This window comes from Drosophila elegans, unplaced genomic scaffold (assembly GCF_018152505.1).
Source record: "Drosophila elegans isolate 14027-0461.03 unplaced genomic scaffold, ASM1815250v1 contig_536, whole genome shotgun sequence".
Classification (NCBI taxonomy): Eukaryota; Metazoa; Arthropoda; class Insecta; order Diptera; family Drosophilidae; genus Drosophila; species Drosophila elegans.
The window spans coordinates 300,539-372,627 of record NW_024545919.1 but is presented as its reverse complement, the minus strand read 5'-3'; the positions used below and the strand labels follow the sequence as shown (position 1 = coordinate 372,627).

At 36.1% G+C, this 72,089-nt stretch overlaps 1 protein-coding gene across 1 annotated transcript; it reads right to left on the bottom strand.

Moving 5' to 3' along the window:
• Nucleotides 1-18,687: 18,687 nt before the first annotated feature.
• LOC108140479 (inactive serine protease scarface) lies at nucleotides 18,688-48,449 on the bottom strand. The gene is made up of 7 exons (XM_017263224.2): nucleotides 48,354-48,449; nucleotides 46,367-46,721; nucleotides 35,731-35,895; nucleotides 26,304-27,052; nucleotides 26,093-26,245; nucleotides 25,766-26,034; nucleotides 18,688-19,523 (listed from the first exon to the last, which is right to left on the bottom strand). The coding sequence occupies exons 2-7, from the start codon at nucleotides 46,685-46,687 to the stop codon at nucleotides 19,231-19,233; spliced, it is 1,950 nt and encodes a 649-aa protein (XP_017118713.1). The 5' UTR covers nucleotides 46,688-46,721; nucleotides 48,354-48,449; the 3' UTR covers nucleotides 18,688-19,230.
• Between the last annotated feature and the right edge of the window lie 23,640 nt (nucleotides 48,450-72,089).

Sequence of the window (72,089 nt, the reverse complement as noted above, 5' to 3'; positions counted from 1 at the left end):
ATTGAGCATCGTAGTGGCAAACTAAATGTTGTTCCCGACGCGTTGTCCAGAGTGAACGAGCAGGAAGTGGCGGTTTTAGATGCCAGCCACGAATTGTTAGTCGATTTGCAATCTCCGGCGTTAAAGGGGAGTGATTACTTGGAAATGCAGGAAAAAGCCAGTGCCAACAGCAAAAAATTTCAAGATTTAAGGGTTGTGGATGGTTTGTTGTACCGCAGCACTCAGCATGAGACAGGAGAGCTGATGCACGACACCTTCGCGTGGAAGCTTTGGATTCCAAGCGATTTGATTCCAGAGGTTTTAAAGAAAGCCCAGGACGACCAACTTGCATCGCATGGAGGCGTTCACACGACTTTAGAGCGAATTCGTAGGTACTAATTTTGGCCAAGACTAGTGGCAGATGTCAAAGAATACATTGGCAATTGCGATGTCTGTAAGAGTACAAAAGCGCCAAATAGAGTACAGCGACCGCCGATGGGTACCGCTCCCGAGACGCAGAGATTTTTCCAACGGCTTTATATTGATTTCCTCGGGCCATACCCTAGGTCTCGATCTGGTAATGTGGCCATATTTATAGTGCTGGACCACTACTCAAAGTTTGTTTTCCTGAAGGCAGTGAAGAAAATGACGGCCGACGTCGTAATAAAGTATATGCAACAAGACTTGTTTCATACTCTTGGAATTCCCGAAACAATTGTGTCAGATAATGTTTCTCAATTCAGATCAGAACCGTTTCAAAAGTTGTTGAGGCGATATAGAGTTGCCCATAGTTTGACAGCAGTCTATGCGCCACAAGCTAATGCGTCTGAGCGAGTCAATCGTTCAGTCATAGCGGCCATAAGGTCTTATATTCGGGACGACCAAAAAGATTGGGATGAACATGTGAGTAGCATTTGGTGTGCGTTGCGTTCATCAGTGCATTCTGGGATATGGACTACGCCGTATTATATGGCGTTTGGGCAACATTTTATTTCATCAGGTTCAACATAATAATTATTGGGATCGCTGGGGATGTTGGAGGAAAGAGCCGCGAGATTTACGCAAGAGGACTCCTTAGAATTGGGGCGTCAGAAAGCTCGGGAGGTGATGCAGAAACAGAATGAGAAGAGCGAGCGGCAGTATAACACAAGGTCTCGTGAGGGGTCTTACCAGGAAGGTCAAGAACTATTTAGAAAGAATTTTTAAGAGAGCAGTTTCGTGGGAGGCTACAGTTCTAAGTTAGGGCCCGCTTATCTTAAGGCCAGAGTCCGGAAAAAACTTGGAAATGCCTGCTATGAATTAGAGGATTTGCAAGGTCAATCAGTAGGACGTTTCCATGCCAAAGATCTAAAACAGTAACGAGGCGTTGCTACCAGCTTTGTTTGGATCTGTTTTGGGGTTGTCGGACCCCAGTTCAGATCTTTTGTACTTTTGTAGCATAAACTGAACCCAGTTGTGGCAGAGAAAAAAAAATATATCGGTAGCGCGAAAAAAAAAAAAATAGAAATTTGGCTGTGTAAAAAAAAAAGGAAAAGAAAAAGCGAAAAAAACGAGGGAAGAAATTAACCCAAAAATCCAGAAAATTTAAGTTTAAGAGATAAGAAAAAAAGGAAGGAAAAGGAAGAGAAAAATCCAAAAAGAAGAAAAAAAGCATGTTTTAAAAATATTTTAATACTTCTCTTATATTTTTATATGTGAGAGTGATTTGAGTTCATTCGTCATTTTACGCCAAAGAAAAAAATGTAAATTCGCCTCGAGTTCCTTTTCGAAAGTTGAAGAAAAAGAATAGAAATAATCCCCAGACTTGCCTGCCCCATGATTTTTTAACCGTGAAAAAGCGCTTTCAAGAAAGCGCTTTCTTCGTTGGATCCGCAGCGACAGTCATGGTGAGCGAAAACTTATACATTTTTATTTAATTGTTAAAAAAAAAAAATTAAAAGCAAAAATGATTTCGTGGTGCAGTGCAAAATCGCGAGGAAAAACTATTAAATGAATAAAATGATTTTTTTAACCTTGAAAAGGAAAAGAGAAAGAAGTGAGAGAAAAATATAACTAAAACTATTGAGTGGAATTGGAGTGGAAAGAAACAGAGCTAACTCGAATCACCCTGCATTTTTGTAGTCGAATATCATAAATGGTCAGCTTCTTAGCTAACCAAATTAAATTCCTTGCCTCGTCCATAAAGATTTACTTATTTTTGTTAAATCGAATACCTTATGTAATCACAAGCAAAACTAACTATCTTAGAATACCACATTATTACTAAGAACTGCACCCAAGTTACAATTTATATTGTCTCATATTTTTATATGTGGATATCTGTTAAGGAATTATGGAGTGCTCCCAAACTTAAGCATATTGTCTTTCTTAGTTGATAAATAAATTTTTATAATGTTTTAAATTTTAATGTTTGTCCTCGGCGGACAATGCCTTAATTAACCAATGCCGCGAAGGGGATGTTGCGGGAGTGAAGGGAAGGGAGAACGGCCGATGGAAAGGTGGGCAAAGCTAGCCTCATTAACAGCAGGGGTGGAGATGCGGTAGCAGATCAAGTAGAGTGCCTGGCCTCTCTTGGCCAACTGCAATAGCCCAAAATGTAGAAGTGTGTTCAAAGTAGTTTTATTGCTTGTCGCAGCACGCAAATCGAATTTGTTAATAACTAGTTAGGCCGCCTTGATTCCTGAACAAGAACAACACCCCAATTGCTGACGAGCCAGAGCCAAGGTAAACATTGCGTGCGCTCAGTGGTCAAGCCCAACATCAGGCCGCAAAAGCAAAATTTATCAATGTTCGTTACAATCCCAGAATCTTCTTTGTATTTTTAATACATTTTACATTCGATGGATAACTAAAAATTGTATCGCTAAATATATTTTAAACTTATCGTTTTGTATTATTATTTTAAACTATACTATTCGTTTTCCTCCAAGAGAACAGCCTTTTCCGGAATAGTACTCGTATTCCAATTGGCGATATCGCTTTGATCACAGCTGCTGTTTTAAACTCTAGGCACTCGAAATAAACACCGGCACTTAAAAAATATAAGTGAATAATTTAACAACTTTTGTATTAAAAAGTAAACTTTCTGAAAATAATGTTTGCTAAAAATATGCAAAATGTAGCGTTGCCACAAAAAAAATTTTTTTTTACCCTTGCAAAGAGTATTATAATTTTAGTCAGAAATTTCCAACCTTTCAGCATCACTAGGGGAGTCGATCTAGCTGTCCGTCTGTTCCTACTCTAACAGTTTTAAAGTTGTATTTCTATTGCAGGTAGTACATCAGTTGGAACGAGTCGGATCAGATCAAATACACCCAGAAACAAGAAAGAAAGCAAACTTCGGCAAGCCGAAGTTCATATACCCTTGCAGCTATTGCATGAATTAAATACTTTTGAAAACATTTAAATTATGATTTACTTGCGTATTTAAACCATAATTCTGAAATATTTAACCATTGCTATATGTCGAAGAACTAAACAAAAAATTAAAAAACAGCAAAGTTATCATTTTTTTTCAATTATTTTTCCGATTGTTCCTATGGGAGCTATATGCTATAGTCGTCCGATTTTGATGAAATTTAAACCATAATTCTGAATTATTTAACCATTGCTATATGTCGAAGAACTAAACAAAAAATTAAAAAACAGCAAAGTTATAATTTTTTTTCAATTATTTTTCCGATTGTTCCTATCGGAGCTATATGCTATAGTCTTCCGATTTTGATGAAATTTTAACCATAATTCTGAAATATTTAACCATTGCTTTATGTCGAAGAACAAAACAAAAAATTAAAAAACAGCAAAGTTATAATTTTTTTTCAATTATTTTTCCGATTGTTCCTATGGGAGCTATACGCTATAGTCGTCCGATTTTGATGAAATTTAAACCATAATTCCGAATTATTTAACCATTGCTATATGTCGAAGAACTAAACAAAAAATTAAAAAACAGCAAAGTTATAATTTTTTTTCAATTATTTTTCCGATTGTTCCTATGGGAGCTATATGCTATAGTCGTCCGATCCGGCTCGTTCCGACTTATATACTACCTGCAATAGAAAGACAAATTTTGGGAAAGTTTCATGCAGATAGCTTTAAAACTGAGAGACTAGTTTGCATATAAACGGACGGACAGACGGACAGACGGACGGACAGACGGACGGACAGACGGACAGACGGACGGACAGACGGACATGGCTAGATCGACTCTACTAGTGATGCTGATCAAGAATATATATACTTTATAGGGTCGGAAACGTCTCCTTCACTGCGTTGCAATCTTCTGACTGAAATTATAATACCCTCTGCAAGGGTATAAAAAGTAGAACGAATAATTTTAGTACGGACGTACTTGAAAATCGGCCGAATAATTCTTAAAATTTGATGTGCATAAAGTTAGCAGTACAACTTTCAAAATCTAAACTTTTTTTTTTACCATAATTTGCCGTTAATTATCCGTAAATTATTCGTGAAAGAAAAAAATTTGCCGCTCGTGTTTTAATATTTATACCCTTGCAGAGGGTATTATAATTTCAGTCAGAAGTTTGCAACGCAGTGAAGGAGACATCTCCGACCCTATAAAGTATATGTATTCTTGATCAGCATCACTAGGCGAGTCGATCTAGCCATGTCCGTCTGTCCGTCTGTCCGTCCGTCTGTCCGTCCGTCTGTCCGTCTGTCCGTCCGTTTATATGCAAACTAGTCTCTCAGTTTTAAAGCTATCTGCATGAAACTTTCCCAAAAGTTGTCTTTCTATTGCAGGTAGTATATAAGTCGGAACGAGCCGGATCGGACGACTATAGCATATAGCTCCCATAGGAACAATCGGAAAAATAAATGAAAAAAAATTATAGCTTTGCTGTTTTTTAATTTTTTGTTTAGTTCTTCGACATATAGCAATGGTTAAATATTTCAGAATTATGGTTTAAATTTCATCAAAATCGGACGACTATAGCATATAGCTCCCATAGGAACAATCCGAAAAATAAATGAAAAAAAATTATAGCTTTGCTGTTTTTTAATTTTTTGTTTAGTTCTTCGACATATAGCAATGGTTAAATATTTCAGAATTACGGTTTAAATTTCATCAAAATCGGACGACTATAGCATATAGCTCCCATAGGAACAATCGGAGAAATAAATGAAAAAAAATTATAACTTTTCTGTTTTTTAATTTTATGTTTAGTTCTTCGACATTGAGTAATGGTTAAATATTTCCAATTTACGGTTTAAGTTTCATCAAAGTCGGACGACTATATCATATACTAACTTGATATCAAGTTAACAGTACACAAAACTAAACTTTAACTTTTCGAAAAATTTCTTTTTCAGGAATTTGCCGTTAATTATCCGTAAATTATTCGTGAAAGAATAAAATTTGCCGCTCGTGTTTTTATATTTTTTAAAGCAATAACAAACAAAATTTAACACATGCATACAAATACATATAAAACACGCGGCCGCCGACATGGCTCTGCCAACGTCGTCGCCCAAGGCGCAGAATTCTAAACATTGTTTAGAGTGGGGGAACGCAGTTTTTTTTTACATATATGGACATTAGTAAACTAACTATTTAATTAATCAATTAATTAAAAACCATCAATATTAAAATATGCTCCTATCCACTGTAGACAATGTTTTTCTAAGTTGCAAATTCCGCGGGAGTTTTGCGTTTTGACGTCGACGTGAGCAGAGCTCTGTCGGCGTCGACGTTTTAAATCAGCGCGGCGGCAGAACACGACACAGTGGTCGCCACCCACTCAATAACATGCTGCGGGTTAACAATGTACGTGTCGACCTCTGCCGCTGCGCTGCAGCTGTCGACGCCGACAGGCGGTAGCCGTCCCTCCTTTGTGATATAATAATGAGAAAATATAATATAAAATATAATAATGAGAAGGAAATATGTAATTTTTTTAAATATGTTTGTAAGTTTTTAAAACACTTACCGAATAATGTTCCATTTAAATGAATGTAGGACGCAAAACCTTCCCTGTCCCTAGTACCGCCATAATTAAGCTCCATTAAAAAACTTGGACTTAATATCCTATTGAAGATCTAGATTTTCCGAATTCAAACATATTAAAAGTGCATTAAGTTGAACTTCACTAACTTTATTATTATGGTACCATTCTAATAATTTTTCAAGGAGATTTATAGCTATCATACTCAAAAGAATAGTTTGTTGCACTTTTATCCGATTCGGGTTCACATAAATTTGGGCATTCGTTTCCAGAATTATTTTCTGTATCAAAAGTAAGAGCTCTAGAAGCCTATTGCTGAAGCTCTTCCTTTTGTTTTTCCGATAAACGGTGGAGATTTGACCGCGAAAATAATATTTAAGACGCATTAATTAAATTAAAACTCAAAAATAATAATAATTTGTTTAATTAACAGAAACACACAGTTTTATGAACAATTTGTTAACATTTTTTTTGACCGTACACTGTTATTAAGACTGTTAATAAGAGTTTACAAATTTAATATTTTTTTGGCACAGGTACACATCACATATTCTTTTAATTAATCCAGTGAATTGAAAATCAAAATGCAAGTGGCGAGAAATGCAAAAGAAACGAAAAAGACCTCGCGCTTTCTTGCATTTTCTCTTTTGTTCTTGTCGTTGCTTTTTAGAGTATCGTATTGTTCGGTTACTCCTTGTAAATACAGTGGCGGAGTAAACTATAGCGCCAGCAAATGTAAAACAATAATTCAAAACAAAATCTCGCTTTGAAAAGAAATCATGTAATCGTGTATATATTATTACCTAAAATTAAAATATATAAAAAACTGATTCAAATTAATAATTTTCTAATACAATATACAATAAATATTAATAATAATAAAATTAAATATTAATATTTTTTACAGAATTAATTTTAGAAAAAGTTTAACAAGTCATATACCACCAACATAACAAAGCGTTCTGATATTGAATTTAAAGATAAAAAGTGAATATATTTACGCCGCTGCTGTTCATTAAGAAAAATAGATTAAATTGGTTTCCCATTTTTTTGTCCATTCCGAAACAAGACTTCTATTTGCGTTCTTTCGTAAGCGAGGTTTTCGGTGAAAATTACGATCTCAAAAATATCGGACGATCGGCAGCGTTCCGGTTTTAGCTTTTTGTTTACATTGCAAAAGAAGGCTTTTTTATGCATTATAGTAGAAGGGACGATTTCACATAAACTCTTTAGAATGCATAAACAATACTTCTTTATAGCTTCTTACATTCTTTTTCGCTTGCAAAGCATGTATGAAAGAACCTTTTTTTATTGGAATGCGTTCTCTAACTTCCGACTGAATTACCGTTCCGTTTTGTTTTCTATTCCTCTTTTTCGGAACTCAGTGCTGTACCGTTGCTTTTTTTTTCTTAGTAAAAAAGAAGGAGTCAAAAAGAACTGTAAATTCGCGTGCACACATGTATGTACATGCATACGTTTGCTGTTTAAACAGCAACAATTGTTATTGTTTTTTTTTTAGTTCGTGTATAATTTGCTTTTTAAAAAAATCATTTTTATTGTTTTTATATTTATTTATAGAAAGTGTGACAGAGAAGGGAGCTAAAGGAAGCAGTTCCCCAATTGGGACTGCGTATGCTGCTCAAGCGGAAGCTTACAATTTGGAGAGAAAAAAAATTAAGTTTAATTAAAGACATTTTTTAGAGTAGTTTTAAACATAATTTTTTATTTAGAAAATTACCAAGGTCAGCGCACGTCAGAACGAAATCGAGACCAATTTTGTCCTCCACCAGGTAATTATGTATTTTTATAAATAATAATCTTAATGATCTTAATGAAATTTAATTTGTAGTTCTCAAATTTTAAACCAATACTATATTTAAAAAAAACAAACAAATTAAAAAGCAACAAAGTTACATTTTTTTTCATTTACTTTTCCTATAGTTCCTATTGGAACAATGACAAAGAAGTCAAAATTGAATTTGTTCTAGGTATTTTGATTGAGTTTAAAATACTTATAATCCGTAATATTTTCTAAGCAATATTTTAAAAAGTCAGTTTATCGTATTAAGACATGTTAATAATTAAGTAATTGTTGTTTATTTACAGGACTTTTACTTTTCGAAGTACAAAACAAGCAACATTTTCGCGCATACGTAATTGGCTCTGCTAACCAACATTGTATTAGAAAATTAAGTGAATTCGACACTGCTCTTTTGCAGTTATATCCTGTAAATAATGATAAAACTCTTGTTCGTATAAAATATGTATGTATAATCTTCATGAGACACATTGTTCTAATGTAAGTCAAAAAACACAGTAAGTCAGTCCTTTTAAATATTAAGAACTGAATCAGATATAAAACTGACATACCTTTCATTATGAAATTGTATTTTTAGGTTAAAAACGTTTTGTACTTAAAAAAAAAATTGTATATTCTCCAAATAAATATTGCTTTCTTACAAAAAAAAATGATTTGTTCTTAATTTAAAAATATTCATTCTAAATTAAAATGGGTTTGGTTTTAAAAGAAGAATGGTTTACTCTCCAAATAAGAATATTTGTTCCTTACATGAGAAATTATTCGTTCTTGAAAATAATTAAAAACTATTCGAACTTAAATTAAGAACTGTTCATGTTTAAACGAACGTTTTTTATACTTAATTTGTTCACTTGCAGAACTCTAACTAAGACACTTTTATACTTGCATAAAGAATTTTTCGTACTCAAACCAATATCTCTCGCACTTTCTTCAAGCACTTTTGAGTACTTGGACTGATGACGTTCATTCTTAAATGTTGAATATAGTCTTTCGTTCTTAAATCAAAAAATTCGAATTTACCCTACTTTCGACATCGTTCGTTCTTGATTTGACATCGAAATTCAGGATTTTTTCTATGAGTGTAGCTCCCATAGGAACAATCGGAAAAAAAATAAAACAAGAAAGCAAGCAAACTTCGGCAAGCCGAAATTCATATACCCTTGCAGCTATTTTAAAAACTAAATACTCTTGAAAATGTTAAAATTATGATTTACTTGCGTGTATGTTTAAAACATTGAAGCTATAATGATTTGCAGCTTAATAGTTCCTATGGCAGCTATACGATTGTTCCTATGGGATCTATATGCTATAGTCGTCCGATTTTGATGAAATTTAAACCGTAATTCTGAAATATTTAACCATTACTAGATCCCGAAGAACTAAAAAAAAATTAAAAAACATCAAAGTTATAATTTTTTTAAATTTATTTTTATGATTGTTCCTATGGGAGCTATATGCTATAGTCGTCCGATTTTGATGAAATTTAAAACGTCATTCTGAAATATTTAACCATTACTATATCTCCAAGAACTATAAAAAAAATTAAAAAACAACAAAGTTATATTTTTTTTTTGTTTATTTTTCGATTGTTCCTATGGGAGCTATTTTATATAAATCGTAATTCTGAAGTATTTAACCATTACTAAGAACTCATAGAAATATTAAAAATCAGCAAAGTTATAATTTTTTTTTTGTTTATTTTTTTGGATTGTTCCTATGGGAGCTATATAATATAGTCGTCCGATCCGACTCGTTCCGGCTTCTATACTACCTGCAATAGAAAGCCAACTTTTGGGAAAGTTTCATGCAGATAGATTTAAAACTGAGAGACTAGTTTGCGTAGAAGCGGACGGACAGACGGAGAGACGGACAGACGGACAAACTGACAGACGGGCAGGCGGACAGACGGACGGACAGACGGACATGGCTAGATCGACTGTACTAGTGATGCCGATCAAGAATATATATACTTTATAGGGTCGGAAACTTCTCCTTCACTGCGTTGCAAACTTCTGACTGAAATTATAATGCCCTCTGCAAGGGTATAAAAATAGGCAATCTTTAGAATTTTTTTTTTTAAGAATGTACAAGATAGAAAGTTTTGAAACTTTTTGCACATAAAAATGTTACTTTTTATTTTATTTTAACTTAACTTACTTACTTACTCTAAAAAAAAGTACTTAAACTGCTGAGAGTATGAAAGCTAAATATATTTCCCCTACAATAACCTACAAGCTTTAATAAATATCAACAAAAAGGAATAGGTTTGAAAATAAGTCGTTTTCTGAAAAAAATGACTTTCTAAATTCTGTGAAATGAACAATTTTTAACCAAAAGTTCGTTGGCCATTGTAGGACCCATTTTAGATTGAGTGCTAATTTCGGCTGTCCTTCCTAAAAGCCCCAACGCCCGATCATTTTCAAATTGTCAGGATCCATGTATTTTGGGGTCCTAATTACGATTAAATAGGTCTAATTTTGCGACAAGACCGAATTGTGGCAATTTCTTGCAAAATACGACCTTTATCAAAAAACACATCCAAACAAAAGTGACTTTTTTCGGTAAAGCTAATATTTAACGAGATATCGACCAAAGTAGGTCGATAGTCATTTTATAGTGACGGGCTGATCTGGCACCATCACCTAGACAGGGATGAACAAACTATCTTAACGAAGTATTGTCGGAATGAATGTTATGGATTTGCAACATATATATGAAGGCAAAATTAAAATTTTTTTTTACAAAAACCGCGCTACTTTTTTCTAAAAAATTCAAACCTGATCATCGACGGTTTTCCGATCGCAATATGCCAAACGTCTCGGATGTTGGAAAACCGGAAACTCATCTGTTAACAAGATTTTCATCTTTACTAGCGAATTGAGATTTCTCTTTGGTTTGTACTTCGGTTTCGACTTCTTACGCTATTTTATGACTCAAATGTGTCAACTCAACTTCGGAACCTGGCTTACAGTCTTCCGAGCTTATCAAGCATCATCTCTCAAACTCGGTAATTAGCTGCACACAAGAACTTTCAATAATCTGGTATTCAACCGCTGCTCGCTTAGTATCCTTTTGCACACAGCGAACCCTTAAAGAAAGTACCAGACTTGGTTACCAACAAGGTCAAGCCCGTCAATCTTGACCTTTGCACCTGACTCTCACCGATTCCTGCTAAGACTCTCTGCCGACCCATCAGACTACCAACTCCTACACCTGCATCAACAAGTCTTTTGAATTCAGTTCAGGGCTCGAAGAAAAGGATGCACGCGATGGTTTTAAAACAACATTTTTTCTTGCACGATATTTGTTACTCTCTCTGCCTCGACTGGTCCTCCTCTCTACACTGCGCTGAGCGGTGTACTGGTTGATCGCACCTAAAACATATCACAGTCTTTCTTCCAGCGTTCCAGCAACCGCTTCTTTGTTCATGTCGCTTACAACTTTGCCGCTCGGCAAGCCATACTTGCTTACCTGGCTTGAATGAACTACGAGACATTTGATATGCTTAAATTTGTAACTTCAAATCCTTCAAGTGCCTAGCCTGATACAACATTGCCCTATTTTACCTAGCGTCGCGATACCCTCTACGAAATATTCGATTAAGCTTTCTTCTTCCAAACGAATGGATTTTGCAATATTGTGCCAGGATTCACCCTTATGCTGCTGGCGTTTTCCAAACCTGCGATGGACTTTTTCTGAGGACAGTTTTACCGCAAACTCCTCCAGCCAGGGCAACTGCAACTTTTTCAGTCCTTAACATTCCTCTGGCACGCACAAACATCTTCGATGCTTCACTTAGTAATTGTATTGCTACACAAAACCCTGTAATTGGTTCCACTCAACTGTAGCTGCGCAATATTCTAACTCTCCTATCCATTTGTTTAAATCTGGGGAGTTCGACCCTGAAAAATGAAACACTACCCTCAACATCTTTCAAAGTAAGCCACGATCTTAAATGCCTTTCGAATCCCATGCCTTGTTGCCAGCCTGGGCTATTTTGCGGACTTAAAAAAAATTTCTGCGGACACCATTGATCAACATTATCTTTTGTTTCTGACTCCCGTTTTTTACTCGAAAGTGGGTCAATAATCTCTGTTGCAATTCCGATTTCAATCCAGTCGTACCCAAGTGCAACTTCGACAAATTTCGATTTAACTCTTCGACTCGCAATGCCGATATCTCGTTTCTCTCGCTTTTTACAACGTTAACCTGCTAAACATTAAGTTTAATAAAAAGTTTCCTAAATTTAAATGTCAAATCAAGATGTAAATAGAGGAAACACCCTGTGTCTGCAAAACTGCTTGTAATTTTACACCAGCTGCTTGCAAAAAAACATAAGGCTTAACCAAAAGTATTGCGTCTCGTTCAAACATGTTGTCTCTGTTCGTCGTCTTCTCGCTCTTACGTGTGCACCACTTGCTGTAGCGTCACACATACAACCAAGTGGTCCAAGCTCAACTGGAACCTTCATGATGACCTCACCTTACAAGATCCTGCACAACCAGATCCAATAACTGCTACCTGCTCGATCCGCATCTCCTCAACAGCCATTGTCCACGTTCCTTTGCTCGCAATACTTTTTCAGCTTCTAGTACCGCTGATTTCTAAGTTTACCCGCCCGATCAGCTGCTCCTTGATTTTTCCCAGCCACTTGGATTTCCAGGAAGCTCGCGCTTTCGTAGGAAAAGTCAACGCGCCTAAAATTCCTTTGAAATGGGATTGACAAAGAAAAACGAAAAGCCACCACCAAGTGGTACCATCCCGAAAGTCAAACCAACTTATGTCGCATCAACTATTGCTACAAGGAGCAAAGAACCACAGGATGTAAAGAAAATCGTGAAAACCGCCCCAAAAATGGCAACTATAAAGGAACAGAAGAATGGAAAAAAACAGGGTGTAAGCCCAAAGCAAACTGTAAGTTCAACAAAAAGTTTCTCAGAACTGCTACGATGAAATTCATAAAGGACCGTTCGTGGTCTGCATAGACAAGCTAAGCATTACTGCACAAAGGAAAGCCATTAATCAATTCCAATTGTCGGCTTCTTTGGAAAAGTTAAAAATTGGCGGGATTTAGGAAGTCGCCAGAATCGGTTACGGGAGGTGCAAGATCACGTGTGGTTCGGCCGTTTCAGCGAACAATCTAGCAAGCTGTAATGAGTTAGAAGGAGAGGGTTATATTCCGAAGATTTTTAAGCATTTCACAAGCAGGACAGGCATAATATTTAATATTCCAACCAATCTTAAAAATGAAGAGCTCTTAGATCTTCTTAGCTCACAGATTCCTATTTTAGATGTTTGCAAAATTATGAAAAAGGATAAAAACAACAGGAATGAACTTGTTTCCACAGGCAGGGTCAAAATAACTTTTGATGGGCAGCAACTACCAAAGGAGATTAAATTCTTGTACTCAACGGTGGAGGTTCAGCCGTATGTGTATTTCGTGCAGTGTTTCAGGTGTTTCCGATTTGGACATACCGCAAAACATTGCAAGGGACAGAAGAAATGTTTCAAGTGCGGTTCTGTGCACAAAGAAGAAGCATGCACAAAAGTTGAGTGCGCTAATTGCAAGGAAAGCCACGTGGCTACATCGCCATCTTGTTCAGCCAGGAAGAAAGTGTATGCCATTCAGAAAACTAGGACTTTAGAAAACCTAACTATACAAGAGACGCATAAGAAATACCCATCCCTATTTCGCAGAGGAGCGCCTGCGATGGAAGATCAGTTATCTTTCCCAACGCCATCATGGCAAATTAATCAGGGAAACAGTACTCTTAATTCATCAGCAGAATCAGCCAAAGGTATACATTCTATAAACTCATATGCCAGTACAACCAAAGGGAACGGGATGAACAATCTGAGTTCCATTTCTCAGACTTGTTCCAATGTAGCTCAGGACAAACTAAAATTGGTAACACAGGAAATGAAGTAGGTACAAACACAATAGTTATAAAATTTCTAACTGAGATCAGAGACTTCATGAACAAGAGCAATGCGGATTTAGATGCACTTCAGATTACCAGTTCATTTGAATCTCACCATCAAACTGTAATACCATAATGAAAATTCTTCAAATCAACATTCAAAACCTCAACAAACTTAACAACAAGCACTTACTTAATATGTATCTAATAAATAACAACGTTGACATAGCTTTACTCTCAGAAATCTGGGTTAAGGATAATACCGTTTGTAGTATCCCAGATTTCAAATTTCATTGCAAACCAAGAGATGACAGCTATGGCGGCGTTGGGATTTATATCCGCAACAACATCAAGTTTAGAATTCTAAAATCATTTGATCTAATAGAAAACATTGGAGTTCAAACTCTTAATCTTAAGAAGAATGTTGATATTTTTAGCTTATATATCCCCCCAACCACCACAGTAACCGATCTGAAACAGGGTCTTAAAAACATTTTTAACTACGCTTCTGCATTGGCCAACCCCACCATTATTGGTGGTGACTTCAATGCGAAGTCAACAACATGGGGCAGCTTGACCAGTGATGCCAAGGGTCACACATTGGCAAGAGTATCCCTTGATGCTGGTTTTGTTTGCCTAAATGATGGTTCGCCAACCTTTTCGCTCAGTCCTGTTCAGTTCTCGTTACTAGATCTCACCTTTTGTAACAGAAGGGACTTAAATATCTCATGGAGTTCCTTCAAAGTTAAAATTACCAACAGCAGTCATTTCCCGATTGAAATTGTTATTAATAATGTCAGTACTGAAGTAAATACTTTTAAAATTTTCCACGACAAAGTGGCAATTGATTTCGAAAACACCAACTTTACCAGTATAGAAGCTATAACCAAGTCACTAGAAGCGTCAATCAAGTCAAACACTGTGAAAATAACAGGAAAAAATAACTACGAACCCAAAAAATGGTGGTGTAAGGAAGCTGAAAAACTTTTTCGTCTAAGAAATGCTGCTAGGCAGAAATTCTACCGCTCCAAAAAGTTTGAAGACGCCCAAAAAACCCTAGAGGCAGAAAAGGCACTTCAAAACTATATTAGTAACAAAAGAAAATCCAATTTTCAATCATTTGTTAATGAAATCTCGGAAAGCCCAAACATCTGGAATAGTATTAAAAATCTTAAAAAATATAAACAGATAAAACGAACTGGCAACACTTGGTCTGAAGAAGAAGACGAACAGTTTTTACATGCAATTAAAAATACACCATCTACAATAGCAGTCTCTCCCAACCCTAACAGGCATCAGCTATTCCATGTCCGAAATCCTTTTGAGTAAGATGACTTTTTGGAATTTATAGCTTCAAGAAAGCCTGACTCAGCAAGGGGACTAGATAAGTTATCGTATCGAATGATAACAACAATGTATGGCTGTCTGGCCAGATACCAGAAAGCTGGAGGGAGATAAACGTGGTATCAATTCCAAAAAGAAACGCAGACTCATCATTTATAGATAACTATAGGCCAATTTGCTTGCTAAGCGTACTTTTTAAGATAACAGAGGGCCTTATTAAACTCAAGTTAGATCACCACATCTCATAAAATAGGCTGCTTCCAAATAGATCATATGCATTTAGGAAACATAGATCCACATCCGTGTGCATAAGAGATCTAATAAACAAAGTGCAAGCTTTAAAAGCAGAAGGACTTCAGGTAGTGGCAGCTTGTTTAGATCTGCAAAAAGCCTTTGACTGTGTCGATATAGGAATCTTAGGGACCAGACTCCAAAATCTCAACTTCAATCAACATCATGTTGCCTGGTTAACTAACTTCCTTTGGAAACGAGTTCTTGTCAAGGGGAAAATTCGCCTTGAAGTTGATAGAGGAGTCTGCCAAGGTAGTTCCCTTAGCCCCACTTTGTTTAATCTATATACTGCAAATCTTCACAGTTTGAATGACGAAAACTGCGAAATGTTTCAATACGCAGATGACTTCTTTCTGGTTTGCTTCGATGCTACCTTTTCAGGAGCAAGGGATATAATTTTAGAAAAAATTACGGAGTTTGAAACAGAGTGTGGTGAGCTAAATTTATCCTTTAATCCATCTAAGTCCAGCGTTATTCACTTTAATCTGCGCAAACAGTCGCTTCAAGTTTTTTATAAGGGAATTCCAATTAAAGATGTAGTGCAAATCAAATATCTAGGACGAATAGTAGCCGCCAATAATTCTCCATGCGCACACATTGAACAGGCAATATCATCTGCAAACAAAACATGTGCATTTTTAAAATTGCTTAGTGGATGCACTTTCGGGGTAAATCCCAGGAAACGTCTTCTGCTATACAAAGCGTTTGCCAGAAGTAGGCTAGAATATGCATGTTCCTCATTTAGCAAAATGTCCAAAACAGCTATGGATAAAATAAAAGTACAAACTAATTTCAGTCTTAGACGCGTACTCGGCTTAATAAAGTGTACACCGGTACCGATAGTATATCACATGGCAGCAGAGCTTCCGCCCGAGTACAGAATTTGTTTTCAAACGGCAAAAGAATTGATAAAAGTTTTTGCCCATGAGTTGCCAGCCAAAGATACACTTGTATCCAATAGTAAAATTAATACTATATAAGGACTTTAAACATAGCCTAGATCAAGTCAAAATCTGTGATTCATTACCTGTACATAATAGTAAAATAAGGGTAGACCTAGATTTCTTTAAGGGAACAGCCAAATACAAATGTGATATGAATACAACTAGTATTTTACAAATATTTAAGGAAAAAATGGGATCTCTTAGGAATAGAGACTTTGACATCATTTTCACAGACGGGTCAGTAACAGATACGTATTCAAGCGCAGCGTTTCTAGTAAATAGCTCGAATTTTACAGCCAGTTTCTATACGAACAAGATTTTGTCGTCTCTATCGGCCGAACTGCAAGCGATTGACAAGGCCCTCGACCATGTCGTTTCGGTGGGCATAACTCGCGTAGCCTTCTTGACGGATAGCAGAAACAGCGCAATTGCAATTCTTAAGTCCAGTCACGACAACTACATAAGCTGCAACATATGTAAGAAAGAAAATTGCCAATCATCCTCAAATAGTGGCGGTTGAAATCCATTACATACCCAGCCACACTGGCATAACCCAAAACGATTTCGTGGACTTGGCTGCCAAAAACGCTCCTTCACACGGTATCTTCACCGTAGTGGGATGGAGCATAAAAGATGCCACAGCTGAAATACACAGATTAATACAGGAGGACTGGAACAAGGAGTACGCCGAATTCGCTAGTGGTAAACAGCGGGGTTACTGCGAACTCTTCCCAACAACGCTAAACAAACCTTGGTTTAACAACTTGAACTGCAACCTCAGGCCTTCGTGTATAAAAATCATAAACAGATTAATGAGCGGTAACGCTTTTGACAATTATACTTTAAACAAAATGCACGTAGTAAACAATAACAGATGTGACAGTTGCAACGATTTCGATAACGCATCGCACATCATATTCAGCTGTTCCAAATACAACTCTGCAAGACAAAATTACCCAACACTAAAAAAATACCACGACATTTACCATTTCTTTAAACACGAACCAACAAACTCATACCAAATTATAATTGAATATCTGGAAAAAATTAAATAGCATCTGAATAACCAACCAGTAACCAAATAAAGAACTTGGCGATTTCCACGTTCGCGAGGGCGGCCAAATAACTCCACGGCACTTACGGGTGTTGCGGCAACTTAAACCACAAAAAAAAAAGCTTACACATTTTTATACCCTTGCAGAGGGTATTATAATTTCAGTCAGAAGTTTGCAACGCAGTGAAGAAGACGTTTCCGAACCTATAAAGTATATATATTCTTGATCAGCACCACTAGCAGAGCCGATCTAGCCATGTACGTCTGTCAGTCCGTTTCTACGCAAACTAGTCTCTCAGTTTTAAAGCTATCTGCATGAAACTTTCCCAAAAGTTGCCTTTCTATGCAGGTGATATATATCGGAACGAGCCGGATCGGACGACTATAGCATATAGCTTCCATAGGAACAATCGGAAAAATAAATGAAAAAAACTATAACTTTGCTGTTTTTAATTTTTTTTTAGTTCTTCGACTTATAGTAGTGGTTAAATATTCCAGATTTACGGTTTAAATTTCATAAAAATCGGATGACTATAGCATATAGCTCCCATAGGAACAATCGGAAAAATAAATGAAAAAAATTATAACTTTGCTGTTTTTAATTTTTTTTTGTAGTTCTTCGACATTTAGTAATGGTTAAATATTTCAGAATTACGGTTTAATTTTGATCAAAATCGGGCGACTATAACATAAAGCTCCCGTGGAAAAAAATTTAAAAAAAATGTAACTTTTTTAATTTGTCATTTTTTTTTTTAAATTCATTTTGACTATTAAATGATTAAAATCATTTGACAGTTCAGAATTACGGTTTTAATTTTATTAAAATCGGAAAACGATATCTCATAGTTGTCATAGAAACTATCGAATAACTGAGGTGCAAATCATCATACCTTCAATGTTTTTAAACATAAATGCAAGTAAATCATAATTTAAATGTTTCCAAGAACATTTAAATTTTGCAATAGCTGCAAGGGTATATGAACTTCGGGTTGCCGAAGTTAGCTTCCTTTCTTGTTAAAAATGATTTTGTTTTTTCTGTTGCAGGTAGTATAAAAAGTAATTAATCAAAATTAAAATGTTTTCAAGAATATTTTATTTTTTACTATTGCTGCAAGGGTATATGAACTTCCGCTGGCCGAAGTTTGCTTCCTTTTTGTTTTTAATGCAATGCAATCACTTAATTACACAACTCTGCTAGGTTTCTCATAAGGTAAAATGGTTCTTTGGATTTTTCGAAATGGATGTAACAGGTAGAAGCGTTTCCCACTATTTTTTGGTAATTTAGTCCGATTTGAGGAAGAACATTTTCATAACTTGTCAGTTTATCTAATTCTATATCCTTATCATCCTCTGAAGGTGTTATATAAAACAGTTTATCTTAATCGTTTTTCTTTATTTAGTAATTAAATTATTAACTAAATTTAGACACGTAGACAATTTATACAACTTTTAGGCATATTAACATATTCAGTGAACGATATAGGAAAGGCTTTAAATAACAGTTTATATATGATGTATAAATGTGGTTGTGCGGTTGACAGGTGGTGCCTACGCTAGAAAGTGCACATCCTTAGACTTACTCTTCGTAATGAAATATTTATATAATCTCAATATAACTGTGATTGAACTGCGGTAAGTTGATATCTCCAAAATTATTTGTTGAATATATAGCTTAAAATAAGTATTTTACATATCGCAATACATGTTAACGGCATGTATGATCTATGAATTCGATCTATGTAATTCGACAGAACGTAAAGGGTGAAAACTGGGTCTACGGCGTATATACTCAGGCTGCTTATGGTGATGGGGTAAATTTTTGTAGTAGTTCAGCTCAGTTACGCAAGCTCGAGTGCCGATCCTTTGTCGTTCGTATCTTTTGCCTTCCTGGTCCTAACCCGAGTCAGAGTCCAGTTTAAAACCGATTTAGTAAGAGAGGCTTGTTTCTGTCGGCAAACGCCGTGTTTATCCACTTTATGTCCGGTTTGGCAAAGCGGACTGCCTGCCCGACTCCGCAGGAGTTCTCGCCGACGTAGATTCCCTTGAGGCGGACGTTGGAGCCGGTGCCGCAGACAAGGGCGCTGCCCACATCGAACTGGCAGGCGTCGAACTTAGTGGCGCTGCACACACTACTGGCGTCGGAACCGCAATCGCTCCGGTCCAACGTCGAAGTGTCCGTCACGTGCATTAGAGCGCCCTCTTCATGAACTGTCGGACGGAAAGAAAGGTATAGTTAGATCTGGGTCGGTTAAAACGGGGAAGAAAAACGCTAGAATCGGCTCCCGATAAAGGAAACATAAAATTTTACAGCACTTCGCTGAACTTCTTATGCGCCAATACTTATACATATTTGCATGCACACCTCTTTCAGGGGTGCACAAAACTACCTTTTGGCAGTGCATTTACCATCACATCTAAAAAAGATCACGAACACAAGTAATGAGTCAGTGTAGCGCCGAGGAAAAGAAAAAAACAAATTTTTAATTGACTCAGCAATTAAAAAAAAAAAAAACCAATGAAATTATTGATGCCTGGCCTCAGTCATATCAGTAACTAATTGGACCGGAATGTAGAAACGAAAAATTGAAGAAAAAAGAAAAACATTTTTGTAGAAAAAAAAAACCAAAATTCGTCGAGTTACAAGCCGGAGGAGTGGGGACTTTAAAAAATGGTGCGTCATGGTTGGCATTGTAGATATTGGTAAAAAAAAATCAAACCAAATTTTCATTAGTAAAGATGCCGCTATCGGGTTGACCACTTAAAAAAAAAAAAATAAAAATTACAAAATGGCGTCGACTTGAAAACAAGAAATGTTTTTTAACCAATTTGTTCGTACTTTTCGAATATTTTAAAATTACTTATAAAAAACATTTTTTAAGGTCTGTGGTAGAGAGAGACAGACAAGATACATACCAAATTTCAAGGGAATTGATTTGGTAGAACATGGTAGTTTCAAGAAAAAAACGCGTTTGAAGTTTAGGACACAATGGCAAATGGCTTGGAAGCCACGTCACAAAATTGGCTGTGTCTTCAAAACTAATTCAAATTTTGAAAAATCCTTTTAGGACCATATTTTTAAAAAATATCGAAGCTTTAAAAAAATGCAAGAAAAATATCGATTTTTTCAAATTTTTAGAACAAAATACAACCTTAAGGTGGTATTCTACTCTCACAGTTTTAAAACAACCGATTTATTTTTTAATTCATTAATTTCATCTATCTCAGCAAGAAGGATTTTGTTGAAATAATATTTTTTCACTTGTTTCCGCCAACTGTAAGGTAAATATTTCAATCAATTATGCACCGTATTTTACCTGCCAAGGTAAATATTTCAATCAATTATGCACCGTATTTTACCCTTAAACGCGTTTTCCCAAAAAATAGTGTTTTTTAACTGCCGAGTAAGACTTTTTACAGAAGAACTAGGCCGATTTTCATCATTTTTTTTTCAATGGTTCCAAAAACTACCGCTATATTTGGCCGAGTACGATTTTCGATATTATTTTTGTTTTGTTTTTATAGCGCCTAAATTTTGCTAATTGCAAAATTAAACAAAAAATTAAAGGCAAGTTGAAGTTCATATACCCCTTGAACCATTTCAAAAATTTAATATTCTTGAAAACATAAAAATTATTTTTTTGCCGTATATGTTTAAAAGCATTGAAGCTATGATGATTTGCAGCTCAATTATGTGATAGTTCCTATGACAGCTATACGATATCGTTTTCCGATTTCAATAGAATTAAAAGCGTATTTCTAAACTGTCAAATTATTAATAAGTGAAAAAGAGTTTTTAAAAAATTACAAAATAGAAAAGTTACGATTTTATAAAAATGTTTTTAATATTTTTTATTATTTTTATGGGAGTCGTACGATTTTGGTGGAATTTATCCCGTAGTTCTGAAATATTTAACCATTACTAACCATCGAAGAACTAAAAAATATTAAAAAAACTACAAAGTTATATTTTTTTTATATTTAATTTTCCGATTGTTCCTATGAGAGCTATATGCCTTAGTCGTCCGATCCGGCTCGTTCCGACTTTTGTACTACCTGCAATAGACAGACAACTTTTGGGAAAGTTTCATGCTGATATCTTTAAAACTGAGAGATCAGTTTGCGTAGAAACGGACGGACAGGCGGACATGTCTAGATCGACTCTTCTATCGATGCTGATCAAAAATTTATATACTTTATACGGTCGGAATGCAAACTTCTGACTTAAATTATAATATCCTCTGCAAGGGTATAAAAAATCAGCATGGGGAAATCATAGTCAACGTAACAACGAAACAACGCTCTGCAAAACGTCACTTAAGCGGGATCACTACAGTTTTTACATGTGTTATGAAAACCACATTCCAAGTTTAAGGAACATTTTTTTTTCAAGTTTAAAAACAAAATTTATAATGCAAAACATGTATCTTTAAATAATAAGCAAAACTATTAAAATCTATGCAACAAAACTTTTGTAATAAATTTCCTAAATAACCAATCAATTTCTCGCCTCGAGAGAAATAATTCAGAAATTCGCCGCGAGCCAAATTATAAGTTCGAATCGAACCGTGAGTAATTATTTTTTTTTTTAAATTATAATCTTTCCCAGTTTTTATCTATTTGGCCTCAGCTATATTATGAGTATTTACTTTAGGTAAGCTCTATAGACGCGTTAATTATGGACGCTAAAAAAAACAGCAAAGTTATATATATATTTTTTTTTGTTCCAATTGGAGCTATATGCTATTGGTGTCCGATCCGATTCGTTATATACTGCAATAGGAAGTCAACTTTTGCTTATGGCGAACAGCTTATGTTTATATTAATAAAATCTAAACCCGATCGTTATAGAGTATATACTAAGATATATTTTTGGTTTTTGTATATGGCAGAAGTGTTGTATACAATGTATAGGGAAGGTCGCACTCGATATTGGAAAGGTTTGAAACGTCAGGAAAACGTGATTTAAGCTTCCGGATCTAGGCTAGCTATACCTGGCATATTCCGCCCTCATTATTTTCCAACTCAAATATCAAGCGAAACAGACGTGATCTGGTGAATGCCATTCCCAGATGTATTTAACCTTAAAGTGTTCATCGTATCCGTCTGCTCAGCAAAAATACGAATTTTTAAGGCTGAATTTTGGAAAAGTGTATATGCAGAAAAAGCTCGTTAAATGTTTGTGCCAGATCCGAGAAGGGTAATACAATTTTAATAGATTTAGACACAGCCAAATCTAATTTTTGTCCTCCATACTAGATTGGCACCAAGAAGGGATTTTAAAATATTGATTGCCTTGAATTAAAAATGGTTAGCTGTATTCAATCGACCAAATTTAAGACCTATACAGACCCAATCGGAGACTTTGTCGTTCACATTACGCAGCAGTCGCAAGAGACCTACAGGCCATATATTTACATATCTACGAGGAGCACAACAAGATATTACTTGCCGCATTTCAAACGTTCAGCATTGCGATCACTTCAAAAAGTAGTTGCGCGTCAAAGCCAAAATCACGCGGTTTGCAAGCCAACGCAAATGCCAGTGCAGAAGCAGCGCAGAAGTCCAGCGCTGTGGGCAAAAGTGTGTGTGACCCAGCTGAGCTTGGTGTTGCGCCCATAACTATTTTTTTTACCCGTATTAGAAGGAGCACGAAAACACTAGCGCTCCAAATGTGAAAAGTGTATATAGGCATATTATCTGAAGCAGCAATTGACTCGCTAGTTAAGGCTGTATTTTTTTGGATATTAATATCTTACGTGAATATTGGCAACGCGGTAAATAAAAAGCAAATGTCTGCAGGCAAGTGTGAAATGTGCAAAATCAAAAAGTAAAATCTGTGAAAAGATAAAGTAACTATAAACCATAAATATTTCCGTAAAACAATGGTACAAAAACATATTAAAAAAATAGTGACTATCTAAATCGACGTGATTGAGCAACGAAATGTAAAGACAAAATAACATATAAAACCAAACCCAATTCCTAAAACTTGATTCAGATGCACCTGCCGAAAGATCTTTCGTCGATGTTCCAGCAAAATCGTAAGTTGTAAAACTCCAGTTAAACAAACTACAATTAAACACCATTCTTCCTTTGTTTTGCTCGCGACTTTGCATCCGAGATAAGACATATTAATTGTAAAAGTAAACCCCAAACTCGACTCAGACTGCGAGCGAAAGAAAACTTTGCATTGATTTTTGATTAAAAAAAAACGGGCAGCGAATCTCTGGATTTGGTTTTGATTTTTGATCATGTTAAACGGTGTATTAATCATAGACAATTAACAATATAAATAATGATGACATATATCGCAGAACTATTCGGAGGAAAACAGGAAAAAAACATATATATATTTAAAGCATTAACGAATTTGCTTATTGTTTTGCTGGTTATTTTAGAATCTAAAAATTATTGTCAATATCGATACCTTGGATGCTGCTGAATATAAATCCTTTTATAGCCTTATCTCTTATAAAATATTTCAACTTTTTGCACATTATTATTTTATTTATCTACTTCTCATCATACAGCAGTGTATTTGCTCTTGCTGAGCCCGTGCCTTTTATTAAAATCTTTAATCTAGTAAACAGAGTTAATATTAATTAAATAAAATGAAGTAAAAATTATTTGTAGAGCATTTTAGTAAAGAATAAGTCTTGAAATGAGTCGTATAAATAAATATATGAATATGAAATCTATCTAGAGCGTAAAATTATGGAAGCCTTGCCGAACATAATGGAGCCCATGAAATAAAAGGATACAAGGCCGTGGGCTATGCGAAAGGTGATCATGGTAGGGTGGGGATAAGGGCACTGAATACCACCACAGTGGTATGTCTTGTCATGCCTTATCTTATTTTCTTAGCTTCCTATGCCCATAATTTGGCTGTTCTTTTTCCTTTCATTTTTACTTTTCCTTATAACAGCACGCGATATTAATACTATAAAATGTGTATAAAGTTGAGCCTTAGAGTAAAGATCACCATCAGCTCCTTGTATACTATCAACATTGCATACTACACAATGCTGAAAAGATATACTTTATAGGGTCGAAACTATCCCCTTCACTGCGATACAAACTTCTGACTGAAATTATAACCCTCTTCATGGGTATATTTACAAAAATAAGTCTAAACAAAATTATAACTATACCAGTTTAGTTTACCCAGTAAAGTATACATATTCTTGATCAGGATCAATAGCCTAGTTGATCTAGCCATTGCCGCCTGTCTGTCTGTCCGTCTGTAGAAGCAATTCTAGTATGTAGTTCTTGCGCAGCGCAAGTTTATTTCAAAACGGAGCCACGCTGACGAATGGCAAAAGTCTGTCACGTCACTCTGAGACATGTTAGACCCTAGCTATTGGACTCTATGCGTGTGTGTGTATCTATCGGTAGACACAATTTTCAAAATCTAGGCTATAATTTTAGAAGTTTCTAAGTCCTCTACCGCCGCTCTGCCGGTGATCGCTGATGTAGAGAAACAGAACGAGAGAACTGTTAGCGAATGGCGAGGGCACCACCCAAACTTCGATTGTTCTGTGTTTGAAGTTTGTTAGCTGAGTAACGGTTATCTAATAGTCGGGGAACTCGACTTGCAGAGGGTATTATAATTTCAGTCAGAAGATTTCAACGTAGTGAAGGAGACAATTCCGACCCTATAAAGTATATAAATTCTTGATCAGCATCATTAAGAGAGTCAATCTAGCCATCTCGGTTTGTCCCTCTGACCGTCCATCCGTCCGTTTCTACGCGAACTAGTCTCTCAGTTTTAATGCTATCTGCATGAAACTTTCCCAAAAGTTGTCTTTTTATTACAGGTAGTCGTCCGGATCGGACGACTATAGCATATAGCTCCCATAGGAACGATCGGAAAAATAATTAAAAAACGTTATAAGTTTGATGTTTTTTAATTTTTTTCCAGTTTTTCGACATATAGTAATTGTTTAATATTTTTTAAATTACGGTTTAAATTTCATCAAAATCAGACGACTAATCCATAAAGCTCCCATGGGAACAATAAAAATATTAAATTTTTTTTTAAATGTAACTTGTCAATTTTGTAATTTTTTTAAAAAATTCTTTTGACTTATTAATGATTTGATAGCTCAGAATTACGCTTTTAATGTTATTCAAATCGGAAAACGATATCATATAGCTGCCATAGGAACTATTAAATAATTGAGCTGGAAACCATCATATCTTCAATGTTTTTATACATATTCGCAAGTAAATCGTTATTTTAATGTTTTCAAGAATATTAAATTTTTGCAAAAGCTGACAGGGTATATGAACTTCGGCTTGCCGCAGTTTGCTTCCTTTCTTGTTTTTTTTATATTTTGAGATGGTAATATTAAATTTTTGCACTTGATGTTAGAGTATATAACTTTGGCATGCCGAATTTGACTTTTTTTCTTGTTTTGCTTTATACTCGTGTATTCCAAAGCACTTACTTGATAAGGCCTGCTTTCCCCAGCCGGTAGTGATGCACTGCTCGGTCGCCTTTGGGTCTTCGTCGCTGATGCAAATGGGTTGGATGTGGGTAGCGAACTCCAAGCGCCTCTCAAGCCGAATTATGGCTAAGTCGTGGGCATTAGTCGAGGAATCGAATGCGGGATGGACGTCGATGGACTTGGCGCCAGTCAGCTGGAAAGGCAAGGGCTCGTTTGTGCTGCCCAGTTCCCACTCGCCTGCTTTAATGCGTATGTCGCTCACAGGAAGACTAAGGGAGTTTCAGTTATTTTGCCTTGAGAAGGAGCCAAGATTAAGTGTCGACTTACCCGTTTACGCATTTGGCGGAGGTTAGCACGAACTCGTCTCCAATAATGGCCCCGCCGCATAAAAGCGTCTTGCTCGATTCGCGCAGGATCATAGCCTGCCAGGGGATCTCGGCAAAGTTGGCGTCCAGATCTTTGATTCCTGTGGGCTTCGTTCTGAAATAAGGGAACTGTTTGGTAGTTGTATGCGTAGGGATAAAATACGCCTATTTACCGTTTGTTCCTTGTTGCGCAAACTCCGGCCAAGTTGACCGGCCAGGGGTCCACGTAGTTTGGGTCACGGCAGCACTTGCCGGGAGTGCCATTTTCCGCCTGCAGGCAGTCGGTGAGGGGCACTCGAAATGCCGCCTCCAAGGGGCTCAGCTCAACGGGGGTATCGGTAAGCACTCCGATGGCGTTACAGAAGCTCTCGGAGGAACACACGAGAGCTGAGGCGCACTTAGCGAAGTGTTTTGGCGTACTCGCTGACTGGACCATGGGAAAAATTTGGGGCGACAACTGGTCCTCCCCGCGGTAGATCGGCTTCTCGTTCGAGGATTGCGGCACGCGGTCAGGTTCGAAGCGTGGAATCTCGTTGGCTGACACAGGCGGGAGGTACTCGTTGCCGGGTCGGCGCGTCGGCTGGGGACGTGGCTTGGATTGGGTCGATTTGGTCGGCGAGCTGCGGGGCAACTGGGTGGCTGTTGCAGGCGGCTGGTAAACCGGACGTCTGGTCGTCGGGACCGGCTCATAGCTGGGACGTCGAGTGGTTGGGGGCGGTAGATACTCGTTAGTGGGTCGGGGAGCTAACACCACCGTCGTGGGCTGCGGGTTGTACGCTGGCTGGGTAGTGCGTATGGCCGGTACTGTAGGGTTCGTTGGCAGCACAAAGGTCTTGTCCGGCAGATTGAAGATATACCCGTCTTCGGTTAGCGTAGTCGAGGGCATGCGGCAGCAGACATCGGGCGAAGAGCAACGATTGGACTGTACAGAATAGCGAGTAAGGGTTATTGAAATATCTCATCTATTTTTTATGGGTGTCAACCCAACACAATATAACGGCAACCGACTGCATTCAAAAAATTATTTTTCTAAAAAATAGAACAATTTTCTTTTTTCTACATGTAAACAAAGTTTATAATATATGCAAAATAATTTATAAGTTTTAGACATTTTTTCTAAAAACATAATTTTTAGAAAATATTTTCTAAGATATAGGAATTTTTATATTTATGTCTCAAATGTACGGTACTTTTTTCCAAGCTGCCGCTCTCCGATTCTTTAGAATTTACAGGTCAAATTTTCTAGCTTTCAGAAAAAAAATATACTAGCCTTTCTTAAAATTAAGAAAAAAACACCCTTAAGCTTAGATACATATTTTCATATATAGAAATTTAATTTTCCAAAGAATAGAAAACTTTCCTAAAATGTTAAATCTAGGTGGTAAATGCCTCGGAACATCAAACAATGCGTAGCTTTTATGGTCCCGGGTTCAAATCCCCGACTGGCTAATTCAATCTTTTTTTTTGATTATGTTTTTGTTTTCTTCTTGATAACGTTATGTTTTTATTGTAATTTGTAACTAAGCTGACTATAAAAGAATAGTTAACAAAAGCAATTCTATTGACTTCTTGTCACTTTGAATTCGTATACGGGTTTAATGCATAGTCGAATGTGATGCCAGTGTGGCGCAACCTACTAATGCGTCTAATAAGTCCCCGGTTCGAACCCCGCTTGAGTCCTCTACGTAAAAGTTTTTTGTTTGTTTCCTTTCATAACAATATAGTTTACCGTATTACATTTTCTTTCATTCTCGTTACAGAAACATTTAAGATGGTGGTCGGGGCGACACATATACTATACTTCCGATAACAGATATAAAAATAGGTTCCATCACTCCTCACTAAGCTCAAGGGCTTAAGAAATTTTCAAGGAATTCAATTTTTCAAAAATACAGAAATTTGTTTAAGAATTTCTGTAATATAGGAAAATCACCCTTAAATCCAAACCAAAGGCGATTTTTTATGTTTAAGAAAACAAATTCTATGAGTGTGCAATTATGTGCCTGGCCAGATGCGCAGCCATGTGCTGCATGGGACGGGGCCACTCGACTGGCAATGCGCTATGTGGTCATTAACACGCCTAATGCTGGCTGTCAATGAATTTTCCGCTTGGGGTTAATGGTAACTGAGAAATTTAGCAGTTTCATGGTGCAATACAACACTTCGTGGGCGGACTTTGTGAACTCACATGTAGGTACAGACTCATACACAAGGCTAGACTTAGAAACAATTGCAGATGTGGCTGTAAATGGTTTGTCAAGTTCTTCGACCAAGTCTATTGTTCATTGAAAGTGTCTGCAATGGACGGGTGTAAGCAATAGCAGCGTCCGTGCTGCCCGCACGATAAGTGCACAAGTTTAGACAACTTTACAATAGCTTTAAAACTGAGAGACCAGTTTTCGTAGAAACGGACGGACAGACGGACGGGAAAACGGACATGGCTAGATCGACTCTCCAGTGATGCTGATCAAAATCATACATATATATACTTTATAGGGTCGGAAATGTCTCCTTCACTGCGTTGCAAACTTCTGACTGAAAGTATAATACCCTCTGCAAGGGTATAAAAACTATTAAATACAAAATTTAAACTTCGCCATTTTTTACTTATTTACATTTCCTTTGGATAAAAATTTAGGATTAGGTTTTTAATTTGATTCAAGTCGGAAAACTATATCATTCAGCTACCATCGAATAATTGGGTTAAAAATACCCAAAATGAACAAATCTCTACTGACCTAGGGTCTCAGCCTACTATTTGCTCATTTGGTATTTCAACATTCAATAAGAGCTACGCTTAATGGAAAAATAATGTGCTCATTTGTTTAAAATTAATCAAAACAAATCCGTGGGCAGAAGTTACTAATACCATGTCTTTTTATCTCCGAATATGAGTCGACATGGTAAATCAATATAATATAAATAATTAAATAAAACAAAAGCGCTTCCGTTTTACAAGTCGTAGTCTCAGCTTGGCCTTACTTTAGGTCATTAAAGCTTGTCCTTCTGATCGAGCAGCGACAGCCCCATTTAATTTTTAACATTATCATTAGGCACAACTGGCGACTCTCTGCGCAATTTTCATGAATTAAGCGTAATCCAAATTTAATTTTAATGTAGACATCAATCGCGGAGGAGCTCAAGCCAGAGCACGCATTTAGTTTTATGTAATACACGCTATTATTTAACTTGGCCCCATGAGAAAGCAGGACAGAAAACGGCACATAAGTTTGATCAATGACAACAAGCGTCTCTGAACCGGCAAAATCCATGTACACCATCAATCCTCGCCTCTCAGCTCCGATTACCTGGGACTGCTGGCCATTGCATAGCTTATGATCAATCATCTTTAGCCAAGATAACAACTTCCATAAAAAAACCTTAAGCTTCTTGGTGTACCAGCGACAGCTAAAATATGTAATCACCACCAGCAAGCGAGCGGGGAGAATTCAAAATGCTTTTAATAAATGTTGTTGTTGACCATACAAGACAAGTTGTCCATTTTTGTTGTTGTTAATGTCCCATAGAGTGTCTGGCGCAATTTGTTAATAATGTTGAGCTTACTATAAGCATATATAATTAAATTTTGTATATTTTGGGAAATTACCAAGTTTAGTGGAAAAAACTGAAAAAGCAGAAGCGAAAATTTTGGTGATAGGCCATAGCATCCACTTAGGTATCATGTAAGGTTCGTATAAAAAGAGCACGGACTTAAATAAATTGTTGTTTTACCGTCGTCATATCCCTACCGTTTATAGATAAAACGAAGCTTTCTTACAAATAGTAGTAAGGCTAAGTAAGGCTCTAGTAATGTTTACGCAGCGCAAGATTATTTCAAAACTTTGCCACGCCCAATCTTATGCTCATAATTTACATAATTGTTCTGAGATATGGCAGACACCTAATTAATTTTTCGGGTCTACAACCCAAAAAAAAACCCAAAAATCAAACCATTTCTTTAATTAATTTCTTGGCAATTATGTTATATTCTGACACGACATTATATTATTTGTTGTTATCGCAACTAAGCGGAATATAGAATATATTTGCCAAAACTAACGGGTTATCTTAAGTCAGAAGTTTCAAGGTAACTTTTTATCTGTCTGTAGTTAAATTTTGCTGTCTCTATCACCAAGAAATTTGACTATCGTTGAACACTAATTATTTTAAGGTGCCGTACAGTTTTGATACGTACCTAAAATCCATGGGCACGGGCTGTTTGGGTCGCTTTTATAGCTTAGGAAAAGGTCAAGCCGTGACGAGCAGCGGCGAAATTTACGACACTATTGCTTCACTGCAAACATTAAACTATTTTTATGACTACACTAATGCGCCACTAGCACAGCACTAAATACTCCATTGCTTCTCTTCTTCTTTTTCTTCACAAAAGTTATATGTCTATTAAGTGGGCAGATTCTGATTTGGCCGTTTTATAAGTGGTTTTCTTAAGTCCGAGCCAAGTTGAACCGAGAAAAATATTCTAAAAAACAGAGTTGGCCGTGAAGTGCAAGTGCAAGCAGGTCGTCAGCCAGTTGTGACACAAGTTCGGCGCTTAAGTCTTTTGTTTATGGTACATAAGATGAAGTTTATGCATAGGCCTTAGATGAAGAGGACTGGGTGTAAAACCTATTTTTTATGAGCGAACTAGATGCCAAATAACTCAACGAATATGGACGTAGCCTAACACAAAAACCAATTAATTATAAGTGAAGTTAGTTGTCAAAGTGTCATTGTAAACAGCACAACACGCATTTATGTTAATTATAACAAAGTCGGACAAAGTCGACATGTAACGATCGCTGTCGGCAGTCGAAGCTATTAAAATCATAACAATAATGATGATCATAAAATACGCATTAAACCAAAGGAAGCTAAAAATCCACTACAAAGCGTGTCTGCACAGTTGGCCACGAGCGAAAAAATGTTAAGCGCTGTCAACGACTTTCAGTCAGCGAGACTAAGCTTGCTCAGACCCAGACCCCGAGCTCGACCTAGACCTTGAGTTCAGAGCTTGAGTTTAACCATCTGCTGCATGCAAAAGGCGCTCGATCTACTCTGTTTTCTCCGTATGCTTTGTTGGCATACGTGTTTTACGGCATTGCCCTGTTACAGCTTTGTCAAAACATCACGAAGTCAAAAGCGATGAATCCGCTAAAGAAATGTGACTATTTCTTGGATTTGTACAACAAATTAAAAATCTAAAAATAACTTTAATAAGATGGAGTAAATATAATTGAAGACATTTTCACAACAAATTTTGAACTTTTTCTTTTTATATCTAAAAAGATATTATGCTTTTTTATATTTTTCTTCACAGCTAAAAACGAAATATTTTTTTAATTTAAGAAATCCGTAATGTCCTTCAAAATTACAAACAAAAAATACAACAGACAAGATAGAACGCTATAGTCGAGTTCCCCGACTATTAGGTAACCTATACTCAGCTAACAAATTTCAAATTAAATATTTTTCCACAAAACAATCGGTGTCTAGGTGGCGCCATCTGTAGCCAACAATAAAAGCTAAGAGCGTGCAGCATCCTCACCCCCCGATGTCGTTCTCCATTTTTCTCTCTCTCTCATCTGCAGCCATATGTAAAAATGCCAGGTATAAAAATTGTCATTGCAGTAACAAAATTTGACCAAAATTCTAGCACAATACTTAGTAAAAAAAAAAGAAAGTAAGCATAGTATGTACCCTTATAGCAAAAACAAATTATTTTTTAAAACTTTTTAATTTCGATATATATGTGTATATGTTTAAAAACATAGAAGCTATGATGATTTTTAGCTAAATTAATCGATCGATACTATGGTAGCTATATTATATCGTTTTCCGATTTGAATAAAATTAAAAGCGTGATTCTGTATTATTCAACCTTTACTATATCCAAAAACAAGAAAGGAAGCAAACTTTCGCAAGCCGAAGTTTATCTACCCTTGCAGCTATTGCAAAAATTAAATATTCTTGACAACATTCAATTTACAATTTACTCGCGTATAAGCTCAAAAACATTGAAGCTTTGATGATTTGCAGCATAATTATTCGATAGTTCCTATGGCAGCTTTATGAAATCATTTTCCGATTTTAATAAAATTAAAAACGTAATACTGAACTTTCAATTTATTAATAAGTCAAAATAATTTTTTTAAAAAAATTACAAAATATTTTTATTGTTTCCATGGGAACTATATGATATAGTCGTCCGATTTCGATGAAATTTAAACCATAATTCTGAAATACGTCGAAGAACTAAAAAAAAAAATTTAAAAACAGCAAATATATAATTTTTTTCCGACTGTTTCTATGGGAGCTACATGCTATTGTCGTTCGTTCCGACTTATATACTACCTGCAATAGAAAGGCAACTTTTGGGCAAGTTTCACGCAGATAGCTTTAAAACTGAGGGACTAGACAGACGGACGGGCATGGCGAGATCGACTCGCGATACTGATATATATACTTTATAGGGTCGGACATGTCGTTGCAAACTTCTGACTGAAATTATAATACCTTCTGTAGGGGTATAACAATACAATAAAAGTGATAAGTTAAATAAAACAAAAATATAACTTTTCTGAAAGTTTCTTGCAAATAACTTTAAAACTAAAAGACAGACGGACGAAATTAGAAGGGTGTAATTATTGAAATTCAGTTGATTTTGAACTTTGTCCGTCACAATGGCTGTTTTTTGCGACCCCTTACATGTACACATTTAATTGTAGTTCAAACGTTTAGCGTTGGTTATCTTAATTATAACAACATTTACAAACAATCAACCTCTACGTGAACCTCACAGAAGTCTGTAGGCCCAATCCAAATGATCATTTTAAAATTTTCGTGCTAGTTTTACAAGTTATGTTTAAAAATATTCTCATTATATATTCTTTTAAGTTTTATCGTTTCAAAAAAAGTTAATTCTCAGTCATCGGTGCTCCAAACAAAATCCGGGTTGCAAAAGGAGAATAAAGTATCATTAATTGATATGAAGAGTACTTGTGTCCAATGGAGAAGAAACATTTCTCCCAGTCTCATGCCAGATTGATTTTTCATACTTGGTTCGCCCTCTGTTTATTATGCCGTACTCACTCCCAAGATCTAGCGACCTTGCCGGCATTCATTGCATTTTTCACTGCGAAACTACACAAGTCATTTACCCTCTTATCTTCTCTTGCCTCACTATAGTCATATTATTGATAATATAGCTGTTGCTTTGGCTGTCGCTTTCGTACTCTGCAGTGCCTTGTGGCACGCCACGCAATTGACGTCAATAACTGCATTACTTAACGAGCAGTGCCATTATGGTGTGGTGGTTGCTGACATCGGGGAAGTCATACACCGAAATGAGGGGCCACGAGGAATGTTTTGATGGTCGTAGGTCCTCGACTCTTATTAACGCCTTGAGAAGTTAAAGTCTACGTGTGTGTGCGTTCAGTTTATCTCGACATAAATACTAAATACTAAAGTTGATCTTAAAAAATGGTTAGAACTGGTAGCAAGCAGTACCAAACAAGCCAACCTGGCATTTCAGAAAATGGCTGCAATGATTTCTCTGAAGTTGACCTGCAGCTGTTGCGTTGCAGCATAATTCACTTTCTGCGCTCATTTTTTCAGGCATTGCATGCAGCACCGTACGCAACCCGGTTTTCCGGCCATTGCATGTAGGCAAATTATGCAATTGCGCTGGACTGGTGAAAATCTGAGATCTCTCTTAGCCTGCCCGTCTTTCCGAGTCTTGGCTTGTACGCGGTGCTGATGCTATGCTGATGAACCGATCTACACACTGCCTACATATGCATACATATAAACCATTGTGTATATACCCTGAATGTATGTTTCGTCTGGTAGGCCGTAATTTAACACTTTTTTGACTCGGCTGTGTGTGTAAGGTACTACTTGAGGTTCAACTGCATTCCAGTTTGATTGCTGCCTGGTGGCGTCAAGTTCGTTACCGCTGTCACAGGGTTTAAAATTAAATCTACGCCTTGTGGCAATGTCAATGCTAGGGCTACCAACAAATAAAATTTAACAAGAAAATAAGCCAACTTCGGGAAGCGAAAGTTGATATACCTCAATCCAAATATGTCTCAAAACAATGAAATTATGCCTATATTCTGATATCTATTGAATACAAGGCCGTTTTTATAGCAGCTACGAGAAATAGTCGTCCAAATTTTGTTAACTTGAGCCGGTTTAATTTTTTTAATAGCATAATTATTATATCTCTGAGTATATACGTATATTATATAAAACAAGAAAGGAAGCAAACTTCGGCAAGCCGAGTTTATATACCCTTGCAGCTATTTCAAAAACTAAATACTCTTTAAAACGTTTAAATTATGATTTACTTGCGTGTATGTTTAAACACATTAAAGCTATGATGATTTGCAGCTTAATTATTCGATAGTTCCTATGGCTGCTATACGATTTTTCCTATGGGAGCTATATGCTATAGTCGTCCGATTTTGATGAAATTCAAACCGTAATTCTGAAATATTTAACCATTACTATATCTCCAAGAACTAACAAAAAAATTAAAAAAAACAAAGTTATAATTTTTTTTTGTTTATTTTTTCGATTGTTCCTATGGGAGCTATATTATATTGTCGTCCGATTTTGATGAAATTCAAACCGTAATTCTGAAATATTTAACCATTACTATATCTCCAAGAACTAACAAAAAAATTAAAAAAAAACAAAGTTATAATTTTTTTTTATTTATTTTTCCGATTGTTCCTATGGGAGCTATATGCTATAGTTGTCCGATCCGGCTCGTTCCGACTTATATACTACCTGCAATAGAAGACAACTTTTGGGAAAGTTTCATGTAGATAGCTTTAAAACTGAGAGACTAGTTTGCGTAGAAACGGACGGACAGGCGGACACACGGACGGACAGACGGACATGGCTAGATCGACTCTACTAGTGATGCCGATCAAGAATATATATACTTTATAGGGTCGAAAACGTCTCCTTCACCTCGTTGCAAACTTCTGACTGAAATTTTAATACTCTCTGCAAGGGTATAAAAAGCAAGATTTGTCGATTTTCCAACAAAAATTCGATTTAGTGAGATTAAATTATTAATTGCTGCTCAAGAATAAATTTACTTTTTATTGTCGGAATTATAGTATAGAAGTATTGTCCTCTGCAAAGGTATTAAAAAGTACCAAATCAACGACCAAGTCAAACAAATCTAGCTACCGTCCAGCGAAACCTTTACCATTTGTCGTTTTCGGATTCAGAAATTCCCAAGTGAAAAATCAGAGCAGACATTAAAACTAATTGTGTGCTAATAAGCTGTCGTTGTTTCGGTTGCTGTGTTGATTTTTTCTTGGTCTCCTCGTGTGCCGGGCTTGAGAAATGTGCTGCGATTGTTGCAGTCGGGTCTGATTCCGGTAGAGTCAGTTGCATCTGCTGGGGTCGCTTTATGTGGGTTGTTTATCTGTCACTGTTAAAACATTAATGTAGCTAAGCTACTTTAGCAATAGAATCTACACAAGCCGATTGAATGGGAAAACCCTTTATACTATTGATGCCAATGACTTGCTCAACTATTTTGTGGCAACCGATTTTTAGAAGTCACAAGAAGGCACTTACCCCTTGTTTTTTTACGTAGTTGATAGCACTTATTTCACCATTACGACAGTTTTCCGGGGCCACACAGTCCGAATCGCGAGGACAAGATTCAAACGGCACAGGAGTGGTTGTGGTTGTGAGCGACACCTGGTAGGTGCAGCAGACGTCGGTATCCGGGTCGCAGTTCTGAGAATGTAAAGAAATGTTAACAAGAATGAAAGAAATTTCGGCAATTCACAGTTTATTCACCCTTGCTGCCATTGCAAAAATTTATTATTCTTTATAACATCTAAATATTGAACTTATATGTGTATATGTTTAAAAATATTGAAGCTGTGATGATTTTTAGCTCAACTTTGTGATCGATCCCATGACACCAATCGTTATCCGATTTGAGAAATGTTAAAAACTTAATTCTAAGTTAATAAACCATTACTATACCCAAAAGAATAAAAAACAAGACAGGAAAAAAACTGCGGCAAGCCGAAGTTTATATACCCTTGTAGCTATTGCAAAAATTAAATATTCATTAAACAGCTTAGTTATTCGATAGTTCTTATGGCAACCATATGAAACCGTTTTCCGATTTCAATAAAAAATAAAAGCGTAATTCTAAACTGTCAAATTATTAATAAATCAAAAAGAATTAAAAAAAAAAAAAAGAAAGAAAGGAAGCAAACTTCGACAAGCCGAAGTTTATATACCCCTGCAGCTATTTCAAAAACTTAATACTCTTTAAAACGTTTAAATTATGATTTACTTGCGTATATGTTTAAATTATTATTATTATTTATTATTTTTATGATTATTCCTATGGGAGCTATATGCTATAGTCGTACGATTTTGATGAAATTTAAAACGTAATTCTGAAATATTTAACCATTACTATATCTCCAAGAACTAAAATAAAAATAAAAAAACAACAAAGTTATATTTTTTTTTTGTTTATTTTTTCGATTGATCATGGGAGCTATATTATATAGTCGTCCGATTTTGATGAAATTTAAATCGTAATTCTGAAGTATTTAACCATTACGATATATCGAAGAAATAAAAAAAAATGAAAAACAGCAAAGTTATAATTTTGTTTTATTTATTTTTCCGATTGTTCCTATGGGAGCTATATGCTATAGTCGTCCGATCCGGCTCGTTACGACTTATATACTACCTGCAATAGAAGACAACTTTTGGGAAAGTTTCATGCAGATAGCTTTAAAACTGAGAGACTAGTTTGCGTAGAAACGGACGGACAGACGGACAGACTGACAGACGGACAGACGGACGGACGGACAGACATGGCTAGATCGACTCTGATAGTGATGCTGATCAAGAATATATATACTTTATAGGGTCGGAAATGTCTCCTTCACTGCGTTGCAAACTTCTGACTGAAATTATATTACCCTCTGCAAGGGTATAAAAATTATAACTTTGCTGTTTTTTAATTTTTTTTTAGTTCTTCGGCATATTGTAATGGTTAAATATTTCAGAACTACGGCTTAAATTTAATCAAAATCGGACGACTATAGCATATAGCTCCCATAGGAACAATCGGAAAAAAATTAAAAAAATTATAACTTTGCTGTTTTTTAATTTTTTTTTAGTTCTTCGACATATAGTTATGATTAAATATTTCACAATTACGGTTTAAGTTTCATCAAAATCGGACGACTATAACATAAAGCTGCCATAGGAACAATAAAATTTTTTTTAAAAAATTTTACAACATTTAACTTTATTATTTTGTAATATTTTTTAGAAACTCTTTTTGATTATTTAATTATTTGACAGTTCAGAATTACGCTTTTAATTTTATTAAAATCGGAAAACGATATCATAAAGCTGCCTAAGGAACTCAAATAATTGAGCTGCAAATCATCATAGTTTCAATGCATACACGCAAGTAAATCATAATATTACTGTTTTCAAGAATATTTAATTTTTGAAATAGCTGCAAGGGTATATGAACTTCGGCTTGCCGAATTTTTCTTCCTTTCTTGTTATTTATTATTTTCAATTTTGAAATGTATAATAACATTTATTAAAAATTAAGCCAAACCATTTTTACTGCTATTTCTATACAGCTAGTTCTGTACAAAAAAAAAACGAAACAGTATAAAATTTATACTAAACCTCTGGGAGAAAAAGTATAATTGTAATACAAAATAGTATGAAAGTTATAATACGTATTTTTATACCGTTGCATAGGGTATTATAATTTCAGTCAGAAGTTTGCAACGCAGTGAAGGAGACATCTCCGACCCTATAAAGTATATATATTCTTGATCAGCATCACTAGGAGAGTCGATCTAGCCATGTCCGTCTGTCCGTCCGTCTGTCCGTCCGTTTCTACGCAAACTAGTCTCTCAGTTTTAAAGCTATCTGCATAAAACTTTCCCAAAAGTTTTCTTTCTATTGCAGGTAGGATATAAGTCGGAACGAGCCGGATCGGACTACTATAGCATACAGCTACCATAGGAACAATCGGAAAAGTAAATTTTAAAATAATTATAACTTTGGTGTTTTTTAATTTTTTTGTTAGTTCTTCGACATATCTTAATGGTTAAATATTTCAGAATTACGGTTTAAATTTCATCAAAATCGGACGACTATAGCATATAGCTCCCATAGGAATAATCATAAAAATAAATTTAAAAAAATTATAACTTTGGTGTTTTTTAATTGTTTTTTTAGTTCTTCGATATATAGTAATGGTTAAATATTTCAGAATTACGGTTTGAATTTCATCAAAATCGGACGACTATAGCATATAGCTCCCATAGGAACAATCGTATAGCTGCCATAGGAACTATCGAATAATTAAGCTGCAAATCATTATAGCTTCAATGTTTTTAAACATACACGCAAGTAAATCATAATTTAAACGTTTTAAAGAGTATTTAGTTTTTGAAATAGCTGCAAGGGTATATGAACTTCGGCTTGCCGAAGTTTGCTTGCTTTCTTGTTATATGTAAGCTTTATAACATTTACACGGTATGTATTTTATACTTAAGAGTATGAAAACGAAACTAGGAGTGTCGGTATAATGATAATGATAAACCTGTGAGTATAAAATTGATTACCTCGAAAGTTTTATTTATATACTTTCGAACTTATTAAATTAATTCTCATCTTATTGAGAAATTTTTGATACACAATAGTTTAAAATTCGTGTAACAATAGTTTAGTTTGGGTGTACCATTGCAGAGGGCATTATAATTTTAGTCAGATGTTTGCAACAGTGAAGAAGACATTTGCGACCCTATAAAGTATATATATTCCTTATCAAGATGACTAGGATTTTGATCAAATTAAAATCGTAGTTCTAAAATAATAAACCATTACTATATATCTAAAAACTAACAAAAGACCAGTAAAGTTATATTTTCATTTTTTTTTCTCAATTGTTCCTATGGGAGCTATATGATATAGTCGTCCGATCCGGCTCGTTCCTGCTTATATATTTCCTGCAATACGAAGACAATTTTTTGAAAAGTTTCATACAGATAGCTTTAAACCGAGAGACTATTTTGAATAGAAACGGTCAGTCGGACAGACGGACAAGGCTAGATCGACTTTCGTAGTGATGCTGGTCAAGAATATATATACTTTATGGGGTAAGAAATGTCTCCTTCAATGCGCTGGTAACTTCTGAGTGAAATTACAAGGGTATACAAAATAAGTAGTTCTGTAACTTAAGCCCTAGAAAACATCATTGCATAACCTGTGCATCAGTTGACATTAGGGGGCTTTTGACATAAACCAAGCCGAATCCAGCAGCCTTAAAGTTGCATCGCCTACCCAATGATTGAGATTGCAGTTATCTTGGCCAAAAGGTCAGCAAAGTCAGTTAGCCACTTGTATAAATGATGTGCTAAAAGGTGGCCAGCCAGAAGCTAGTGGCAGTGGCCAGCAACAAGATGCTTGAAGCTGTTGCATTTGCATTGAACTTTGCCGCTGTCATCTTGGTGGACCTTCGCCAATATTGCTAAATTTTTTGTCTTTTGGCCAGCTGGCATTAAGCAACTGAACAATTGCAAATTAATAACTTTGTCAGTCTGTGCCAGAGTTCAAATGCCGTAACAGTGGCTAGAGACGGAATCGCGTTGACGAGTTTGCAGCTGAAGAACGAAGAGTTCGCCAACGGGTACTGCTGCTAGAGAAGCTACGTCATGCTTTGAAAGAATAGTTCAGATAACCAGTTCAGACCGTAGAGTTCACAAAACGGGCACTCCATATATCAATCAGACTGTGAATATTACAAATTAAACTGTCTAAGTCCTCTTATTTATGTCTCTTATGTCTCCTCAAGCAAGAAAACCTAAAATCTGAAACCCATTTAATTTTTTTTTAAATGGTTCTTAAGCTTGACCTTGACTAATGAAGATCTTTGGCCTTAGCAAGAGCTAAGCATGCTTAATGAGTATTAAACAGCACGGAAACATTTACGAAGCAATACATTCGGGTTTGGATCAGTGAAGACAAGCTACAGCGGTTTTGGAAAGTACTCAATTCTGGTTTATGTATCTCTAAAATGGATGCTTTATGAAGCAGTTTTGATGAAGCCCATGCGTAAAATTTTATTTGCAGAGCCTTTTAAGTTGCCGTGAATTAATCTGCTTATGGCGCATGTGTTTTAATCTTAATCGTTAAGCCAGCTCAACATTTTTGTTTCCACGGTCCCGGAACTGCTAGGATTATTGTATTATTGTTAAACTACAGAAACAACATCAATTTGTTTACATTTTGTAATTTGTTATGAGTTGTGCAGTGGCAGCGTTTCTTTCAATCTCATAGCTAATTTTTCCCATAATTAATTATATAATTTGGTTTTATTGTTTTAGCACCATATTCTCACAGCCGGAAGATTTCGACAGATTTCCCGCTCGTGAAAGCCTATACCAATTCCCAAGCTCTATTATTTCGATTTTTAAAGATTTTTTTCTTTATCGCCGATTACTATCTTCTGACCACGTAGTCCTATGATTGGAGTCATTCTTTCATTTCTTCTACCATTGCTTCCAACCAATGTTTTTTTTTTGTGTATTTAAGTCAGTGCAAATTGCTCGCTTAGCTCAAAGGTAGAGACTTGAAAAATTTTTATTTTACGTTGATATCGTCTGTTGAGGGCCGCCTGACATTCGCTCCAAAGTGGCAGCGAATTATAATCGAACTGTTCTTCCCATTTTCTTTAAGTCGACCTTGCTCATTACCAGATGTATTAAAATAGCATTAGTAAAGCGTCTATCATCCCCAATAGACAGCAAGGAGGCATATAAGGCTGTGACCATGTCGATGAGGGTTCTCAAGACTTCAGCTACAGTCTGGCTGGTTTTTTGAAAATTAAAACAAGTTAGGAAGCAAACTTCGGCAAGCCGAAGTTCATATACCCTTGCAGTTATTGCTAGAATTAAATTTTTGAAAACATTAAAATTATGATTTACTTGCGTATGATGATTTGCAGCTATGATGATTCGCAGCTCAATTATTAGATAGTTATTTTACATATTTTTATTATTTCTTTGGGAGCTTTATGATATAGTCGTCCGATTTTAATGAAATTTAAACCGTAATTCTGAAATATTTAACCCTTACTATATGTCCAAGAACTAATAGAAAAATTTAAAAAAAAAAAAACAAAGTTATAATTTTGTTGTATATTTTTTCCGATTGTTCCTATGGTAGCTATATGATATAGCCGTCAGATTTTGATGAAATTTAAAACGTAATTCTGAAATATTTAACCATTACTATATGTCCAAGAACTAGTAGAAAAATAAAAAAACAGCAAAGTTATAATTTTTTTTGTGTTTTTTTTCCGATTATTCCTATGGGAGCTATATGCTATAGTCGTCCGATAGTGCTCGTTCCGAATTATATATAACACGCTATAGAAAGACAACTTTTGGGAAAGTTTCATGCAAATAGCTTTAAAACTGAGAGACTAGTTTGCGTAGAAACGGACGGACAGACGGACGGACAGACGGACGGACAGACGAACGGACAGACGGACGGACAGACGGACGGACAGACGGACGGACAGACGGACATGGCTAGATCGACTCGCCCAGTGATGCTGATCAAGAATATATATACTTTATAGGGTCGGAGATGTCTCCTTCACTGCGTTGCAAACTTCTGACTGAAATTATAATACCCTCTGCAAGGATATAAAAAAGTGTCGATATGTTGTCAAAAAAGAATTAAACTATCATTGTCGTACACCCGATTAAAAATTTAGCGTACTGACATTTACAATTCTGACATACATAAATATATTTCGAATTATAAGTGAATCCTGGATCACCATGAAAATGTATTACTTTTTTGTATTAAAACGAAACGCGAAACTTGGTTAACTCTAGTAGGAACGTCACAATGAACTTAAAACATTTATCGAAAATTGTGACGACGAAAGGGAGTAAATTCGATGGAGTTCAAATGATCACTATCTACCGATTTTTAAACGAATGCAAAATGTTGAAAGATGGGCCAAAACACAATTAACAAAACGCCACATATTAACTTTCGACTTTTAGCAAGTTGCAGCGGCGACAAAGAAATGGCTAGGGCATCAACAAAAGGAACGGAAGAAAAGGAAAAAAACAAATCTTGACGAGGTAAGAATATAGTGACAATCGTACCTTCCACTCAAACAATTTATGATATTAAATTTTGTGACGATTATTATTTATTTTACTAAAAAAATTATCATTGTTTTGATTTAATTAATTTCGTGAACGGCACGCTGCTTTGGATTTGTTAAGTAACAAGGCTGATTTTATTGTGCAGCTTTTTCGGCTTTGCTTGTAGGCGTTATTTTGGGCGTGCCCTGTTTTAAAATAAATAAGCGCAGCGTAAGAATTACTAGAATCTGAATTTCAAACCCCAAATCCGAAGGACAGTCGGGCAGACATGAAGATTGGCTATTGATCCTGATCAAGAATATATATACTTATAGGGTCGGAAACTCTTGATTTCATAACTTTTGATTGGTAAAAGCTTTCATTAAACAAACAAATTGAATATATTAAAGAAAAAATGTGTTATTAAAAATAAAAACAATTTATTTTTATTTTATTGTTTTTATGTTCTTATTAACTAATTTATTAATAATTGAGTCTTGATTTTTTATAATCCTCATAAACAAAAAACTACCAGTACAAAGTTTTATGCTTTGCAATTTGTATACCCTTGCGGAGGGTATAATATTTTCAGTCAAAAGTTTGCAATGCATTGAATTATTACTATTAAACCAAGAAATATTATTTCTATTTTGAGAAATAATATTTCCTAAAACAAGAAATATAAGAAAAATTATTTTGAGACCAGTCATTCTGCGCTATAGTGTGACGCTGTAACAATAGGCTATGCTCGCACTCAAAGAATAAACGATAAACGCAAAGACTGTTTCGTCAACTCTGACGAGTCATGTTAATAAAAATTAAATTACATATATGACATATATTTTCAGAAATGGCTTAGAATCTGATACTATCTATTGAGAAATAATTTTATTTTTCTAAAAAATATAAAAATGACGAGGAAGGAAGCTAACTTCGGCCGAAGTTGTAATATCCTTGTAGACTTTGCCGAAATTGCTAAAACTGCAAAAGTAGCGAGAAGAATCACAAATGTTTAATAATTATTTTTATGGGAGCTATAAGATGTAGACGTCCGATCGGCAAGCGCTTTTACTCTGATTAAGGTATACGTAAATAAATAAGACTTGGAAAAAATAAGACTTGGAAAAATTTAATCATATAGCCTGCGCGAAATATGCTGAAAACATCAAATTTGGACCGATTTCACCCTATTATTCCTATGGGAGCTATGGATATAGACGTCTGATCGGTACGCCCTTTTACCCTGATCAGATATGCATAAAAAAATAAGATTTGGGAAGATTCACGTCAATAGCTTATATACTGCGCGAAATATCCCGAAAGTATAAAATTTTAAGCGATTTCACCAAGTTGCATTTTTGGGAGCTATAGGATATTGACGTCTGCATAAAAATACAATTTGGAAAAATGCATATCATACTCCGCGAAATATCCTGAAACACATCGAATTTTAACCGATTTCACCCTATTGTTCCTATTGGAGCTATATGATGTAGACGGTATGCATAAAAAATACGACTTTTAAAGCTGCATGTCAATAGCTTTTACACTGCGCGAAATATCTTCAATTCTTGCACGTTATATCCAATTGTTCCTATTTGAGCCATAGGATATAGACGTCCGATCGGCAAGCGCTTTCACCCTGATCAAGGTATTGGAAAAATTGATGTCAATGGCATATACACTGCGCGAAAAACTTGATGAATGACGTTACTGAGGTGAATGCCATTTGAGCGTTCGGCAAAGTCGTCCGACAGACAGTTAACTTCGTCTTTTACCGTTGTTTTTCTTTCGCGTTGCGTTTGTAAGTCAAAGGCGGGTTTTCCATTTTAGAAGGATATGGCTCTACAGAACTCAAAGGCAAATTCGCCTTTAAAAACTTAATAATTGTTGATGCTGTTGTCGTCAGAAAAAAAAGTCTTTTTCCTACTTTCTTTAAAGCTTACATTCAGAAAATATCTCAATTTTCAATTACAATTTTTCTGTAATCAAGAAATGCTTGTTATTGATTCAAAGGCTATCCAAATCAAAAGCGATATTTTAAAATTTCGGAATAATCGCGGTGAACGATTTTTCGACCAAAATCATAATGGGCGATGATTCTCATTTCCACATCAATGGGAACAGGAGCAATCAAACAAGCACCATGAGCCATTACACTAATTTTATGGGCTTTGTCTGTTATGTCTTTGTTGCACAGGGGGCATTTCGAAGGGAGGTTTTTATTCCTGTAGCGTAAGTTGGTCAAGTTGGTTTGAGTTATTATATTAATTTGCTGGAATATAAACACATAATGATTTTTATACCCTTGCAGAGGGTATTATAATTTCAGTCAGAAGATTGCAACGCAGTGAAGGAGACATCTCCGACCCTATAAAGTATATATATTCTTGATCAGCATCACTAGTAGAGTCGATCTAGCCATGTCCGTCTGTCCGTCCGTCTGTCCGTCCGTTTATATGCAAACTAGTCTCTCAGTTTTAAAGCTATCTGCATGAAACTCTCCCAAAAGTTGTCTTTCTATTGCAGGTAGTATATAAGTCGGAACGAGCCAGATCGGACGACTATAGCATATAGCTCCCATAGGAACAATTGGAAAAATAAATGAAAAAAAATTATAACTTTGTTGTTTTTTAATTTTTTGTTTAGTTCTTCGACGTTAAGTAATGGTTAAATATTTCCGATTTACGGTTTAAATTTCATCAAAATCGGACGACTATAGCATATAGCTCCCATAGGAACAATCGGAAAAATAAATGAAAAAAAATTATAACTTTGCTGTTTTTCAATTTTTTGTTTAGTTCTTCGGCATTTAGTAATGGTAAAATATATCCGATTTACGGTTTAAATTTCATTAAAATCGGACGACTATAGCATATAGCTCCCATAGGAACAATCGGAAAAATAAATGAAAAAAAATTATAACTTTTCTGTTTTTTAATTTTTTGTTCAGTTCTTCGACATATAGCAATGATTAAATATTTCAGAATTATGGTTAAAATTTTATAAAAATCGGACGTCTAGCTCCCATATAAATTATAAAAATATATAAAATAACTATCTAATAATTGAGCTGCAAATCATCATAGCTGCAATGTTTTTCAGCATATACTCAAGTAAATCATAATTTAAATGTTTTCAAAAGTATTTAATTCATGCAATAGCTGCAAGGGTATATGAACTTCGGCTTGCCGAAGTTTGCTTTCTTTCTTGTTTTAATATTTTTTGATTTCGATTTTTGAGAAGTAGTTTGAGTTCGCGGCTTTTAAAGTATTTAACTGGATCTAAATAATTAGAGTTAACATGAAAGGGGAAATTCCCAGCTCAATTAAAACTTCTCTACGTAAGCAGTGGTGTACCGGTAGAGGACTTGCGGTGAAGCATACCCTGGTATGGATTATTTAATTTATATATAGGCGCGTAGATTCAACTAACAAATATGCAAATCATCTACGACTTTTAATTTTTATTGCGACTTTCATATATATATATATTTGTGTATATATATATGTATATCTATTTATATGCCCACGACCAATTAAACATGAACTTCGCTTTTTATTTCACTTTGTAGGATTACGAAATTCCCCAAAGCTATGGTCTGGCCAGCACATATGTGGTCTGGTATTTCGGACCCGGTAATGACAAACCGGAAAATAACGTTAACTGTGCCAAACAAATCAACTCAATCCAACCACATTTACAACAACGTCAGAAGCAAAAACAAGCGCTTGGCCATACAAAAAATGCAGATCAGGCAAGCTAATCGAGCAACAACAACGACCGTAATGTTTTGCGCTTTGTTGCTGCAGACGAGCTTTTAATTTTTGATTTAGGTCTTCATCTGGCTTGAACGGATCTGAGCGGATGGATCGGATTGGGGGACAGCGGTCGCTTGTGAAACGTTTATATTGTTTTCTGTCCCGGGAAAACCTTAAATCAATATCCCGTTATGCAATAGACGACTGAATAAATGGACGCCTGAGAGTTTAATTGTAAATTTAGAGCTCTGTTAATAGTCAGGAACTTACTTGTATCCTAGGCAACTTTTGAGAGAAGATTCCGTCCAGGCACTGACTCTGACGTACGCACTGCTGGCCGGCGGCGCACTTTAGGTTCTCCTTGGGCGGCAGATAGGTGGGTCCTTGAAATGGCGACGCTTGCCTACTGATGATTGCGTGGTTAAGAAAGACGTTCGACGAGGGGTTGACTGAATGGTGGGTCTCCGGGTGTTCCTTGATGCCATTTTGGTACTGGCCGTTAAGGAACATGTTTTCGTGGTAGTCGGCCAAAGCCAGCACTGCCAGAGTAATACATAAGGCAAGCTGATTCCAAAACTGAGCAATAGTCATAGCTATCCAACACTCTGGATCTAGGTCTGAAAAACTGGGGGAATCAGAAAACAGAAAACGAAATATAATTAAACAAATACGGATGTCTCGAAATTAATGACCGTATAAGATTCAAAGTCGGCGCTATATCGTCATCATCTAAATTCAAACACTGTTTCATGACATAAGATTACAAGGGGATCGTGCGAGTGCCATACAAGTCCATATGCTGAGATAGACTGTCACCTAGATATGTAAAGACGGCGAGACAGTCCGTTAGCTTCGAGGAGAAATTTTTAAGTCTTAGTCTCTGGTGCCGGTAGTTGCTTCTATGGCAACCCGTCTTGGCGTCCCACATTCTATATTTGAAAAAATTTGTTTTAAACAGCTGCATAACAATTTTTCATAGATGCTAGGAAAGTAACTGCCCTCCGGCGGTTGTCTAATTGAACAACTAATACGTTAGCCTATAACAGTACCAAACAGTATAAACGAAACTGGGAGCTCCAGCCCAGATCATTTCCGGATAGGCTCAATTCGCTTGGGAGACTATAACGCTAATTGAGTCACTGATTTTTGAACCGTAAATCAACAAAGAGCTAGATTTGCATTTCATTCTATCGACAAATCGATCATTGAGTCAAAATACGGGATGCGTTCGACATGACTCAACGCTAAAAATAGTCAAAAAGCCGCTCTAATCCTAAGCAAAAAACAAAAAAATTAGACGTCAAAATTTAAGTGTGTGTGTATAAACAAATCAAATTGCTGGTTTTTACCCAAGCAAAATTTGCATAAAATATTTTCGGACTATTCGGTTAATTTGAATGAGTATTCTTTTTTTTAATTTAGAAATTTCTTGGAATTCATACTTTCTATTTCGTGACCTTAGAATCATGACATTTGCTCGCGGTCATAACAAACATTTTATTGACATACTTTTCTCGGTGTACCCAAATAGCAATAGCAAAAAAAGATACTGCGGTAAGTCAAAACTCAAATGTTTTAATTCCATTAAGCTCTTCCACCTAACTGGCTTATTAATATATGTTAATTTGGTTTCGATGATGGTGATTTGGAAATTGTGGTTCTGGTGCCCCTCAGTTGCATGTTGGCTGCCGTTACCGCTGCATTTCCGTGGGCGCTTTTCACATAAATTAAAACTGCAAAGTTTTGGCTTGGCACATTTGGCAACAGTTCAACAAAACATAGTACCAAACAACAAACCGCAAAGTTCAGATCGCATCAGCAACAAATAAATTTCCACCATCTAAGCACAATGCACAGTGGCAACTAAAACCGAACACGAAATGGCTGTACAGACTAACGGACGGATGGACAGAGATAGGGACTCGTCAACCTCGGAGCAGCAACAACTGAAACCGAATCAATGGAACTATCCATCAATCAATCAACCGCAAATGAATTTAATTTCCAGCTGCAAAAGACTGCGGCTGCACATCTTTTAGCTTCCAGCCCACAGCCCAATTGGCCTGTACGTATTGAAGCATTTACGGTTGTATGTTGCCGTTGGCCTGTGAGCCTTAGACAAAAGGATGTATCCCAGATGTCCTTTAAATTTTCACTTGACCACCTGCTGGTTATACTGTTCTTATCCCTTTCCGGATATGGCCCACGAGTAACCAATTTCGCGGTGATCAATTTGTTTAAAGCGGCAGTTTCTTACACTAAAAATATGTCAAATTTTCTCGGGCTTGAACTCGAACGCGCGAATGAACAACTTGAATATGATTGTGAATATTTAGCCAAGATCGTTTGTTTTATATGTGCCCGGTAAAGTCAGCCGCAAAGCGTCGCAGTGGCTTCGCAGCCGACGTCTGCATCAGAAGCCTCAGCTTTAGCCACCGAAGATGCGAACAAGTGAATCACTGGATGCCGCAGCCGCAGCGCAGCCTGCGCTGGCAGATGAGTCAACGCCTGACGCGGCGCCGACGACGGCGTTAACGCTCGTGCTCTCCGCATGCTCACTTTCGCTTGGTGCGGATCTTGATCTTGGCTACTCTGCCCAGAGTAAGCGCGCAGTCGCAGAAAAACCGACAGAAGCTTCGGACTTCGGCTCTCGGCTCTGAAGACTTAAAATTCTCGTTTTACCTTACGTTTGTCTGGCGCCGCGACTTAATTAGGCTTGAGCATTCCAGGGGCTTTACATTTTCGGTAGTGATACTGCGGGCTCTAAAGAGAACTGTTACTAATTAATTGTAGTTTCAGGGTCTGGTTTTGGGCTTAGAGTTTGATTTGGGCTCAGGCCCTCACTCACAATATGGAGAGTAGCCGCAAATATTTTAGAGACATGCAAATAATAACATGCACCGTAAATCTGGATAGTTTTTTGTAGACATCATTAAAATGTTGGTTTATTTTTTTATTTAGATTTTATTCAATATAAATTCAAATATTTTAAAATCCACGCCCAATTCGCCAACAGCTCAAACAATTAATAAACCAAAATCAAAAACAAACTACGTGAGGGCGAGCAAATAACAAAGTACTATGGGTCGAGCATGTCTTAAGCTCGTGTAACAAACTACGGACTCTTGACTAATGCCGACGGACATAGAAAAATTTAAAAAAAATCGGGGCACCATTGAAGTCAAACAAAGACCACAAATATAATGTTGCAATTCGACAAAACAAATTGAGCCGAAGCATCGGTCAACAAAACATAGCTTGAAAGAGACATGCATAGACAACTACGCATAAATAACTACACTCATAAAAGTTGTACTTCAAAATAGATATAAAAATTCCATTAAAAAGGTTTTACAAGATTTTTCGCAGTTGTGCCTTTTTTTAAGACCTGTAAACAAGGAAATATATATTAATATTAGGATGTTTCCAGTGTGGGGCGTACTAAATACTTGTAGGTACAATTCTTTGGTACCTTATATTAACTTAGGAAAAAAGGCTACCTCTGCCTTACCTTGTTTAAGATTCTTATTTACCTTATGAATATACTATGTTATATGTATTTAGGGACTAAAATATGTTTATTTGTTTTTGTTTTCAATGCGGCTTAATACCACTAATTTATATTTAGTCTTATTTTCCAAATATGCTAATAAAAATAGCACAATTCCAATTCTACTTGAAGATTAATTATTTGAACCGCATATGCAAGATACAAAAAAAAGTTTCTGTTTTAATTAAAATTATTCACCATTTGCGTTCTTTTTACATTACCTTAATACTTGACAAATTGTGTAAATCTTACCATACTAAGAACTTATTTTCGCAAATGCCTTGTTCCTAACCTAGATCCAAAAAACTGTTAATTTTCCAAAGACTGGATGTTATATATATTTTTTTAACGGTATCTCCGGAATGAGATAGACTAGAACTTTTAAATGCATAAAAAGTTTGTAACGCAGTGAATGTTTGTTTGTTTTCGCAGCGCAAGTTTACTGCAAAACTGAGTCACGCCCACTCTTACGCCCAATAAATCGTGAAAGTATATACTGTCACTCTGATTCATTTTAGACCGTAGGGGTTGGACTCTGTGTGTGTGTTCCGGTCATATCTATCGGTAAACGATTACGGTACAGCAACCAAAACAAGTCGCGGGTACCGGTATTGTTCCGGTTCAAATAAAAATAATATCACTACACAGTGGTCGGTCTTGTATGGGAGCCGCGGCCATAAATACTTTTAGAGGGTCTATCCCTTTGAAACTTGTACCAAAAATCTAGAAAAATATTATAAGTATATAGGACAAGAATTGGCCAGATCGTACCCCTATATCCTATAGCTTTCGTACGAAAAATCGGGAAAAAAATGAAAAAAAAATCATGACTTTTTTGATTTTTGTATTTCTTGTTTAGTTCTTTAAGATTTAGTAATAGTTTAATATTCCCGAGTTTCGGTTTTAATATTATTGAAATCGGACAACTATATCATATAGATTTTATTGATACGACACAGAACAAAACGCAATCGTGGCACTCCCAAGAAAATAATATGCTATTTTGTCCCAAGAAAATAATATGCTATTATTTTAATGAAAAAAAATATTAACACAAAACATAACACAAAAATAACAACAAACGACAATACAAACCAACAAACGTGGACAAACTACAACAAACAGCAGAAACACGTCTTTTTATAAAAATTGTGGTTAGGTTACCATTTCGCATAATTGCAAGCCGTTCGGCAAATTTCGGCATTTGAATAAAACATTCTTATAATCTTTAAATGCTTAAAAATATTATACAAAAGGATTTGTTTGTGCCAAAGAATGCCATCACAACTAAAACTTTAACCAAACACAGAAAATACAAACCAAGAAAGCTCACAATTATGTACTAAATACAATATTGATTTACTCAAAACACAATTCATACTACATACATAAATATACTTTTTGTTGTAAAATGGAAGTAAATACCTTTATTTATAATGTTAAGCACTTTCATTGCACTTAAACTCGTATTTAATAAGCTTAAAACATTTTTTAAGGAGAGCTTCCCTTGCACGTTGCTTACGCTGACATACCCAATGAATATCATGCTCTCTCTTTCGATGCTATTCTTGAAGAGGACAGATAGAGCAAAACAAAAAGATGAATAAATTCAAATAGCAAGACCAATTATAAATAAGAATTGGTACATTTAAAATCAAAATTTTGACTTTGATTTCTTATTTATGGCCTATGGAACCGACCACTGTGCACTTTGGGCGACAGTACATGTAGTCACGATGCGTGCCAAGAGCGTGTACATAGAAGACTACTATATATAGCCGTAGAATTGAAAATATGCTGTGATGGTCCGATCGTAGCGAGAAATACACCAATCGAAAGGTATCGCTAAATGAATAAGGATTGCAACCCAAAACTTTAGGAAAATTTATTGTTTCAGGAGAAAGTTCGGTGAAAGTGACATACTAAAAATTTTTTAAATTGGAGCTCTTGACCTTGGGTTGGTAATATATTACCCTTACCCTTATTTTATTCAAAATTCGCGTCGAATGACACCAAATTCTCTTGGATCTGATGCTCCTTTCAAAAGTTGTTCAAAAATACTTTTGTTTGATATATTTTTTAAAAATACAAAAGTTTTCCTCGTAATTGTCAGTTTAAAAAAATTTTAAGGGCTTGTTTTAGAATTCTGGAATAATTTGTTTGTGTTGGGCAGGTGGACATAAAAAAGTGTTTTCTACGACTTTTTGAAAAGCTAGCTTATTTTGCAGGAAATCGCTAATTTTGACTTCTAAACTAATAGAGCTACAGACAAGTGATGTATGTCATTAAATAGTTATTGTCAAATGCTAATCACGAAGCCTTAACATAAATTTTTAAAAATTGTTTAAGTCGATTTTTGTTTACTTTTTACGTTCAAAGCCCTAGAGATCCGTCAAGTTTTTGTGTATAACAAATTTTTCATGAATGTTGTCGAAAGCAACGCTGCTTAGGCAAGAATTTTCTCCTAAAAGTATCCACCTCCGATTTGGTGAGGAAAATGCTATAAAAAATTGTTTCATGTGAAAGGAAGAAACGTTTTTATTAAATAATTGTAATATATTAATTTTTAGTTTAAATTTAAATTTAGAACTAATCTTAATTTCAGCTCACTTACTTGAAACCTGGGACTTTGCAAAAAAGTAAGCAAGATGTAAGCAAATATCTTAAAAAAAACGAAGTTATTTCTGGATGATTTTTATTAAATTTTAAGTCAAATGGACAATTTCCCGACCATAACGGCATCATTAGGAGAGTCGACATAGCCATGTCCGATTGTTTGTCCACTCGTTTCTAGAAGTTGAAACAAGTTGGACCGGACGACTATATCATACAGCTCCCATCGAACAATCGGGAAAATACCTTTATGAAAAATTATAATTTGGCTGTTTTTCAATTGATTTGAATACAAGTATACTTCGATACGAAGTAATGGTTTATTGTTTCAGAGTTATGATTCAAATTTTATAAAAATCAGACCTTGATATCAAAAAGCTGCTTGTTATACCCTTGCAGAGGGTATTATAATTTCAGTCAGAAGTTTGCAACGCAGTGAAGGAGACATCTCCGACCCTATAAAGTATATATATTCTTGATCAGCATCACTAGGCGAGTCGATCTAGCTATGTCCGTCTGTCCGTCCGTTTCTACGCAAACTAGTCTCTCAGTTTCAAAGCTATCTGCATGAAACTTTCCCAAAAGTTATCTTTCTATTGCAGGTAGTATATAAGTCGGAACGAGCCAGATCGGACGACTATAGCATATAGCTCCCATAGGAACAATTGGAAAAAAATACAAAAAAAATGATAACTTTGCTGTTTTTTAATTTTTTGTTAGTTCTTCGACGTATAGTAATGGTTAAATATTTTAGAATTACGTTTTAAATTTCATCAAAATCGGACGACCATATCATATAGCTCCCATAGAAAAAATAAAAATATATAAAATAACTATCTAATAATTGAGCTGCAAATCATCATAGCTCCAATGTTTTTCAGCATACACGCAAGTAAATCATAATTTTAATGTTTTCAAAAGTATTTAATTCTTACAATAGCTGCAAGGGTATATGAACTTCGTCTTGCCGAAGTTTGCTTTCTATCTTGTTTTTCAATTGATTTGAATACAAGTATACTTCGATACGAAGTAATGGTTTATTGTTTCAGAATTATGGTTCTAATTTTATAAAAATCAGACCTTGATATCAAAAAGCTGCTTGTAAAACATAAATTCCAAATATTGTTGTTTTAAAAATGTTAATTTTTGGAATAGTTTAATGGGTATATAAGCATAAACTTTTTGAAGTTTGCTACTTTCTTGTTAGTTAAGCTTTAAAGTATTGCAAAACGTAGTTTCTTAAAGCACGAAAGTACTGAAATATAGGTAAAAGTTTTTTTTTTTAAACCATGGTCACAATATTTTGGTACTTTGACTATGTTTAAAAAAAAACTCCTGATATCAAACCAAAACACCTCTTAACGAGGTAAAAATGTCGTGACATTCGCAACTTCAACATATAAAATATCTAATATCAAATGTTGTGACGAAAAATGAATAAGCATACAACTAACTAAATACACTTTTAAGATGTTTCCATTCGTCATTCGTTACATATAGCTTTCATAGGAACAATCGCAAAAAAATAACAAAAAAATTAGAACTTTGCTGATTTTTTTTGTTTCTTTTTAGTTTTTTGATATATAGTAATGGTTTATGTTTCATAATTACAGTTTAAATTTGATTTAAATATGAGGACTATTTTGTACAGTTCCTATGGGAACTGTCAGCCTAAAGCAAATCGAGGAAGCGCAGGCAGCCGATACTGAGCTCCCGAGCTTACTGCAATGAACTACCCTACGATGACAATGTCGCACTTTACTGCGACATATCAACAAATTATGTTCGTCCTTATGTACCCACTGCTCTTCGCAATAAAATATTATCTTTCTTTCACAGCCTCTCACTTCCGAGCATCAGATTCACTCTGCAACAAATTAAACAAAAATTTGTATGGCCGGCAATGAGGAAAAACGTCATTGAGTGGTGCAGAACTTGTCTTTCTTGTCAACGTGCCAAGATAAGCAGGCATAATCATCTGACTTCAGAAAAGATCACAGTTCCCAGCGACAGATTCAACCATGTTCATCTGGACATCGTCATCATGGCGTTCCATCGAAACTCGGTACTTCGGTACTGCTTTATCGACTGACATATTTACTCGCTGGCCGGAGGCTGTCCCTCTTGCAAACATATCGGCTGATACAGTGGCTAAAGCTTTTTGGTCACAATGGGTTGCTCTTTTTGGAACAGCTAAAACATTAACAACTGACCAAGGCACTCAGTTCGAAACAGCGCTGTTCAAGGAGCTGGCTCACCTCATGGGCAGTGAACACATCCACACGACTGCTTATCACCCCAAATCCAACGGAATGATCGAAAGATGGCACAGATCATTAAAGGCTGCGATGATGTGCCATTCAAGCACCCTTTGGCCGGAACTGCTATCCATAGTTCTGCTTGGGCTTCGGACCTGCTTAAAAGAGGACTTTAAATCATCGACTGCGGAGATGCTCTATGGAACAACAATACGCATGCCGAATATTTTTTGAAGATCCCGATTTAAACGTGGATCCTGCAACCTTCATTTGCGATTTTCGTGACCTGATGCGAAAGATTCGTCCGACTCCTTCTGCGCACCACAGCAACCAAAAAATGTTCCGCCTAAAAGAAATAGACAAATGCTCTTATGTATTTATTCGGACCGATGCCTTCAAACTACCATTGGATCCGCCTTATTCAGGACCTTTTGAAGTCGTTTATCGCAACAATGACCGAGTTTTCACATTAAATGTCAACGGCAAGGAAGTAGCGGTCTCCGTCGATCGAACAAAACCGGCCTTTTTAGCTAAAACCGATACAGGATGCTCAACCTGAGATCGCTGTACAGCCACGAACCTACCAGAGGAAGCGAGTACAATTCAAAGTATTGTGACGTCGTCACTGGAGAGTGAGTACTGTGGCGGCCCAAGTTTAAATACCATCTAGCGGAACAGCTGTAAACTAAGAACTTAGCTACGATATTTATTGTTATGTCTCTGATCGATTTGTTGTAAGAAACACATCTCTATCGCACTCTTCTTCCGGTTCTCGGCTAAGCTGCACGCACGCTTTGTAACTCCTTATGGTAAAACCCAAACATATATTAATAAAATAATAACACCACCAATACCTGTGACCATACAAGATACTTGGCGCCACCTATAGGCGAGCAGACCTAGGTGGGATAGCAGTCGCCATAGCTAAAGAGGGTGTCTAGGTAGCTGGTGAATCGGGGCGCTAAATGCAACAGAGGCAAGTGTCACTGGTCGGCTATGACCCTAAGAGGCCCTAGGCGGCGGAGGAGGTTTCCGCCCGGAGTAGAGGGATTGCCACAGTCTTTCCCATCTTGGCAGTCCAGCAAACTAGTTCATTTTTTTTAAACCCTAGAGCGTGAAATCGAAAAGTCAGTGTGAAATTCGAAACTCATCATAAACAATTTTAAATTTGCGGCTGCCAAGAGAAAGAGAGGGAGAATAAAAAACTAAGCAGAAAAGATATTTTGGTGAAAAACTCAACGCCGAGTAAGGTTTTTGGTGTAAAGTTCTGGTCAAGGCAGTAAGAGGTAAAAAGTGTTTTTATACCCTTGCAGAGGGTATTATAATTTCAGTCAGAAGTTTGCAACGCAGTGAAGGAGACATCTCCGACCCTATAAAGTATATATATTCTTGATCAGCATCACTAGGCGAGTCGATCTAGCCATGTCCGTCTGTCCGTCTGTCCGTCCGTTTATATGCAAACTAGTCTCTCAGTTTTAAAGCTATCTGCATGAAACTTTCCCAAAAGTTGTCTTTCTATTGCAGGTAGTATATAAGTCGGAACGAGCCGGATCGGACGACTATAGCATATAGCTCCCATAGGAACAATCGGAAAAATAAATGAAAAAAAATTATAACTTTGCTGTTTTTTAATTTTTTGTTTAGTTCTTCGACATATAGCAATGGTTAAATATTTCAGAATTATGTTTTAAATTTCATCAAAATCGGACGACTATAGCATATAGCTCCCATAGGAACAATCGGAAAAATAATTGAAAAAAAATTATAACTTTGCTGTTTTTTAATTTTTTGTTTTGTTCTTCGACATAAAGCAATGGTTAAATATTTCAGAATTATGGTAAAAATTTCATTAAAATCGGACGACTATAGCATATAGCTCCCATAGGAACAATCGGAAAAATAAATAAAAAAAAATTATAACTTTTCTGTTTTTTTATTTTTTGTTTAGTTCTTCGACATTTAGTAATGGTTAAATATTTTCGATTTACGGTTTAAATTTCATCAAAGTCGGACGACTATATCATATAGCTCCCATAGGAACAATAAAAATATATAAAATAACTATCAAATAATTGAGCTGCAAATCATCATAGCTTCAATGTTTTTAAACTTATACGCAAGTAAATTATAATTTTAATGTTTTCAAAAATGTTTAATTCTTGCAATAGCTGCAAGGGTATATGAACTTCGGCTTGCCGAAGTTTGCTTTCTTTCTTGTTTTTGATGAGTTTAGTCTTGGCGCTTAGTCCCATTTTTGTCAACACGCTGGTGGTCTGCTAGCTGTATCCGGAGTCTGCCATAGAAGCCAATTAAATTTAAACGAATTACCCTAAGCCAGGCGGAAAAGAAGGAACCCAGCGACAAAATGCTCAGCATCTTTAACAAACCGCAAATATTCCTAGGTTTACGTCTACCTTTAATTCCATGAGTTGCAAAGCGGGAGAATATTCCCCGTACAAAAAAAGGGAGATATATAAAACCCGGTAGTGAAACACCCTTAGGAAGAGAGAAGGTTAAGAGCGCCAAAAGAGTATCGAGCTCTCCCGAAAAATTTCCGTCGCGGCGAAAAGACGGAATAGGAGAACTTAAAATCTTAAAAGCAGCAGATTCAGAAGTATTATCAGTTGTAGTCTTAAGCGGTTGTTTTTCGGTGAGATTATGGTAGGGTTTTAACAAAAGAAGTAAGGTAATGGTGTTGCAAGAAGGCCAGAAAGATAATTAAGTCCTCCATTTTGTGTTTGAGTTTATTTTGACGTGAAAATCTTTAATATGATTTGTGATGGACACTCAATAATGCCCACTTAAAATCTCTGAAGGTGAAAAAGACTAAATTCGATGCAAAGAAAAAATTGTCATAGAAGTCTGGCACAGTGGGATGAGACCTGAGAAAAAGGGGTCAGTGCATTAGGGAGTTGTGTAGCGTTTAAAATTCTTTCCACCACAGTAGACACGTCGGCAAAGCGCTTTCTTCGAAGGAGCTGGATTTGGGTGAGTTTTACATACCTCCCTTGTTTCCGTTAGCCGGAAGCTTCCGTTAAAAAAAGGAAGAGAACGGAAAATTTCGATTAAAACAAATGTATACGAATATATAAATTAGTAAGAGATTTATTTATTTATTTATTTATTTATTCGCAAAAAAAAAAAAACTATGTGTTCCGGCTACATATATATATAACTTAAAACTAAAAAAAACAAGTTAAAAAATATTCAACTAAAGAATAACGCACTAATTGCTTGTTGGAACTGAAGTCGAACCGCATGCTAGGTGTTAAGGCATTATATATTCGAAGAACCCGACAAATAAGCTCATAAAGGGCGTAATTAGTCCTACAATGCTGAATAAAAAATGGTTCGTGAGAACGTAAAGACCTGCATGGCACACAAAAGTATATTTTGGAAAGCAACACAGGGCAATCTAGGCTGCCAGCAAGAACGTCATCCAGCATAAGTACGGCTTGCATTTTCCTACGATCTTCAAGGCTAGAGAGATGAACAAAACGACATCTGTAAGAGTAAAATGGCATGGGGTTACCAATATTAAGTGAAGAAAGAGCAAATCAGAGCAAATTTTTTTTTAATGCGCTCAATTCTATTAACTACACTACATTAAGAAGCCGTAGGGTTTAAAATGAAAGAGGCATAATCTTATTTGGAGCGCACAAATGCTGAATAGAGTGTAAGTTTAGTATAAAAGTCAAAATGCATACTATTTCGCCTAACAAACCCAAACATAGCATAGACTTTTGGGTATAATATAGTTAAGGTGCTCAGAAAAACTAAATTTACAATCAAACAAGACCCCGAGGTCTGAAGACTCATATTGGTGTGGCAAAAGTTGAGAGTACAATGAATAGGGACTTAAAATATCAAAAGTGCGTTTACTATACCTGACGAAATAGCATTTATTTAAGTTAAGGCCGCAAATTATTGACACACCACGCACTAACGAGGTTCAGGTCAGCTTAAAGCAGGCTAGAACGGATAAATCTAAAGATCTTAATGTCATCAGCATATAAAAAATATTCTGAGTTCATAAAACAGCAGGAAACGTCATTAATAAATATTATAAAAAGAAGAGGGCCAAGGGCACTACCTTGAGGAAGGTCTGAAGTTGCAACTAGAAAGATTACCATTAATGTTGAACCGGTCCTCCGATCCAAATATGATATAATCAGTTTTGTCAACGATGGAATCCCAATTGCCGAAGCTTGGCAAAAAGTGCTTTCTGGCAAACTTTATCAAATGCTTTTGCAAAATCCAAATAGATAACATCAACCTGACACTGACGTAGAAATTCATTGAGACAATAATTACTAAAAACAGCTAAATTTGAGGTAGTAGACCTACCGAACATAAACCCATGCTGATTTGGCGAAATGTAGGGCTTCACAAGAAAGGAAAGATGCTTGGTGATAATCCGCTCAAAAAGTTTAGATATGTTACTCAATTTGGCAATGGGTCGATAGTTAGTGATAAGGCACTTACTACCCGATTTATGAATTGGTGTAACCGTGGCTTCCTTCCATTTTTTAATAAAACACCCCTTGGAAAGTGACAAGTCGGAGATTAATTTTAGAGGCTGGCAAAGTGCTGAGACACAATTTTTTGAGAAACAGGGAGAAATCCCATCCAGGTTAGGCTTATTATTATCATCAAAAACGTCCACCGCTTGATAAATATCATTGAAAGACACTGAAAAATTCCAATATTACGAAGAAACGGAATATTATTCAATGTCTCTAGATGGTTCCAATCACTAAGAGGTTCGAAGTTAGAATTTAAAAATTTTCCACACCCAGCTCAGAGAGAACAGTAATTTTATCCATAGTCATAGGAGAAGGTATAGAAGACAAATTCTTTTTTGAATTAACAAACCTCAAGAAAGTTTTAGGATTTTGTTTAAGACCATTCTCAACATTGATAATGTACTGGTTGTACAGAAATTTATTTAAGAATTCAAACTCCCGTTTGTGCTGCCAGTCAAGAGAGTTACGAGTTGCCAGATATCGTTTGTAAAACTTATTACGAAGGTTCTTATATTTTTTTAGACCACTAGTGTACCATGGCAGCCTATAAGGACTCCGTACCTTCAAAGGACAATTCCTTTTGAGAAAATCAGAAATAATATTAAGAAATTTTAAATAGTAATCATCAACACTAGCATGCGAAAAAACTAAATACCAATTAACAGTTATTATATCATTACGAACAGCGAAAAGGTTATTTTCATTAAATGGAACTTGAGGTAATTCATGCTCAAAAGTATAACATTGTAAATTTAAAAGCAAAGGCATATGATGAACATCGCGTTTCGAAATAAAAAAACTAGATCTAATAATCTATTTAAACAGTTAAAGATTGTGTTTATCTGTGTTAAGCCCATACTGAACAAGTCATCAATTAATAGGATCTCATGTGGTAAGTGAACGCTGCTGGGAATTAAATTAGAAGAGTGGGGATCCTGCACCCACACAAGGGAACCTAGGTTAAAGTACGCAGATATGATCGGCATCCAGTAGCCCTTGATGAACGCAAGAAATGTTATCCAAATGTGCCTCATAGAGGCTGTAGTCGCTGTTAGGTGGTATGTATGATGCAATAAATACAACTTTTTCAGATGGCCCATGAACTGAAACGCAAATCTAGTCCAGCAGTGAATCCTCATTTGAGGGAATAATATTTTCGGAAAGAAGAATGCGTCGGACTGCCACAATAGCTCCTCCACCTCTTGAATGGTGCGTTTTCTCAGCATCCCTATCTTAACGATAAATCAGGAACTGGTTCGAATCAAAGAACTCGTCATTTAAAAAGTAAGAGTTCAGCCAGGTCTCAACTAATATTGGCACATCAAAGTCGCAGGTAGAAGTCATCAAATAAACCAACTCAGCCTTGGGGCGCATACCTGATATATTTTGGAAGTATATCTTAAGATAATCCTTCCGACCACCTATAGGTGCTCGCTTATGTGGCACCGTAGAAGGAAGATTGCAAGAATAAGTTGCAAACACAATCGGTGAACCAGATCCTGTCCAGTTGCTGACTTAGGCTTATAGACTCCACAAATTACCTTTAGTAGCGATGATTTGACTAAAATGCATATGGTTATACTGTTCCAATGATAAGCTGTATAATAACTCAGGCACGTATGAGCTATAATCAGTAGAGTAAGAAAGCAGCCTTGTAGATACTTGCTTATGCAGATAGTGATCTGAGAACAGATCCAAAGAGCGCACTTAGAACTGCATCATATCCAGCGCTTGAGCGATGCTCATGTTAATTGGACAGCGACGAACTCCCGACAAAACTGTTGTTGCATCGAAGCGGAGCAAAGCGCAACGAAGAGCGCGTTCAGCATTATTGTCAAAGCCAAACCAGATAATTGCAGTTGTTCTTGTTGGTTCAGCTGGAAAACATCGGAACGAGAGGAAAATGCCTCTCTGAGAAATACACTGCAAGCCGAAGTCATAGGAGACAGCTTTTGTTGTTGGAAGGGAAGAGTAGGCAGATGAAGAGTTGACTGTAAAAATTGTCCCGAAACAAAATCAGCGCCAGTAGTGCCAATTACTGGGGGTTTTTTGAAGCTGCCGCAGGTGTTGATGTTGATGTACGCTGAGGTCCTCCAATAATTCGGTTATCCACAACAGTAAGTTTAACTGGTCTGTCCCTATGAATAAAACGGCCTACCTTGACCGATTCAGGCCAAAATACGCCACTAAAAACAGTGGAAAAATGCTGCCCAGGAACTCCCAGCTTAAAGTTTATGAACTTAAGCGACGAAATGTCCACATCTTTTTTTACCAGGCTGTTGCAAGATTTAGTATTAACTTCGATATGCAGCTTATCGGACACATATTTGCACAACGCCTCTGGCTTCGTGGTAACAGGAAATTTTCCAATGTGAAGATAATTTCTGCTTGGCAGAGCTTGAAATGCATCACAGCTAGGGGCCAGTCAAACTAGGCGCTTCTTATTGGTTTTATGAATCTTCTTTTTCATCCTACGCACCCGAACAGAGCTCACAGCAGGAAACTCTAAGTTAGAAATCTCGGAACTAGTTGAAAGTGGAATGGGAAACGCTGCAATTCGAGCTGCAGTGGTAATGGCCGTCTTGTTCCGCGGCATGGTATCGACATGATTAGACAAATTCGGCAGGGCATTAAGAAATCTGTTATTTAAATCCATATATTGCATTTCCAGTTCAATAACTCTATTGTTGATTTCGTCAACTTTAGAGTGAGAGTCATTATGAACAACACAGCCATCACACTGCCAGAGTAGGTTTGGCTGCAATTCAACAAGCAATGTGAAAAGCGCGGTGGCAAAGAGAAGAACACCGAATCGCATCGAAACGGCGAAGCTGCGCGGCGGTTACTTCGGAATTGCATTCGGAACAGATTGACATAGAAGAAAGCACGTCCGATCGCAACGACAGCTGACTGAAGACCTTTTTTATTGCCAAAATCGAATGTTTTGTAAAGACCACAAAAGATATTGTTGATTCATCTAGTACTTTCAATCCTTACTCACCACCTCACGTTACTTTGTTTTCGGATTGGCATATATACTTTAATTGTTTTGCTGTTTTCTTTGCGCTCTGTTTACCTATTCCGAAATTTAATTTACTTTTATATTTGTACTCAACGCTATTTATGTATTTTTTTATTTTGTCCATATGTTTAAGCAAAGTATATAGGTTTTTAAGAATTTTAATTGCCTCCACCAGTATGCCGCCCAGTGAGTAGTTAGTATATGTTTAGCGACGCCGTATGGTGTAATATGTTAAATCCTCCGATCCATGTTCCTCCATGGTTTCTTTTGGTTTGTTTCAATTATAATTTTTATTAAATTTGATATTTAAAGCAGAGCAGCCGTTGTTTCCGCACTGAGCTCAAAGGAGTTTCTTGTCTTTAACAAATTGATTTTGATGCTAAAGAGGTCTGAGTCTCGTGGCTGCGTTGCCAACAGCGGCAGCGGAGAGACGGTTATGTATTCTTAAGTATATAGCTATGCTCACTTAGGCTGGAGCGCGGAGGTATATGCACATACATGAGGTCCGCTCGTGTTACATTTATGCCGACACATGCACTTTCTGTGTGCGTTCCAAGGCATAGCGATCGGTATGTGTTTCGGCCACTTAGGTTTATGACCGAGACCTTGAAGTACGTAAACACTGCGACAAAGTGTCACAGTGTGTGCCCTTTTAGTACTCTTGGTACAGTGGGTGATCGATTCATACATACATATATAAATATATATATGTTTATCTTTGGTATGGCCATACGTGATAATTTATAAATGAATTAAATTGATTATGAAATACAAATTTTTAATCTATCTTTATGTACTAGTTGTTTCTTATTTTTATTGTTTGATATAGTAATGTTATCTCTATCTCCTATTTGTTCTACCTTATAAGGACCTGTATATTTAAAATCGAGCTTATGTTCTGTTTCATTATTCAGTAAAACCTGATCTTCTATTTTTAAATAAAAATCCAAAGTAGCGCTACTGTCAATGATTGTCTATAGATTGCTTATGCAATTCTATTTGTCCTTTTCCTGCGCAGGATTTTTGTCTGCTTTGGTTTCTGGTATTAACTTACAGAATCATATTGTTTGATTGTTTTTTAAGTCAGTGATAATGATTTTTAATTGCGCATCGGCTACATAGTTATCTTTACCTTTAGATACTCTACCGTAAAATGTGTTCCTCTAATTCAAGTCTCATTCGCGTTTAAATGGAACTGGGGCTTACCATTGAAAACAAGTAGGTAAGTGCTCTGTGGTCTGTTTTAAAAATTAAGTGTCTACCATAAATATATGGTCTGAAATGTGACAATGTGCCCAATGAAAAGCTGCTTGTTCTTGTTCTGTTGTGATCTTGTTGCTTTCACCTTTTGTAAAAGATCTTGATCCGTACGCAACTTGAAGCTGTAGTCCATTTTTGTTTTGTGTTAGGTCTTCTCCACAAGCACATTTGCTAGCATCTGTATTTTTGTCATTCAGTTGTCCATTCGAATTTTACCTCTTTCTTACATAATCTTGTGACGGGAATATTCAGCAAAATTTTTTATAATCCGTCTGTAATAATTGCAAAGCGCTGTCCGCATCATGTGGGACTGGATAATTTTGAAGGACGTCGTATTTATTGTCGTCAGGAAAGATTCCTTTATCTGTGCACTTATGTCCTAGAAAAGTGACTTCGTGCATAAATAATGAACATTTTCCAGGATGTAAATTTAGGTTGTGTTGCCTACATTTCTCGAAAACATCAGTTAAATTCTTGAGCATGTCTTTTTCGGAGCAACCTATGACTATTAAGTCATCCATATAAAGAAATGCTTGCGAAGGTTCCAATCCAAAGAAAGCTATAGTCATTATTCTTTAAAAAGAATTTGGCGATATTATTAAACCGAATGGTAATCGCGTGAAGCGATATGAACCATTGTCTGTCGAAAAGGATGTTATATCCCGAGAACTTTTTTTGAGTTCAATTTCAACCGGACATTAAGTCAAGACATGAGAAATATTTTGCTCCACCTAGTTGATCTACAATATCGTCAATTCTAGGGAGTGGAAATTTATCAGCCAAGAGTTTTTTATTAATCTGACGATAGTCAATTACTAATCGCCATTTTTTGTTTTCCGAATTTGGAAGTGATTGTTTGGCTACTAATAGAAGTGGGCTGTTATAAGATGATACAGAGGGTTCCACTATTTTGACATTAATAAGTTTTTGAACTTGTTTTTGAATCTCGTCTTGTTGACTATGAGGATTTCTATAATTTTTTATGTATACGGGTTCATCATCATTTAGTCTCAGTTTTTGTTTATAAAAATTATTGGTAGTGATCGATTCGGTTTCTAGTCTGAATATATCGCACCCAGTGCATAATTTTGTTAGCTGTTTATTGAATTGTGGCGGGAAATTTTTTGAAAGCTGAGTTAATACACATTTTTCTCGGTTTTTAAAGTCAGTTTGTACTACACCGTAGTTTGAAAGTGGTTAATGTTGAATATTGTTGATGTAAACTACCTGATCTGTATTTGTTGTGTTTAATAGTCCTATGTGTGCATTTTGGACTGTTGCTATGGTATTTGCAATATAAATACCATGCTGAATTTCTTGATTAGGAATTAATACACTGTCTTCTTCTGAATGTATTTCAATTTTCGGACGACTTGGGATCTTGCTGGCAGAATTAGGAAGTTGTTGCCAGAACTGTATGTTATTGGAACAAGCCAGTCGTCAGACGGTTTGAAGTCTAGTTGACACAAGGAGTAGCGAATTGTAAATTTACGATATGGAATTCGTGTGGGATTATTTCAATGATTTGGTAACTTCCTGACTTATTCCCTGTATGTTTTTTAAATGACTATTTTGAATGTGTTGGAAAATATCGGAAATATCAATATGGATATTTCCGCACCTGTATCTAGTAGAAAAAATAATTCTTTTCCTGTTGCTACGTTTATGAAAGTGACGAATGTACTTTGACTGAGATTTATGGTGTGAATTTTGATGTTATCTACTGCTGTGTATCTAAAGGTGTTTGGGAGTTTCCCGAGTTTGTTTGGGCTACCCTAACGTTTTTGTTTTGATTATTGTTGTTATTGTCATTGTTGTTTCCCCCGCCGTTGTTTCCACCGCGGTCGTTTCCACCTCTGTTGTTATTTCTATAATATTTGTTATTTTGGTTATTATTATTTCGGTTGTAACCGTTGTTTTGGTTATAGCCGTTGTTTTGGTAATATCCGTTGTTTTGGTAATATCCGTTGTTGTGATAGTTACCTCTATTGTTACCCCTACCGAGATAATTGTTTTTGAAGTTATTGCCGCGATAGTTGTTACCTCTTTGGGTTTACAATATTGAATTGGCATTGCCCGTCATTTCAGTACTGCATTGTATGTACTTGGTGACTGCTTCGTTCATAGATACAAAATTGCCTGCTTCCAATATTGTTTTAAGGCGGGCATGCTCACAATTTTTAACCATTGTGGAAATGGCTTCTTTTGTGGTGAATTTGTCAGCGTGTTCGGCTGATAGGCCTTCATCAATGTACGAAGCTTCAAGGACTATCGTTGTTTCGTTTTGAACTCTGTATAATGTCGATCCTATTATTTTGGATTTAATGACTTCTACAACCAAAACTTCGAATGTGCCTTTTGTCAGGTTAACCAACCTCAAAGCTGTTATGAATCTTTGAAGGTGTAGCCTTTGACAGTTGAACTCCGGGATGGCATTCGATATTTCTTTTATGCATGCCCTTTGGGAAATGGTCTCATCAGCAATTGTGGACGGTTTTACTTCTGCAATGCTATCGTTATTATCAGAGTCTGTCAAGTCCTGATCTGACAATTCAGATTGAATAGGGACTGCAGGAATAATGAGGTTATTTATGTCTTTTTCCTCTATTTCAGGACCTGTAGAGTTAGGGACATCAGTCTCAGCCTGCTCAAGTGCAGGTGAATCTGATAATTCTGACTCTTCTCCGGTTTCGATTGCCAATGGGGTGTTTAGGTTAGTTGGTACAAAAATGGTTAAATCGTACCTTTGTTTTATATATATTAGGTTGTCTCGTAATTTGTTTAAGAATTTTGATACTTGAGACCAATGTGCTTTGTTTAGCCGGTCTCTCTGGTCATGTATTAGTATACGAGCTGTATGCTTATTTACAGTATTTTGCAGTGCTGGCCTAGGTCTTGGTAATGACTTATAGGATTTGTCAAAATCAACTTTTAAGTTATTCAATGCCTTATATAATTCATTCCATTCCATTATTTAATAGAATATTATCTAGATCCTTGAAACCATCATTAAAAGATGTCTTCCAAGTATTTCATTATTTTCGATAACAGATCTAACCTTTAGACTTGCAATACTATTACTCAATACTATTGAGTATAGATAGATATTCGAGGAGAAACACCTATGCTGTACCTATTTATATATTCATGTTCTATATCACATACTAATAGAGGCTCTGCTCCGTTTCCAATTATGGCTAATACCCTATTCTCAAAATTATGCTCCTTATCAACAGTAAGTCTAATGCACTTAGCAGTATTCATATTTAGTTTTTAGATTGTTTTATTCTTATTTTATTTTATTTTATTTTATTTTATTTTATTTTATTTTATTTTATTTTATTTTATTTTATTTTATTTTATTTTATTTTATTTTATTTTATTTTATTTTATTTTATTTTATTTTATTTTATTTTATTTTATTTTATTTTATTTTATTTTATTTTATTTTATTTTATTTTATTTTATTTTATTTTATTTTATTTTATTTTATTTTATTTTATTTTATTTTATTTTATTTTATTTTATTTTATTTTATTTTATTTTATTTTATTTTATTTTATTTTATTTTATTTTCGAAATACCTAAGATAAGGTCAAATTAATTATATTTAGGTTATATCTTCAATATATCACTAAATGGATATACATATTTGTATTTAGCGGGGTTTTTTGTAGTTTTTCCTTTTTATACCCTTGAAGTGTAGCGCTGGTAGCATAAACTGAACCCAGTTGCTGGCGCCATCTACGAGCAGGTGGCGGTATCAGTTCGTGGCAAATGTGGCGGGTCAACAGGGCTAAGTGTCAAGCACTGATCTGGAGAGAGTATTTCTATTCTTTCGCTGTTAAGGGGCTTGCCGCCATAATTGGGCGGCATCAGCGTTCTTTTCCTTTTGAGCCTTCCACCAGAGCGGTTGTTACCACAGTGAAAAGTTTTATTTGTACTAGAAATATTCGATCGGAAGGAAGAGAGGCGGTGTATAGCACACAGCCAATAATTCAAAGTGTAGATAAAGGCAACGAAACTAGGTGAGTTATTGGGGTAAAGGGCGGTTAAAGAAATTTTTTTTGGTAGACGCTTGCATAGGGAAAAAAAAAGAAAAAATGTGATGGCAAAAATATAAGAAATTTATTTGTTCACATTAGGCCTGCAGCTTTGCTGTATTTTTTTTCCGCAACACCCGAACGAAGTGGGAACACTCAAGCCGATCGTCGAAATCCACCTACGCCTGGAGTTCTTCGAGGGAAGGGAAACAGTGGTAACGCGACCGCCTCGCAAAGCGAGCGGAGGAGATCGACGGAAAGTGCTAAATAATTGAATTTTAAATTATGTAACTTCCCATGTCCCGACCCGAACTAAGGCGTAAAAAGTAATTGTGGCCTGTGGTGGCAGAAAAAAAAAAGAAATATCGGTAGTGCAAATTCGGCGGTGTAAAAAAAGGAAACGAAAAGCAAAAAAATAAGGGAAGAAATTAACCCCAAAAAAAAAAAAAAATGAAGAAAATTTAAGTTCAAGAGGAAAAGAAAAAAAAAAGAAGAGAAAAAGGGAGAAAAAGAAAATTCAAAAAAAAAAAAAAGAAGAAAAAAGCATGTGTTAAAATAATTATAAAATTTAGTTATTAAGATTCAGTTTTAATATTTCTTTTATATTTGTACATGTGAGAGTGATTTGAGTGTGTTTGTCATTTTACGCCGATGTAAAAAAAAATGTAAATTCGCCTCCAGTCCCCTTTTGAAAGTGAAAGAAAAAGATGAGAAATAATCCCCAGACTTGTCTGCCCCACGATTTGTTTTACCAAAAAAAAGTGAATTCTTTTGCAGCGTTTCAGCGACCTTCAAGAAAGCGCTTTCTTCGTTGGATCCGCAGCGACAATAATGGTGAGCGAAAACATATACATTTTTATTTAAATGTTTAAAAAAAAAATGAAAAGCATAATGATTTCGTGGTGCAGAATGAAATCGCGAGGAAAGCTATTAAAGGAGTAAAAGAAAAGCAAAGAGAATATAGATTTAAAAAAAAAAAAAGAAAAAAAAAATATTTTTTTTTTAACTTTCAAAAGGAAGATAGAAAGAAATGGAAGAAAAAGTATAACTAAAACTATTGAGTGGAATTCGAGTGGGAAGAAACAAAGTAACTCGAATCACCCTGCATTCTGGTAGGCGAATATCGTAAATGGTCAGGTTCTTAGCTAACTAAATTAATTTTTTTGCCTCCTCCGTAAAGATATATTTATTTTTGTTAAATCAAATACCTTAGGTAATTAAGAACTAAATTAAATTAGGACATCACGTTATTATTAAGATCTGCACCCAAATCATAATTTATATTGTCTATTATACCTTATCTTACATTTTATAATTTTTGCTATTTGTCTCTTATTAATATATATGTGTATCTATTAAGAAATCATGGAGTGCTCCCAAATTTTAGTTTACTGTTTTTTTTTAGTCGATAAATAAATTTTTATAATGTTTTAAATTTTAATGTTTGTCCTCGGCGGACGATGCCTTGATTAACCAATGCCGCGAAGGGGCTGTTCCGGGAGTGAAGGGAAGGGGGAACGGCCGACGGAAGGGTGGGCAAAGCCAGCCTCATTAACAGCAGAGGTGGAGATGCGGTAACAGATCGAGTTAAGTGCCTGGCCTCTCTTGGCCAACTGCAATAGCCCAAAAAAATTTAGGATGTGTTCGAAGTAGTTTTTTTTTGCTTGTCGCAGCACGCAAATTGAATTTGTTAATAATTAGTTAGGCCGCCTTGATTTCTGAGCAAGAACAACACCCCCAATTGCTGACGAGCCAGAGCCGAGGTAGACATTGCATGCGCTCAGTGATCAAGCCCAACATCAGGCCGCAAAACAAAAATTTATTAATGTTCGTTACATTTATAAATTATTATTTATTATATCACAATTATTAATATTATTCTGGCGCCCAACGTTAAGGCTGATTTTTTTTTCAGTACAGTACCCAGACACACCTACACAAATATTCACTTTAATCCACAAAGGGTATAAATGTTGTCTTGACAAATTCTTACCTTCATGTTTTCACTTATTCTTGTTTTTGCTTAACACTGACTCAGGCGCATCGGACAGCGGTAACCAAAATTAAACAAAACAGTTTTGGTACCGACCACGGCTGAAGAAGAAGAGTAGCAAAATCATGTTTTTATTTTTACACACAGTTTATTTGAGTTTTTAGAGTTTATCTTTCAGCCGCATAGGATTCATAGGCCCACAGTTTTTTTTAACAGTTTGCCTAGCCACGTCTGTAGTAAAACACTAAATACTCATTCCGGAAAAAAAAGAGTAGAATCAGTCACTTGTCGAACGCTTGGATACACTTTTAAAAAAAAACTTAAAAAAAAAAAAAACAAATTTAAGTCAAGTGGCCACGTTCATAAACAAACTGGTATACTTTAATTGATTGTAAAGGGTGCGTGGACGAAATTGCTTGGATAACAGTTAGAGCGACCGCTCGCTGACCACAATCGCTATCGTTGTTGTTGTCGTTTGACAACAGATAAGCGCAGTCCGTACGCATGCCCAAGACAAAGCCGTTGTTGTTTTTTTCTCGTTTTTTATTCTTTATGCACTTGACTCGGTTTATGTTTCAATTTGGTTTTTTTGAGGGATTAGTCACGCTAGAGGCAAAATTATATTGTGTCCGAATTTATTTATATTGAATTATATTTTATTTCGTTCCGGTTTTTCTTTAAGCAAAATTCTTTTAATTCTCACTTGCTTCTCACTTTTATTCAATGTTCTCGTCGCGAAGTCTGCATACAAACTAAATAAGCTTTAAGCAGAGAACTTTAGAGCAAAGCGAAAAGAGTTCGATCAGCTGTTCGACCACTGAGGGCATTGAACTTTAGGTAGATAAAACGAAAGGAGAGAATTAAAAGCAATTGGCAGAGACTGTTTTTGTTAGGGTAGGTTAGTTATTAAAATATTTTTTTGCGCATAATTATATATAGTTAATCATTATTTATCTTTAAAACTATATTTAAGTATTTAATGAAAATGGGGGATGAGGAAGATGTTCCCGAGACCCCAGTAGCGATTTGCGCGCTCTGCGGAAAAACTTTAACCGTAACCACCACGTTTAGAACCAAATGCATGCACGAATTTCATAAAGCCTGTATTTTAGCGCATTCCAAAAAGAAAACCACATGCCCATCTTGCAATGTTGTTTGTTTTGAAAAACCTCCGCCTCCAAATACAAGGGGGCAAACTCGATCAAACCAAGAGAGTTCACCAGCTTTGTCTGCGTCTGGGCAAATACAAGAAAGTAACGCAGTGCAGTCGGAAGTAATAGCGAATCCCGTATCTCGAGCAGTTCGAGCAATGCAGAATGATTTATTAGCTCAACTGTCGGCGCAAATGGCTCAATTAATTCAAACAAATATTTCTGAGCATTTGCGGCCGCTTAATGAAAACCTGTCTCAAAGAGGGGGGCTTGTAGGTGCTGGTAATGCGTCTCCTTTTGGTCTAGGGAATATCGATTTGGATGCTGGTCCTGGTCCCGGGTCTGCACACGGATCCCATAGAAGCGGAGTTTCCGAGCTATCGCAAAGGCCTGATAAGGTTGCTCATATTATGAATGGGTGGAAAATTCGCTTCAGTGGAAACGAAGACGGACTTAATATTGATAATTTTATCTATAGAGTCGAAGCTCTTACTCGACAGACCCTGGCATCGGATTTCAACACCCTTTGTGGTAACGCAAGCATTCTGTTCGAGGGTAAAGCCCGAGACTTTTATTGGCGGTTCCACAAGACGGCTCCAATGCCATGGGGTTGGGATTTTCTTTGCCAAGCTTTGAGGAAGCAGTTTAGGGATACTCGAAGCGACGTTGACATTCGGGAGGCAATTCGCGATCGAAAGCAAAAGGAGAGAGAGAATTTCGACAGTTTTTATGAAGCTATTATGCAGATGATGGATGGCTTAGAGGTGCCTATAGACGAGTATACCGTGGTCGAGATTCTCAAGAGGAATTTGAGACCCGAAATAAGGCACGAGATTTTGAATTTATCCATTCATTCTGTAGATCGGTTAAGGGAAATTTGTCGCCGTCGTGAAAGCTTTCTGGACGAGGTCAGGAAAAATCAGGGCTATCAAAAGACAGTTCCTTTTCGCAAGCAAGTGGCGGAGTTGGTCGAGGAAATGCAGTTGGATGAGCCTGTAGAATTTTCAGATGTCGACGATGAAGAAGAAATCGGCGCTCTAGCATTAATATGTTGGAATTGCCATAAAGAGGGTCACCGATACCAAGACTGCGAGGATAAGAGAAGGATCTTTTGCTATGGCTGTGGGGCGAAAAATATTTTTAAGCCTTCCTGTGTTCGATGCCAAAAAAACGTGAAAAAGGGCACGCAGTACCGCCAGCAACTGGGTGCTCCGAAAAACAAAAGCACGAATACAGAGCTGAGCCAATAGAACCGTCAAGTAGCATAAACATTTTTCCGAAGGATTCGAGCGGGGCGAAAACTAAGCATTTGGTTTGGCCTCAACTAATCGAAGCTCAGCTTATTGATAGTAATGTTGCAGCTCCAGCTAAACCCGTATCTAGGCAGGCAAAACGCATGCGATCATATTGGCGATCCGTAAAAACTATAAATACAATCCGGTTCAAAGGGAATGATAAACGACCTTATGCTGAGGTTCGGTTGTTGGACAGGATAGTTACAGGGCTGTTGGATACAGGAGCAGCAATCAGCGTGATCGGCGGAAATTTGGCAAAGCAAATTATTCGAAGTAGAGAAC

Excerpts from the sequence above, each read along its gene's own strand:
- LOC108140479 (XM_017263224.2), bottom strand. The coding sequence starts at position 46,687 with ATGACTATTGCTCAGTTTTGGAATCAGCTTGCCTTATGTATTACTCTG. Across the intron at positions 35,896-46,366 it reads AAAAGTTGCCTAGGATACAA|AACTGCGACCCGGATACCGA; the intron begins GTAAGTTCCTGA and ends TTACATTCTCAG. Across the intron at positions 26,246-26,303 it reads TGCGCAACAAGGAACAAACG|AACGAAGCCCACAGGAATCA; the intron begins GTAAATAGGCGT and ends CCCTTATTTCAG.